Raw genomic sequence first — 61306 nt, forward strand, 5'->3', positions numbered from 1 at the left:
GCATGAGTGAAGTGCAGTCTCAATGAAATGCTTTAGCACTGGCGCCGCTCACTCCACTACGTTTCTGTGGTGGTGTAAACACCTGGCTAGTAGGACCAGATCTGAGAATGCTGCCCTGATTTTCATCTGATGGCCACTTTTGATCCTTGCGCTGGAATCCGCATGAAGACAAAAGGCTGCCTATCCCATCCAGTCCTTTTTCTGCTGCCAAGGTAAGATCTTTCAGTGATGAGGTGCCTGAGCTTTCAAAGTATTTTAAACGTCTGAGCAGAAAGGTAAATAATTCCCAAATAACTTCCAGACCCGCTTTCCCCTCCACTGCTCCCATTCTTTATTTCTGGGTTTTATTGCTTTAGACAGTCTTTTAAGGAAGCTTCTACTTTTCTCCCATGGCCCTCTTTAAAGACCCTTAGTGCTTCCTGCATTTCTCTAGATTAAGTTTCATGCGCCAGGTGCTGGGCTCAGAACAGTGGATCTAAAATCCCTTTCTCAGCTTCTGTTGTTCTGTGTTACTTCTTCCTCCAGTTTCATGTTTTCAGCGGAGTGGAACGCTTCCTGCTGCTTTTGCTGTTAGCCTTGCTGGAGGAGATGATTGAAGGCCCGAATGGTGACCTCTGGGCCCTTATTACTTACTATTTCCTCCACTTTTGGATGTAATTCTTTTCACAAATGTTCTCTAGTTGTTAACTGCCCTGTTACCCTTCCTCCAGCTGCCTCTGGTTTTAAGCCAGAGCTGTCATGAGACTGAGAATTTCAAAGCTCCTCTTGAAAGCTGCATTTGTCCCACCACCTGCAAGGAGAATCTCTTGGCTATCCCCTGCCTACAGTAGTTTCCCAGGTTGGTAGAACATGTGGCACCAAGCTCCAGCAGTGGGCAATGACCCCAAAATCAGGGACATGAGAAAAATAGCAGCACTGGAAGCTTGAAATGAGGCCTGGGTAAGTGGGTGGCTTGGGGGACCAGGGTAGGATACAGAGCCTCTACCCTGACAGATGCCCCTTTGACTGAGTCCAGCCGTAACAAAGGTATCAGCATCTCGTGGGCTATGCCAACCGAGCTTGGAACTGTCAGCTCAGTTCTCTGTATACAGTTGTCCATTAACCCGAAAACACCACCACAATTAGCACTGTTACGGAGTATTGGGGGACTCAGGGCCCTGCACCCCCGGCTTTCTGCGATTTACCATGACTTTTAGCCAGCCAGTAAAGCAGAAGGTTTATTTGGATGACAGGAATACAGTCCAAGACAGGTTTTGCAGGCACAGACAACAGGGCCCCCCTCAGTTAGGTCCAGCTTGGGGTCCCAGGGCATCCCAGCCCACCCCTCTTTGGGGAGTTAGAGCCATTTTTGCCTTCCAGCCATTTTTTCAGCCTGCTTTCAGCACTCTTTCTTTAGCGACCCCTCCCACAGCCTTTTTAGTTTTCCGGGCCCCGGAGTTACCTGGCCTCCAACCCCTTCCTGGGTTTTTATGTTACAAGCTCAGGTATGTTCCCTTGGGCAGACTCCCATCCCCCGATGCAGACCATTCTAGCCACACTCGCCTGTCAGCATTCACACACCCCAGCAAGAACAGTCCCAGTTCGTCACATCTCTCCCCCCTTCGAGACCGAACTGAGCGGGGTCACTTTAGCCAGTGACCTGGGGAAGTTCGAACCTACCCCCGTTCCCATGGATGCCCCCGCATCCCTCCCAGTCCTTGGTGGGAATTACACCAGGCCCCTCCAGTTTTACGCCCCCCCTTAGGTCGGGGGTGCTTGATGGCACTTGCAGTTCGCATGTGGGAAGGTTTATGCGGCCTGTGCCCTTTTTTCACCCCCATACCTTTGGGGTTCCAACTGGGCTGTGGTCTTCTTCCAGCGCTTCAGTCTGGAGGTCTGTGCTTTGGGCTTTTTTGGTTTAGAGCCGCCCTTTTAACCTTGGCCACCCTCCAGAAAGGATCCTTTATGCTGGGCAAGGGTCCTAAAGCTGTTTTCCCCTTGTCCCAGGCCTTCCTCCCCCTCTGACCGGGGTTACAGGATCCGCAGTACTGTTGGACAGTAACAAAGACCCCAGGCCAGTAAAAGCTCCATAGCAGCCTCTGCTGGGTACGCCAGGTTCCCTGGTGCCCTGAGAGGGGAATGTCATGGGCCCGGCACAGCAGCTGGCGGCGATACTTCTGGGGTACCACCAGCTGCCTCCTGATCCCCCCTGACTCCATTTTCCCTGGGGGAGCCCATTTTTGGTACAGGAACCCCTTTTTCCACAGGAACCTTTTCCGGCCACCTCGTCCCATGGTCTGTACCGCATTGAGGTCGGCCAGGTCCCTTATCTTCCGCAAGGAGGGATCTTTTTGCAACTTGGCCTGGAACTTAGCAGCTGGGACAGGGATGGCCACCTGCTTTTTCTCGCCCGCTGGGTCTGAAGCTGCAGCCTCCCTGAGCCGTGTCCCTGGGCGTTCCCTCCCCACCAGGTTAGGGTCCTGCGCCTCAGGCAAGGCACCCCCCCCAAGGCCAGGGCGCAGTGCCCCTCGCCGGCTCTGACTGCGGGTCACAACCAGTGCCTTTTGGGGGTTGCTTGGCCAGTTCTTCAGGTCCCCCCCCATCAATACCTCAGTGGGCAAATACGGGTGTACCCCCACATTCTTGGGGCCCTTCTTGGCCCCCCACTTCAGGTGTACCCTTGCCACGGGCACTTTGACTGGTGTTCCGCCCACCCCCGTCAGGGTTAGGTAGGTGTTGGGCACCACCTGATCTGGGGCCACCACCTCGGGCCGGGCCAGCGTCACCTCTGCGCCCGTATCCCAGTATTCATTGACCTTCCTCCCATCCACCTCCAGGGGAACAAGGTACTTTTTCCGGAGGGACAGCCCCGCGCCCACCGTATAAACCAAAAACCCTGAGTTTGGGGCATCCAGCCCCCTAGAGGAGCTGGCCTGGGGCCCTTTTCTCTTTTGAGCAGTTGATAAGCTGCCAGCCCCTTTTGCGTGAGAAGCCTGCCCCTTGTCCATCTGGGCCTCTACCAAGTTAACCCTGTGCGGGTTTGGTCTGCTTAGTCTGTCCTTGAGCTTGGGGCACTGGGCCCGAACGTGGCCTCTTTGGTCGCAGTAATAGCAGCTTATGTCCTGTGGGTCCCCTCGAGCCGGTCGGTTGTCCCTGACGCTGGGCATTTTCCGTGGGAGGGGATTTCCCATATTTCCCTTTTGGGAGGTCCCAGGGTGACTTTCTCTCTGCATTGCGGCGGGCCTGTTCCTTTGGGGCTCCTTCCTGCCACCCCCTGACCGGCTCTTTACAAACTCATCGGCCAGCTGCCCTGCGTGTCGCGGGTTTTCTGGCTTTTGGTTCACCAACCACAGCCTCAGGTTAGATGGGCACCGCTCATACAGTTGCTCCAGTACCAGCAGTTTAATCAGGTCCTTCTTTGTCTGGGCCCCATTAGCCCACTTGCTGGCGTATCTTTTCATGCGGACGGCTAGTTGCAGATATGAGATCTCAGGGGTTTTATCCTGACTTCGGAACCTTTCCCGGTACATCTTAGGAGTTAGCCCAAACTTCCGTAGCAGGGCCTTTTTGAATAGTTTGTAGTCCCCTTTTTTTGCCTCTTCCAGTTGGCGGTACAATGCCACGGCTTTGGGGTCCAGTAAGGGGGTAAGGACCCGGAGTTTGTCCGCGGGATCAACCCGGTGCAGCTCACAGGCCGTCTCAAAGGCCTCCAGGAAGTCATTCATGTCCTCACCCTCCTTCCGTGGGGCCAGGATGCACTTATCAAAGCTCCGTGCAGTCCTGGGTCCCCCCTCACTCACCGCAGCCGGGGGTTCGCTGCCCTTTAATCTTGCCAGTTTCAGTTCATGCTGACGCTGTCTTTCATTCTCCTCCCGTTTATGCTGACGCTGTCTCTCATTTTCCTGTCTCTGTTTCTCTTTCTCCTCCCGTTCATGCTGACGCTGTTTTTGTTGTTCACGATCCTCCAGCTTTCTTAGTTTTAGCTCTTTCTCCCATTTCAGCCAATTCCGCTCCACGGATGCCGAACGTCGCCGGGAGGATCCTCTGCTGGCCGGCGAGCTTCGCCGGGAGGGTCCCCTGCTGGCCGGGGGGGCCACGGCGCCTTCGGTATTTGCTGGGCTCCTCCCCACCCTTCCCCTAGGCATAGGAAGGAGGGGTCTCGGGAAGCCCTCAGCAGCCAGCTGACCACTCCCAGCTGGGACAGACACTGGTGCCTGCGCTGCATTTGCCAGGCTGCTTCCCTGAGACACAGGGATCAGTTCATTCGCGCGATCTTCCGCCTCCAGCCGGGCAATGAGCTGTGCTTTGGTGAGCCTCCCAATGCACAGCCCCCTCTGCTTGCACAGCTCCACCAGGTTGCTCTTAAGCCGCTTGGCATACATCTTCCTGCTGGCCACTCCCAGGCCTGGGTGCTCACCGCTCCCCACAGTTTCCAGGGGGACCCCTAGTGTGCCAGCCCTTCTCGAGGTCACCACCTCTCTGCCAGGGTCGAGCTGCAGACTCCTCCGCCCCTGGGACCACTCGCTGCGATCCCCCCGGGGGACCCTGTTACTGCAAAAGTCCTTCTCGCTGGTCACACACTCCCAGGGGTAATAACCGTCTCTCTCTCACTCTCCAGCACGCCTGGTCCCCATCAATCCCCCTTCGTTTTACTGTTCCCCAGTTACTTACTGCAGGAAGCGCCGTCCACGGGGTGCAGTAGATCCCACCGCTGCCACCAGTTGTTACGGAGTATTGGGGGACTCAGGGCCCTGCACCCCCGGCTTTCTGCGATTTACCATGACTTTTAGCCAGCCAGTAAAGCAGAAGGTTTATTTGGATGACAGGAATACAGTCCAAGACAGGTTTTGCAGGCACAGACAACAGGGCCCCCCTCAGTTAGGTCCAGCTTGGGGTCCCAGGGCATCCCAGCCCACCCCCCTTTGGGGAGTTAGAGCCATTTTTGCCTTCCAGCCATTTTTTCAGCCTGCTTTCAGCACTCTTTCTTTAGCGACCCCTCCCACAGCCTTTTTAGTTTTCCGGGCCCCGGAGTTACCTGGCCTCCAACCCCTTCCTGGGTTTTTATGTTACAAGCTCAGGTATGTTCCCTTGGGCAGACTCCCATCCCCCAATGCAAACCATTCTAGCCACACTCGCCTGTCAGCATTCACACACCCCAGCAAGAACAGTCCCAGTTCGTCACAAGCACTAACTAGCAGCCTCCTTGACAGTCTCAGCAGAGAACTCCGGGCCTGAATTGAGCCAAAGACTGATCTTCCCTCCCCTCTTCTTCCCTTTCCCCCCCGCCCCCCACCCTGGCTGGGAGCTTCCTTAACCAAGGTTAAGATGCTGGCAGGACAGTCTGGAGGACACTTGCAGTGCCACGACCCGTTCTGTACTTGTCCTGATGGGTTTAGAGAGGACTTCAGGCTCAGGTCGCATCAAGCCTGCAACTTCCAGCAGAATTATTTAAAAAATCAGCACCCCAGTGCCCTCTTGAAGAATGTGACTTCCTCTTGGTTCAGCATTTATGATGTAAATAAACAATAAAAGTGAAACAGCAGCAAGGATTAAGATGCACTGAAGGTCAAAAAATGGGGACAGGTTAGAGGCATGTACATCTTGTGCTTCTCAGTGCAAGGTAGGTTATTTTGTTACCACTGATCTCCTCATGGTTAAAGCACACTGTTTCTTATTCCCCTCTCTCCTTTCTGTTAACACCCTCCTCCAACTACTGAAGAGTCCTATGTGAGCCCCCCTGGGCTTAATTTGGCTTGAGTTGCTAGACCCACCTGTGTCTGCCCTTTCCTACCTAAGAAAGGGATTCTGTGTTAGTGGAGAGACCGCCATAGCAGGGTGCATGCAATCATTGGGAAGTTATGAAAGAGGAACTGACTCGGTGGTAGTGAGAGGTGTTGGATGGGCACGCCTGAAGGAGGCAGTCCGATCTCTACTACCCAGCAGAACTGTTGCACCACGGAAAGTCACAGCACTAGCTTCAAGTATCAGAGGGGTAGCCGTGTTAGTCTGAATCTGTAAAAAGCAACAAAGGGTCCTGTGGCACCTTTAAGACTTCTGTTAGTCTTAAAGGTGCCACAGGACCCTCTCTAGCACTCGCTTCCTCCATCTTGCCCCAACAACACGCTTGAAGCCTGTTCCTGAGAGATCAACTTTAGGCAGCGAGGAAGCAATGGTACTCGCCTGTCATCCAAAGGTGCCAAGCGCAGAGGGAATTTTGTGCTAGAATCCAACATGGGGAAGCGGTGACCAAAGATGGATGGTGGTTGGGTGTGCTAGCTGAAATGAAGTTGAAAGACCTGGAGTTAATTCTCAGTAGATAAGGTGTCTGCAATCAAAAACCACTATCCCCACTAATGGGCATCCTTCTCAGAAAAGGGGATTGACCGGACCATGAAGACCGAACTCCCCTCTCCCTGCCATATTTGGTCTTTCCACCAGGTATGTGTCCACCTCACATCAGTGCATCTGTTCAGTGAATGTTGGAGGGCACGTCCTCTTCACTAAAAATATACTAAAAACAAAAAAGGAAGTCGCTCAAAGCAATGCCCAGTCCAGAATCTTTCCTGTGTATTGTTCCATACCAACAACAAAAAAAAGCCTCTCTGTGTTTCCAAAACCTACCTGTAGCTACCTACCCCACTGACTGACACGGATAGCAGCATCGTGTTCGGACAAAATCCATGGCTTCTCCAGTTTCTTACGGGTATCTGTGAAGATACTTTAGACACAAAGTCCGGGGGGTTAATTCACCGGGTGGGAAATGAAGGCACCAGCCACGACAGGCCATTTCATTCATGGAGAAGCAGAGATCTAAGAGGGAATACATTTTTCACAGACCCGCACTCTGTTTGGGGCAGGGCGGGGAGCAGTCATGAGCAGGCCTTGTCCTTGTACCACCACTAGATGGCAGCAATAAATCTGCTGAGCAGAGCAGAACTTGTGGCCAGAAAAGGAAAAGAAAAGAAAGAGGGTGTTTCCCTTGCAATCAGGGCAGGTGAGTAAAGAGGTCAGGGTACCCTCGGAGAAGAAAGGCTCTTCCCGGACGTGGAGGGCAAAGACAATACTGAGAGAGTGCTGGGCCAGCACTAAACATGCAAACCATCCACACGTTCATGTGCAAACAAAGTCTGGGTACTCAGCTGCATGTTTAACCCCTTCTATGCCAGGTTATCCCATTAAACCCGTGATACCCGACTCCTTGCCAAGGCAGGCTTTTCCAAACCAATCTCCCTTGCTCATTTCACTGGTTTAGCGCTACTATACTAAGGCATCTCATTCAAGCTGTGCTGCCCTTTCCCCTGTTTAATGTGTCTTGTGCCAAGCTTTTGGTAGCTACAACAGTTGTATCTCTGGTCACATCTACACAGCACAGAGTACCCACGCCCGGGCACCCACACATGAAACCTGTGCTTGCCAAGCATGTTGCATTGGTACGTTCACCCCTACCAGCGTAGCTGCATCTACTCTGGAAGTGCACTGACTCCTATCTGATGCTTGGGCTATTGCGGACGTACATATGGCAGGGTTCTTAGCACCTCGCTAGCAGGTGCCATTCTAGGGGTTGATTATGGATTGTGGGAGAACTTGTCTGTCCAGCATGTGTAGAACTCTTCTCAGCTCTCCAAAACCATCAATAGCCGGCTCCTTGTTTAATCCTTTCCCCTGCCAATTTCCATGCCCGACACGGCAGCATCCCCTATGCACCCCTGATTCTGGAGATACAATATTTCTCACAACAGCTGTCACACACCTTATCCCTAGTGGTGAATCCAGTTGCAGGAAGTTTCTTGCACCCAGTGCCCAGGGGCAAATCCAGCGGCAAGATTTTTGCCTGATGGTGAATCCACAAGCAGGAAGAAAACAGGTGGTGTTGAAAGCACGTCGTTCTTGCACGTCTAACGCAGCACCTCTCATTTCACAATAGACTGCTGCCTGGAATCCAGTTGGGATCTTCTCACAGCTGCTCCATAGGGGGATAGAAATGATAAAACCAAGAGCTGGAGAGGAGGAATTTTAAGCAGTGCATGCTTAACCCTAGCATTTCACCACCAACATCTCTCAGGCCTGAGCTGGATGCCCCATGTCTTGGGCCAGCTGAGACTTCCAAGGAGAGACAACGGGGGCCAAGTGCATTGGTGCTTTCCAAGGAGGGACTAGACTGAGAACTGCCAAACTCATTTCACGGATGCTGCCCGTGGGCAATCATCTGGTCACCGGCTCCAGTCGCTGCTGACCTACAATGGGGGCAAGCTAGGGTGAGGGCCTCCATCCCTTCTCTCCCTCGTTTTAAGTGTCTCAAGATAATTGGATGGTTGAGGTTTTTCATATGGGGGAAGATTTCAACCTGCATGTTTATAATTTCTCTAAAGTTAATTTGCATAGCTGAGCTCTAGACTCTCTAAGGCTGCTTGCAGGCTCACTTATCACGCAGAACAACCAAACACGCTTTTGTTCAGCACAAACAAACAGGAAACTGCCTGATTTCCTCTCTGCCTCGCCTCCCCCCCGTTTTTTTAAAATAGATAACCAGTTCACCTGATTTGTGAAGAGAAGACCATGAGTAACCACACAGCCAGGCATCATCAGAGCGGTTGTAACTTGGAGCTTAGCCGTCAAACAGAAAACATGCTTCCTCTCCGTTGCAGCAGCTGCCGGAGCCAAACTCTATCCAGGTAAGGATGCTTCCTGGGTTTGCTGTACTGTATATCTTAGAGCACAGCTGAAGGGTACGTTTTATAGCCATTAGGGCTGGGGACTGTAAGGCAAGACCTAGGGTCTGGTTCATCGTTGTTTTGCAGCTGGTGGAGTAGTTCACAGCGGCAGTATAAAACACCACCACGCTGAGGTGCACAGAGTGAGAAATATACGGCACTGGAAAAGTGGGGGAGAAGGGAGTTAGCCAAATTCTGAGCCAAGCTGTAATCAACTCTAACCTGGAGGTGGCTAGATCTGAAGATCTTAAATTCTTGGGGCCCAATTCTGTGTAGTCACACCAGTGTCAACCTGGATTAACTCCACTGAAGTCTGATCCTAATTCCATCATCACAACAGGCCCTGACTTTACTACCACAACCGTTTTACAACAGGTCCAGCAGGGTGTTAATGGTATTGATGGAGGGGCCAAAGCCTTCTCAGTCAATGAGATCTGGATCAAACCTGCGGAGGAGATGACACGATCCTAGCAGACTATAAGCCCCTTGGAGCAGAGACTGTTTTTGTGTTCTGTGTTTGTACAGCACCTAGCACACTGGGGTCCGGGTCTCTGACTGAGGCCCCTAGGTCAGTGGTCCCCAAACTTTTCAGGGTCGTGCCCCCCCCTTCCCCTATCTGTTCTCCCCAGAGCCAGGAGCGGCACAGTGGCTCCCGGGGGAGAGCGGGGCGGAAACCGCAGACAGGAGAAAGAGTTGAGTCTGGGGCCAAGAGCATAGCCAGGAATGGAGCCTCAGCCAAGCTCCCTCCTCAGCCCCGTGGAGGCTAGGCCCTGCCACACACCCCTGAATGTTCAGGGGTGTGCCCCACAGTTTAGGGACCTCTGCCCTAGGCATTACAGCAGAGGTTCTCAAACTTTTGTACTTGTGATTCCTTTCACACATCAATCCTCTGAGTGCGACCCCCCCACCCGCAATAAATTAAAAACACTTTTTTATATATTTAACACCATTATAAATGCTGGAAGCAAAGTGGGGTTTGGGGGTGGAGGCTGACAGCTCACGACCCTCCCCCCCCAGCCCCAGGTAATAACCTCACAACCTCCTGAGGGGTCCTGACCCCCACTTTGGGATCCCCCGCACTACAGTGATACAAACAGTCAATAGTAATCTGGTCATCTTTAGAAAATACTGCAAAATCTTCCTCTTCAAGAAAGTCTTTTAACCATAGCACGAATGACTCTCACACCACTGACACCTACATCTACTCAGCCTAAAACAACCCAGACGGAAACAAAAGAAAACATCCCGCCCCAAGCAGAGCTCACACCCCCTAGAGCAGGGGTCAGCAACCTTTCAGAAGTGCTGTGCCGAGTCTTCATTTATTCACTCTAATTTAAGGTTTCGCGTGCCAGTCATACATTTTAACGTTTTTAGAAGGTCTCTTTCTAGAAGTCTATAATATATAACTAAACTATTGTTGTATGTAAAGTAAATAAGGTTTTTAAAATGTTTAAGACGCTTCATTTAAAATTAAATTAAAATGCAGAGCCCCCCGGACGGTGGCCAGGACCCGGGCAGTGTGAGTGCCACTGCAAATCAGCTCGCGTGCTGCCTTCGGCACACATGCCATAGGTTGCCTACCCCTGCCCTAGAGGGAGAGGAGTGACTCCAATAGAGCCTTCGCTAATGATTTCGGGTCTGTCTTCACTGCAGAGGGGACTCGAGAGATTTGCACTGGGGTTGCTCCTCGCTAGTTAACCAAGCTCAAGCGAGAATGGCCCCACTGAGAGATAACCCTGAAGCGGCTGTATCCACGCTGACGCTGCACTCACTCATGTCGAGCCCCTCATGTGAGAGCACATCCCTGGGTTCTTTGTACTGCAATAACCTGAACCACTCTAGGAATTCTTTCCCAATGAATTGCGGGATAACTTGTCTGTCCTTTCTGGGCGCACAGGGGGAATTGTGGGAAGGCACAGGAGAACTAGCAGCACTCCAGCAAAGCTAAGCTACATCTACGCTGCAGAGCTGTCTGGGGGGCAGCTGACAAGTTGTGCTGACTGTACTTACACCCCTGGCAGGCCGGCCATTTCAAGTGAAAAGCACCCCTACACTCCAGTGAATGGATTTTGTGTGTGGACTGGACTCAAGTTAGGGGCAACACTCGAGTTAATTCTAGCTCTTTACATGGAAGAACCCCAGACACTGCAGTGATGGGTGACAGCATAAAACCCAAAGATATAGAATAAGTGGCCTGATGAAGAACAAAGTAAAAATGCCACTGATATAGTATAATAAACGTCATCCCAGGAAATCAAAAACAGAGCTGTAAAGGACAGGCACCACAGGACAATACAAGAAACTTCACCCCAACTTGGGGGACAGTGTCACCCGCTTGATAGAGGAAGTTAATAAAAAAAAAAAAACTTTCCACTGACGAGGCAGCTTTTCATCTCTAGATGTAACGGTACTTTGCAAGGCGAGCCTCATTATCCCTATTTGACACAGCGGGGAAATACTTGCTCAAGGTCACAGAGATGGTGAAGTCGAAAGGACACCCATGGTGGTGCAGCAAGACGAACAGGGAATGCCTAAGATCACACAGCAAGACATGAGTAGAGATGGTCTCATTACCCAAGGAGACCTGACTCTCAGCTCCATGCCCGGTCCATGGGTAGCAGCTTTAATAAGGAACAAGCTCCCTCCAGTCTCCTAGGAGCTGCCCCAGAGTTCATCAGGGCAGAGGGGAACTATGGAGGTTCAGGAGGGTTATGCACAAGGCTCAGGGTCCATGTACCACTGGCTAGATGCAAAATTCGTCCTCTCAATTACAGCTAAGCCGGAGGGCAAGGAGTGGTGGCAGCGACAGGAAGGGTGGGACAAGGCTGGACAGGAGCGCGCTCAACATGCCACCAAAGCATTAGGTTAAAAATACTCTTGTGTTCAAGAGAGGCAAGAACAGGAAGGAAGCAGGGGTTAAGTCTAAGCAAAATGAGCATGTCCAAGAGAGATTAATTCAAACAAGTCCTTCAGAGGGGACAGGACTCCTGAGGCTAATTCTATAAGGTAGGGAGTAAGAACCTATGTATTCTTTGTATTCCTCTAGCACCAAAAACTCCACCCTGGATTGGAGCCATTGGGTTAGGTGCTTTACAAACACTTGGGTGCCTAAACACCTTGCAGAATCTGGGCCTTAGAGTTTGTCTACACAGGGAAGTTATACTGGTATAAGGTAGGATGTGATTTGAAAGCACTGTAGTTATAGAGGTATAACCCCCGTGTAGACACTTATCCCAGTATAAGCAGGCTTGGTTTTGGTTTAGCTTGTTACTTGGGAAGGGGTTTAAGCTTACCCCCCTCCCCCGAAGCCACTCAAATCAGAAAAAAAATGTGTCCGCATGTGGAGTCATACCAGTATATCAGGTTAACTACATTGGTATAATTATACTGGTATAACTGGTCAAAACTTTCCCACGTAGACAAGACTTTAGAAGAGTTCATCCCTGCCCTGAAGCGCTTACAGTAAGAACAAGACAGACAGATACAAAGAACCAACATATTAGCAAAGAGTCAACAGAACAGAATTTGAAAGTTGCAATTCTCCCCAACCCCCGCCAGATTCCCTTTCACACAATAGCTCTCCCATTCCCAGCCCTCCAGCTGCCACGGTGCCAGACTCATTCGCTTACTTTCCAGTGTTTAAAAGTGATATTAGACCAAAGATCCACACAGGGACCCTCTCAGGGAATAACTGTTCTTTTTCTGAGCATCACTACTGTGTCCAGCACGGTGCAAACATATATGATGAGATACTCTTTGCCCCAGTGAATTTACAGTTTAATTACCATGCACTGACCCATTAGGGCTTTCATTGTTATATGGGGTCTGTAGCTTCTTCCTCTCCCAAGGATGGCTTAGCAGCCTAAACATTAGGCTTGAGACACCTTGACACCATCAGTTCTGATCCCAGCAGAGCTGACCTCAACCTTTTTTCCTTCCTAGGTAGATATAAAATGTAGACCATTTAGTTCACTGGGTGATAGTAGGTGTCAAAACTGAGACCCTGCCTATGCCGCAGGGATGTTTACGATCCCATTGCACTTCTTGTAAAAGGAGGGGCTTAGCTCAGTGTCCTTGGCTTTCCCTGCCCACACTGTTCTGCAGTGTACTGCGTGGTGTTTGGTCACTGCTCTCCACCCCAGAGCCAGCTGCACCTCCGTGCAGCTGCTCTAATTTGTTAAGTTTGTAAAGCTCTTTGGGATTCTTTAACTTAAAAAATGCTTCATATATAATAAATGTATGATAATATTAAAAATCCCAGGGCGTGTTTAATGATGCTAGCCTAATAATTACTTACATTTTTATAGCACCTTTCATCCGACAAGATCCCAAGGTGCTTTGCAGATTTAATGAGCTGATCTACAAACTATGCACAGGAGACACTTCACCTACCACTGAAATGCAGCTACCTCTGGGGTGAGACAGAGCAGCTGTTTGGGGAACCCGACACAACAGTCATGGGCAGAACTATGCCCTATCCATCTGAAACTGTAGGGGAGGGAGGTAGAATGTAGAAGATAATTACCCACCTTGGAATTGCCCCAGGATATCTTGAGCAATGCCACGGGGTCTTCAGTGAGCACGTGGTCGGGGCTTATGTTTTATATCCTTTCTTGGAGGGAGGGAGGGGGGGTTTGCAGGATGGGTTACATACCTCTAGAGGTTGTACAATGATGTGAAAGGAGACGACAATGAGGAAATCAGAGAGCAGATAAGGATCGGTGGCTGCCTGGCAAGTGTGCAGCTCCATGTGTTGAAGAACCTCGTGTGCAGGCAGAGGTGTGGGTTTGGTTGTTTTTTTCCCTACCTGGCTGACATGTCTTTTCATGTCAAAACTTGGATCAAAGAGAAAAATAGAAGTAGCCAAAACAGACTCCTTTGTGGGAATAGGAACTGCGTTTGGCAGCCAACATCTCCGAGAGAGTCTTACTGGGGAAACGGAGAATGGTCATTGGGATTGGTAAATCACTAACAAAGAGAGTGTCCCGCAAGGCACCATATCTACCTACAGGACAGGGGCCCAAGGCTCTCAAGAAATAGGCCTGAACTGGAAGACCAGATCAGAAACCCTTCCTTCCCTGAGATACCAAATGCAGGAGGCAGATCTCTTTGCTCATAGCCATCTCAATCATCCGGCTCTCTAAGGTGCAGGCTCCCTAAGTTTTTGCATTTAAGTTGTAATTTTGGAGCACACATTGAGTTTATTTGTAATTGAATTCATTCGCACAGGCAGGTACTGCTCTTGCACGGAGAGACCACCCTCCCCCTTCACCTGAGCCGCCTTCTCTCTGCAGTCAAAAGAGGCAGCCCTGATTCTGTTGGGCCTAGATTCTTCCCTGGCCACAGCAAGGGCTCCCTGACTCTCACGCTAGCTCTGCGTCAGCTTCAGTAGAGATTAGAACAGCCTGGGGACAGCTGGGAGTTTATAACTTCCAGGGACCGGATGGGAGCAAAGGTACTGCAGCCACGTCCCTATCGTGAGTGCGGTAGGTGGTGAGACACGAAAGTCAGCTATGCTGGCCCTATGCCCCGGGGGGCTCCCCAACTTACATTGTCCCTTTTATTTGAGGTTTTAATTCACTGATACTCAGACCGAGTATCTGAGCCGCAAGGGGCTCTTTAATGCATCTCCGCAGTTCTTTGCGGCACATGATATTAAAGCACTGTGTGATTTAATTAACAACTAATCAGGATGCTTTTACTGTGCTATTAACCAACTGTAGTTGATGAAAATAATAATACTTGGTCAGTCATTTTGCTGTGAGAAATTTGTATATATATTAATATTGCCCCATCATACCATTTAAATATGATTATATAGTACTAGAGTAAATGAAACAATTAATTCACACTTCTGTGGCTCTTTTGAATAACGCTGATCACTAATTTGGCTCCTGAGTCACTGAGCTCTGACAGGTTTCAGCGTAGCAGCCGTGTTAGTCTGTATCCGCAAAAAGAACACAAGTACTCCTGTTCTTTTTACTGAGCTCCGAGTATCACTGTTGTAAATGAAAGATTTCAGGAGAACTCTGGTGTAACCCTGTATTAAGGGACTGAGTCATTTTCATGTTGTACTAATGGTGACCAGGTCAAATCTATTTGTAGGTCATTTAAATACAAAAAGAATTGCTTAGGAAAACCTCCCACCAAACTTTACCTGCTGTGCACAACAGACAAGGCAATACAAGAAACAACCCCAAGGACCAGAGGAAATGTGGTCAGTCGGTGGGGAGAGAGGTAGGGTGACCAGACAGCAAATGTGAAAAATCAGGACGGGGGTGGAGGGTAATAGGAGCCTATATAAGAAAATGACCCAAAAATCGGGACTGTCCCTATAAAATCGGGACATCTGGTCACCCTACAGAGAGGTGACACTCACTGTGGGTCACAGCCCAACTGCTGAGCTACAGAAAAAATGCTACTAGGAACCAGCTCAAGTTAATCATTTTGACTTTCCAATTGGTGCCACTCTTGCCCTACCCTCTTTTACCCCCTAATCTGGTCACAATGGAATTTTTGCCCCTCCTACATTGTGTTCAGCGCTGGGGCAAGGGAAGTCATGCATCTAAAGGCCATGGGACAGGCTTCACAGCCTCTCAAAGCAGGGCTTCCCCTGAGCACCATGAGACGCAGGAGCAGGAAGAAAATAGCTCCACAGCAATCCAGCATCCTCTTCCAGCCCTGTATCTCCCACCCACCAAGCAATAGCCCCGCCAGCACCAACAGCTATCCCTTAGTTTCTTCAGTGACTCAGTTCCCGCAAAGCATTGGGAAATTCAGGTCACAGTAAGAAGCCATGGAAGAGTGTTATAAAGAATACGTAGCTCTTATGTAGTGCTGCTCACCAGTAGCTCTCGAAGCACTTTACAAAGGAGGTCAGTATCATTATCCTCATTTTACCTGTGGGGAAACTGAGGCACAGCAAAGTCAAGTGACTTGTCCAAGGTCACCAAAAAGGCCAGTGGCAGAGCCAGGAATAGAACTCAGGTCCCTGGGGTTGCAGTCCAGTGTGCTATCTACTAGAGGCAGCATTTTGGTGGGAGGGGTTCTAGGTGGAAAAAGACTAAGAAACTTGGAGGTAGGGTTTAGAGCAGCAGACTGCAAATCCAGACTACTGGTTTTTCTTGCTGACTGCCAATGACGTGGGTAAATCATAGAATCTCTCTCTGTCTCAATTACAAACGTAAAACATTTTACAATGCCCCTGTGAGAGAGATAAATACTTGTACTTTCATAGCGGCCTTCATAATACAGTAACATGTTGCCCTTTTATAGCACTTTTCATCTGGGAATGTCAATGCACTTTACAATATTAACTTAGTCTCACAAGATCCCAGTAAATTAAACGTTATTGCCATTTTACCAACAGGAAAACTGAGGCAGAGCAAGGTTAAGTGATTTGGCCAAGGTTACACAGCAGACTGGTGGCAGAGGTGTGACTAGAACAGAGTGTCCTGACTCCCAGTCTGCTGTTCTAACCACTAGGTGCTTTTCCAGCCGAGCTGTAACCAAATCTAACCTGGAGGTGGCTAGATCTGAAGATCTTATATTCTTGGGACCCAATTCTGCATAGTCACACCAGTGTCAATCTGGATTAACTCCACTGAAGTCTGATCCTAACTCCATTGACACAATAGGCCGACTTTCCTACCGCAACTGTTTTACATCAACATAACTCCACTGAGGTCAATGCAGCTATTCCTGATTTACATCAGGGAAAACAAAACTCAGGACCATCAGCCTTACCGAGTGACCACATCTTTGCCTCAGTTTCCCAATCTGTAAAATGGAGGATAATTATACTCCAGAGAGGTCCAGGCTGGGTGTTAAAGTTTTTGATGGCAGGGCCAAAGCCTCCTCAGTCAATGAGATCTGGATCAAACCTTGCAAAGGCAGAGTGCTACACGAACATAGAGAGGGACAAGATGGATGAGGTAATATCTTTTATTGGACCAACTTTTGTTAATGAGAGAGACAAGCTTTCTTTCAGCACCTGAAGAACAGCCCTGTGTAAGCTTGCAAGTTTGTCTCTCTCACCAACAGAAGTTGATCCAGTAAAAGATATTACCTCACCCACCTCGTCCCTCTAATATCCTGGGACCAACATGGCTACAACAACACTAGAAACAATAAGAACACTTACTAATATTTGGCACTTGCCTTCAAAGCACATTAAAAGCATTCTTCTTCTTCATAAGCCCTCTGGAACGTAGGTAATATATGTATTATCTCCATTGTACAGATGGGAAAACAGATACAGAAAGATCAAATGACTCGGCCAGTGCCATACAGTGAGTCAGTAGCACAGCTAGGAGAAAACCCAGGAGATGGTTTCGAGTCCTATAACCAGACCACATCTCTCTCTACATGTACCTTTGTGCTTCATATATTCCATATCAATGTTAGGACACTTAAGTGCAACAAGCCCTTGATTAAAAGAAAATAGGGCAGCATTTGCCTTACGCTATGGGTTTATGCTTCCATGCACCCTTCAGTGAAACTGACAGACAGGGGTTTCACTGCTGTTTCTAATATAAACCCACATGCTGCTGAAGAACAACGGAGCCCAGAACCCAGTCACTTTTACTCAGAGCCAAACGACAATCCATGCGTGGGTTGGTGTTAGCCACAGTGCCTCAAAGCTCTCAGAGCATTGCCGCAGCTCGCCCAGCTCAGCTGACTTTAATTAAGTGAAATCTCACTGTAATTACCTAGATGAGGACAATAGAGTAACGGTTAGTTTAGGCAGCCTGGGATCTTTACACTACAGCTTTATCAGTGCTGCAATCAGTCAGCATTAGCCTCTTTCTCCAGCATAAGAGGTTGGAGGATGTGTAGGGATGACAATACTAAGAAGTGACTGGGGGGTGGGGGCACAGAATTGCGTGCATAGAGAGAAAGCAATTGAATTTATTTTTTAATCTTGCTGCAGGAGAGACTGCTCACGCAGGTGCCAACAGTGTGTCTGGTTTCAGAGTAGCAGCCGTGTTAGTCTGTATCCGCAAAAAGAACAGGAGTACTTGTGGCAACTTAGAGACTAACAAATTTATTAGAGCATAAGCTTTTGTGGACTACAGCCCACTTCTTCGGCATCCGAAGAAGTGGGCTGTAGTCCACGAAAGCTTATGCTCTAATAAATTTGTTAGTCTCTAAGTTGCCACAAGTACTCCTGTTCTTTTAACAGTGTGTCTGATGCTGTTCTTACTGGAGTTTTGCCATAGCCACACTGGTTGCAGGATTAGGTGCTGCAACAGGGGGACCCCAGAAAAATGAAATCACCTATACCTGCAAACCGGGCTGCATTTGCAACAACTGCATGCGACACTTTGCAATTTTGTGGCTTCAGTCTTTAGCACTTGCCCTTATCAACCATTCTACAGGATTCTGTGGCGTCAGTGGCCCAGATCTTATTTATGACGGCAAGACTTGTAGGTTTTTGCATCTTTGCAGTAGTTGTATCGTACAGTAGTTTTAGGTTTCTTAAGAGTGCTAAGAGACTTAATCATTAGCAATAATCATTAATCCAGTGATCCACACCCACCAGCCCTCCTCCACAGCCAGGCAATCACTCTACCCTACTGAGCTCAGCACCTACCCTCCTGAACCCCACACCCATCCTCCTTCCAAGGCTGGCACTCACTCCCACCCCCTGAGCCCCCACACCCATCCCCCTTCCAAAGCTGGCACCCACTGCAACCTCCTGAGCATTGCACCCATCCCCCTTCCAAGCCTAGGGTCTATTCCACCCCCCTCAGCATGACCCCCCACTCCAACCTCCTGACCCCCCACCCCCCTCAGCATGACCCCCACTCCAACCCCCTGACCCCCACCCCCTCAGCATGACCCCCCCACTCCAACCCCCTGACCCCCACCCCCTCAGCATGACCCCCCCACTCCAACCCCCTGATCCCCTCAGCACGACCCCACACACACTACCTCCCTGAGCCCCATTCTCAGCACTGCCTCCCCCCTTCACCCAGCTGAGCTCAGTAACCACCCCCCTCTCTAAGCACCGACTTCTACCCCCCTCCAACACCCAGCTTGCCCCAGGGCGAGCCTCTCACGTGTGCACCGAACCCCTCCCCTCCACCTGGATTTCACTTGCTGGCAGAGGTGAGCACAGGGCCGCCCTACGGCGCATGCGCCAACTCCATCCTCATTCTCCCCCCCCGCCGCCGCCGCCGCCGCCGCCTATGGGGCTGCGCGCGCGACAGGCTGAAAAGGCGGCGCGAGGCGCCTCGCGCGCGCGCGCTCCCTTTCACTCCCTTTTTTTTTCCCCCTCCCCTCCCTCCCTCCCCCCCCCCCCCTCATCGCTCGCGCTCGAGCCTGAGTCGCGAGACTGGCGGCGGCGGCCACGTAGCGCTGCGGCGGCGGCGGCTGAGGGGAGCGGGAGCCGCGTCCGGCGGCGGCGGGGCCTGGGCCTGAGGCGGCAGCTACGCGAGCGCCGCGGCGGCGGCTTCGGGGGCTGAGCGGGAGGGAGGGCCCCCGGCGCCCGCCCCCCTCCCTCCCCCCCCGCCCGGCATGGACGGCGGCGGAGGAGGCCAAGAGGGGCTCGGCCTGGGTGAGTGTGGGCCGCCCGCCCGCCCGCCTGGCAGGGGACCCCCGTCGGGCCTGGGGGCAGCCGGCTGGTAGCGCTAGGCCCAGCCTGGGGGGGGAAGGAACTCGGGCAGAGTCGCTTCCCGGCCGGGGGGGAGTGGGGTGCGCCGGCTGCAGCCCCCGGGGGAGGTGCACCCTGGGGTGCGCCAACTACTGCACCTTGGGGGCAGAGGGGTCGTACGGGGGGGGGGGGGGTTGCACCAGCTGCCTGCACCCCGGGCAGGTGGGGGCTGGGTTGCATGAAGCAGGTAACCCTTCTCTCGCTGCATCTTGCATTGAGCTGGGGAGGCGGGCGGGGGGGGGGGGTTGCATTTCCACCCCCCCCCTCCCTCTGCTCGATGATGTGCCTGGCTCTCGCCTTCCTCCTTCCCTGGAGCGGCGGCATAAGTGTGGGGCAATGGAGAGATCAGGTGCAACCTCTTCCCCCTGTCACCTGCGAGCAGTGCACCCGCCACCCACTGTGTGTGCACGTCCCCGATTGGCAGGGATGCGTGGGGGCTGTTAAATGCATCCCCTTCCCTCCTCTGTTGCTGGCTCTGGAGTTGTTATGTGGGGAGGGGAAATGTATTCGCCTCCTTTTTCTCCCTCCCTCCCCCCCCCCCACGGTGATTCCTACTCTAGGGCTGTCAAGGGGTGTGGGCAATGTTTTCTAGTTTCTTCAATCACTCCATAAGGCACATTGCCTTGATGATCCCAGGACAAATCGTGCAGTATACATGCTTCAGTTTGTATAGAGCTGTCTTGTGTGCAGCTCATGGATCTGTGGATATCTTGGTACTGTACCTGCATTGCAAGAACGAAATGGTTAAGAAGAACCGTATTATATGTGCACTTTTTTTTTATTGTGCCTGAGGTTTTGGGTTTGGGTGTAGAAGTGATCTAAGGAAGAGTGGAGGAGGTAGTGTGTTCACTGAGGATATGAGGGATGTGCATTTTTTCAGAGGATGACCTGTGCCTTATTGTTCTGGGAATGGCAACTGGCACATGCTTTGTTGACAGTGGTGTATGCGCGATGAATCGGGAGAATGATGCCGGTGTGTGTGCACTGAATAGAGGAGATGCTCTAATGTGCAAGCATTGATTTGTGAAAAATGGTCTGATGCACCTTGATTTGTCATGCCATTGACTGCCTGCCTTGTTTGTTCACGTGGTCTTAATGTGGAGGTTAGCCTTGTGCATCCACAGGTTTGAGCTCTGATATGCCTGTACTGAATTACATTGGTGTGGGTTCTGGGTTCATAGAGTATGTTATGGAAAAAGGGTGTGTGTGTGTGTGTGTGTGTGTTGAGAATCTCATTTAAAAAGTATAGTATCTTTAATGACTTTTTATAGACTGTCTTTGGTTTAAAAAAATCATCCCTTTCTACTCCTAACATGGTTTTAGTATAACCAGTGGTACCTTGTTTCTAGAGTCTTTTCCCTCCCCTTTTCACCTGCTTAAGATACTGTCTATTTTATGGTGATTAATCAAGCACCTACAGTGTATTTGTGCTGTATGAAAAAAAGAAAAAACCCAATTCCTGCCATAGACAGTTTATGCTCAAATCTTGATATTGACAACATAAGTCAGGGGTGGTGCAGATGTTGGGTAGGAGGCTTCTCAGAGTGTACAACTGAGAGATCATAAAACGTGAAATCATTCAATAGTTTATATTGACTTTGTAATTATGCAGTTGCGCAGTGCCTGAGGAGAGGGGTTTTATACATTTCTTATTGTAAAATTTTTAGTGAGCTGTGTTCAGTTTTTTTCAGAATTGTATTTAGTGATTTGGGTTTCTCCGGCTACCAGCTTCAGAACTGACCTGCAAGAAACTAGATCTGGTATATTTGTAAAGGTCATTTCAGAATGAAAATAAAGCTGTAGTATATGAAGTAGCTTGTGTAATTGTTTAGCTTTATAATGTGGACTTACGTCATTTACACTAGCAGAAGCTATTCGGCTTGCACTTTTAAGCTAGTACTGTATCACTGACCTATTTTAAATGATCTGGTGGGTTAAGTGGTATTGCTTTTTTTTGTTTGTTTGACACTAATGTGAAAATACAGAGGTTCAGTTTTTCTGAGTATATCTTTCATGAGGAGATCTCTACTTTAGTAACAAGTTAGCTAGATTTCAAGGGTAGTACACCTCTACCCAATATGACGCGAACCGATATAACACGAATTTGGATATAACGCGGTAACGCAGCACTCCGGGTGGGGGGGAACTGCGCACTCCGGAAGATCAAAGCAAGTTCAATATAACGCGGTTTCACCTATAACACGGTAAGATTTTTTTTTGGCTCCCGAGGACAGCGTTATATTGGGGGTAGAGGTGTATATCAATTTGGACATGTAGGATGCTGGGAGAATCTGCTTTTGTTGTCTGAGGGTTAGGGAATGTGAGAATATCCTACTATAATTAGAGTTGAGTAATTGCATATAAAGGGGAAAACTGTGTGTGTGTGTATATGTGTGTAATATATGTGTGTAATATATATGTGTATTTGTATATGTATATATGTATATGTATATGTATCACATACATACAGGAAGGTTCTTCCCCATTTAGAGCTAGAGGAGCTTATGTAGTGTTAGCCTCAGGAAGAGCTGGTGTTTTTCACCTGCTCTTCCTGAGGCTAACACTACATCCTTTAAACTCATGCAGCTAAACTTGGATAAACCTCAATAAACAAGAGAACATCTTTCATCCTTATTATCATGTTTTATATATGAATGTTTAATTGAAGAGTAGCGTGCAGACAACATATTCCTGAGACAGGGATAGAAATGTTTTAGGCGATTCCAAAACTGCATGCCAGAAATGACCTATGTTTATTTAGCACTCTATATATACTAGTGCCATAATATTCCTGTACAAAAAGCAAGCCTATTGTTCCCCTTATGTTAAATTTCTTTTGTAGGGGCAAAGAAGTGGCAACCTGCTGAGAAGATAATCTCTTCTGAAAACCTGCTTCTTTAGGTTAATATTACAGAACTTTTTCTAACCATTTACTTACTATATATATATATATATAAAGTAAGTTCATATTAACTTTATTGTATTGTAAGTCTAAATAACTTTTCATTATTAACACTGATGCTATTGTTTGTTTTGAAGTAACAAATTTTATACCTCTAAATATTTAATACAAATACAGTTTTTGTCTCAGATGCTGCAAATACTTGTGTACATGCTTAACTTTAAGTGAGTTCATGTCCGTAAAATTATTTATCTCCTTAAGCATTTGCAGGATCAAGTTCTGCAGTTTTGTAAAATTCAAATAAATTACCCTTATGGTAATGTTATTTTAAAAAAGAAAACCTTTGTAATTTAGTTCATTTAAAATTTTAATCTTCTAAATGAGCAGTAGTACAAATTTTCAATATATTTTTTTTGAGGCTTAATAAAACTGAGTGATTTAGGAGTACTTGTGGCACCTTAGAGACTAACTAACAAATGTATTTGAGCATAAGCTTTCATGGGCTACAGCCTACTTCATCGGATGCATAGGCTTCATAGGCTGTAGCCCACAAAAGCTTATGCTCAAATAAATTTGTTCGTCTCTAAGGTGCCACAAGTACTCCTGTTCTTTTTGCGGATACAGACTAACACGGCTGCTACTCTGAAACCTGAGTGATTTATATCACTCCACCCTGTTGGAGGACAATTGCAGAAGGAGTGAAACTCTTGAGGTAGCTGTGGTGCCAGCAGCTCAAACTCATTCGTACAAACAGCTTGCATTAGTTTCCTTGACACTTTCAGACACTCTTCCCTAAGGAGGTTTCCGACCAATAGTTTTCTCTCAGGAGAAGCACTCAGCTTTTAGCCATCTTAAGCTTTGCAAACTGCTGCAACCAGAGCTACATTCAGAGTTTCTGGAGCTCCTGCTTGCAGTTTTACTCCTAAATTTGGGAATTTGATTATTTTTGAGGGAAAGTGTGTTTAAAAGGAATATAGGAAAGAGTTTAGTAATGGGCTTGCTTCTTGTTGCTACAATGCAAAAAATGATTTAGTATTAAATTAACTTGCAGTTCTGAAGCCTCAAAAAAGTTTTCTCAATATAGTTGCAAAAACATCTAAATGCACCCTTGCTCTTATCTGTTCTCAATGTTTGAGAGGCTGCCAAAAAGTGTACTTTAAAAAATATGCTATAAGCCTTTAGAATTGAGGATGACTACTAACTTTCCTTGACAAGGAGATTTGAGTTCTTGTGTCAACAGTATTAGGACCTTGCTGTCAGCTGAGATGAAACCTGTCAGGCAGTTTTATTCTTTTCCAAACACTGAAAACTTCTTTTTAGTCTGTTGTTTCTAAATGAATATCTGAGGTGGTAACCAAGCTAGAGAGACATCATGTAGACAGGTAATCAAGTAGTATAAGAGTACAGATCTGCTTAACTTTTTTTCAGGCTGTAGATTTTATGGTTGAAAATGTATGGGCCTAGCATTCTATGATCTGCATACCTTCATTTGTTTGAATGTTGTACACAATAAGGTGGAAATATTTGACTTGGAACGTAGCTGAATCTTGCAGATGCAGAGGGCTTCTTGGAACTTTGGTTGCACTGTGCCTGGCTGGTTTTGATTAAGACAGTAAAAATCTGCTCCAAATGCTACACTTACTCAGAGGCATTGCTTATTTAAACCTATTTAGAGTTTGTGGTGAAAGGGGTGTTGTAAGACATTAATGTCTCAATGAATGCCGTGTCTGTCAAATCACATGGCAGGCCTAGTGTGAATTTTAGTGGTTAATGTAGGCAGCAGATTAAATCAGCAGAAAGATTGGACATTTACTGTATGTTAATGTGATTGTTAAAGGCTGACAGTACTGATAACATCACTATGGTTGTGTTCGACATCTACAGATATACTCATATTTAGGATTTCAGCTAAAGGTGGATGTTCTTTGCAACTTACATTTTAAAAAATCAAGCAAGCTGTTTTTTTTAAGCAGTAACTTTAATAACTCTCCTTCCTACACACTGTTTTTCTGGTTTGTTTTTTTTTGTTTATTCCTTCCAAGTTAGATCATTTCATAAAATACAAAATGGAATTTGTATCCCTGACTCCAACTAATTCCTCTTGTTTTTCAATCTTAGTGGATCGAGGGGTGCAGCTACAGTTAACTCAGTGAAGGAACCTTATTTAATTAGGGTTTCTTATAGATTTCTTGATGGGATCAGTTTACTATCATCATCTCTCTGGGTTCCCTATTCTTTCACTGTGATCAAATCTGTGAACATATCTGGGTTTCCTAAAGATTTACACTGGGAAAGGATTGGCACATGGATAATACGGTCGGTTGCAACCTTAATTCACAATAGGATGGCATCTGCTACCAGTAATGCACCTAGATTTCCTGTAATATAGCATTGCACTTGGATCCAGGTTACTGTTAATAACACTTCTTCTTTCTGGAGACATGCACTAGAATGGGATTGGCCTTCAGTGTACATGATTTTCAGTAAACTTATGTCGTGAAAAGATAAGCTCTTGTTCAGAGAAGTGATTTTTGGAGTTTGAGATCGGGACCAAATTACATAGCAATAACTCTTCCTCACCCATGTCATGTAGTGGCAAAAATGGCTGCTATGGTCCTCTCGTTCAGGACTCCACTTTTCCAGACTACAGTAGCCCTTTCAGGAGTCTGATTTGTCTTACATACCCCAAGTTTCACCTCCCTTGAAAACTACTTGCTTACAAAATCAGGCATAAAAATACAAAAATGTCACCGCACACCAGTACTGAAAAATTGCTGGCGTTCTCGTTTTTACCATATCATTCTAAAATAAATCGACTGGAATATAAATCTTGTACTTGCATTTTGGTGTATAGAGCAGTATAAACAAGTCACTGTCTGTATAAAATGTTAGTTTGTATTGACTTTGCTGGTGCTTTTTATGTCGCCTGTTGTAAAACTAGGCAAATATCTAGATGAGTTGAGAACTACTGCCCTAATTTGTCTGGTTTTTGAAATGTGCAGGTCTTCTATCTAGTGCAAGAATTAAATCTACTAGTCAGGGTAAAAAAACCACCTCTGCTATCATGCTATGCCTATCTACCTGTAGGCCATGGCTCCTGCATTTTAAAGATACAGAACAAATTGTGTGCTATTAATTGTAATTTCTTATCTTTTTGTTTTCTTAAAATGTACCTCAGTCATGTCTGAAATCTTTGTTTTGCATGCCCTTATCTGTTTTCTTTCTCTACTTTTTGTTCTCTACTTCCTTCTCTATTTTTTATTTCTCCTACTTCTCCCCTAAATCGATCTTTTTCTCTTCCTTACTTCTTTTCTAACTTGCACCTTTCTTTGAAGACAGGTTCCTGATCTTATTCTGTAAACTTAGCCAATTTATGGGTGATATAAAATAATTAAAAATAACCTCTCCCACAGACATCCGTTTGTGCATCCAGCCACTCTCACATCCCACTTCTGTTCATCCTGCCATCCAAACGTAAAATCCAAAGAACTCTATGAAGTTAAAGTTTCCCACTGTCTGTCAGCCATCCCTCCTCATCCACAAACCTCTGGCTATTGGAAAAGGGGAGAATGCTAGGATTGCTATTAGAATGCAGTTCCTGGCTCTTGCTCAGCGTCTTCATGTTTTTTGGTTCTTACTGGCAGTTTATCGGTTTAATGTTCTCTAACCTTTTTCTGTTCCACTGTTCCCACACTATAAATCCTGGGCTGTTGCAAGGCAGGTGTTTCCAATGTAGCCATCGTCAACCCTCTGATTTGGGTCCTTGTCCCCAGTAAATATCTCTTCAGCCCACCTCTTCAGCTATTCATAGCTTTCCCAAGATGTGAATTTGACCTGAATCTCGATACTTCCATTGCTACCTGCAGTTTTCACTCTGGGTTTGCAAAAGCGATGAATAGTAGCCGAGATACTGAAGGTGCGTGTGTTGATTCCAGAGGAGAACGTGTGTCAGGTATACATTTGGTTTCTATTTGGAAGGTTGTTTTTGCAATTATAAGAGCTTGAAATATATTATTTTAAAATGAAAGCATAGATTATGCATAAGCTGGTGGCATTTGTCTAAGAGAGATTCCTATTTGCCACAGACAGATGAATTTTTCAAGCTCTGGAAAAAGTGTGTTTCTCCACTTCAGCTCTCATGAAGCATCCTAAGATTTGTTATGGCGCTACTTCTCTCTCCTTGCTATTTCGTTGCAAATTGTAGGGTCTGGTTACACCCACCTAAGTAAATTGGTCATTTTAGGGGATCACATCTCTTCATTATATGTGCTTCCGGAACCAGTAACAGGAGTACTGTTTGCTTATATAGGCGCTTTAGTCCAATTATGTGAAGGCACTTTGCAAACATGAATGTAAGCCTCCTCACCCCTAAGAGTTAGGTTTGCAGTACTACAGTGATGAAAAACCTTAGGTTTGTGCTATCCTGATCTTGCACGGAGGGGAGGGGAGTTGCCCAGCATCACAGCATGAGTTAGTGGAAGAACTGGGAATAGCATCCAAGAATCCAGCTCTAAATCACGACCACGGAACAGATAGTAGATAATGTTTTCACCCCTCAGCTCACAGAGAGAGTGTCTTGTGCATCAGTCCAACAAAAGAAGGTTGACATGAGCTATTTAAATAGGTTGTCTGCACTGGCCATCCTGGCTGATGTAGACCTTTTCAGCATGTCCATACATAACATAACACTCCCTCCAACAGCTGCAGTACTAATGCATTCTGAGTACCTAACCCATAGTTTTCAGCAGGGGTTTAAAAAGCAGGATTTTGTAGGAATGGCAATACATGGCTGGAGAGGTGTTGTACCAAAAAAATTTTGAGATGTGAACTATATAACATTTTTCACTATATAAAATGTGTTTTGTCAAATTAAATGTTAGAAGTATTGCATAAACATGTTCTTTATTTGTTGAAACAAGAAAAGCCTTAAGTTTACATGCATTTCACTTTGTAAAGCAAACTTGGTATGCATAAAATTACAGAAGCTCCAGTAGGCCAAAATGAAGTACAGTAATTAGGAATATAGGAGATCACTGAAAGTTTGCAGGAGTATTGAGAGACTGTGCAAGCAGACCCAGTTGAGACGGCTGCATCAGCACGTTTAGAACTTGTCAACTCTAAACTTCTTTTCTTAAAAGCTTTCCACCAGTGGCTGCAGTTCCACAGGTGGTAGTGCTAGCATAGAGACATAGCCACCTATATCTTAACCCCCATGTTGGCTAGACCTGCTCTGAGCAGGGTTCAAATGGTTTAAAATGCTAGCAACAGATCTAAACTAAAACTCCAAACTGGTGTCATCTATATTGGTGGTGGCAATGGAAGGGGATTTTAAAAGAATTAATTGCAGGCAAAGCCTTTTTCTACACTATTACTATAGCGATGCAGAGTGGACTCAGTATCCGATTAATGATATCAAGTATCAGGGGGTAGCCGTGTTAGTCTGTATCTACAAAAACAACAAAGAGTCTGGTGGCACCTTAAAGACTAACAGATTTATTTGGGCATAAGCTTTCGTGAGTATAAACCTCACTTCTTCGGATGCATCCGAAGAAGTGAGGTTTATACTCACAAAAGCTTATGCCCAAATAAATCTGTTAGTCTTTAAGGTGCCACCAGACTCTTTGTTGTTTTCGATTAATGATAGTGAGTTACATTCCAAGTACATGTGGTTCCAACTGTGCATAAAACAGTTGTGCACCCATTGCAAGCAATTTTGCATGTGGATGTAAGGTGTGTGACGAGCTTATTGTACAAGGCTCTATTGGACAGGGGAGAACTTTTAGCACCATGATCTGTGGGCATATTTCAATATTCTAAAGCAATGTTTAAAAAATAAAGTTGGTTTTAAATGCACGCTTCCACAAAAGCTCAGAAAGAGCTTACTATTTTAGTGCAAACTTTTACCTTTTATTGCCCTCAGCAAATAATCAGAAATATTTAATTTATTAAAACATTTTAATTTATAAAACACCTGCAAATAGGCTAGCAGTGAGTCAAAATGTCTTAAAAAAGCAAAGTCTGATGGTTTTGTCAACCTAGGTGGGGTGAGTTGGGGGAGGGATAGCTCAGTGGTTTGAGCATTGGCCTGCTAAACTCAGGGTTGGGAGTTCAATCCTTGAGGGGGTCACTTAGGGATCTGGGGCAAAAATCAGCACTTGGTCCTGCTAGTGAAGGCAGGGGGCTGGACTCGATGACCTTTCAAGGTCCCTTCCAGTTCTAGGAGATAGGATATCTCCATTAATTATTAATTAATTTTTTTTAGTTAATGAGTTAAGACCAATGTTCAGGTGGAGTGAGTCCTCAACATAGAGGACTCACAGTAAAGATTTTGATTGAAGTTGTGATGATGGATCTCCTAAAAGATGCGTGGTATTGGAGCACATTACCTGGTAGAATGAATAATTTAGGATAATTGATAAAATGTTATAGTCAAACAACAAAACTCTTGTTAACATTTTAATTAAGGTGACTCCTAGGAGAGCATTTATAGAAAGCAAGTCCTTCCAAATGAAGCCACCCCCATTCTGGCCCACCATGTGTTGTTAAAGGCCTACCCATCTTAGGGCTGTCTACGTGGGGAAAGTACTGGGACTTTACAGCGCTGCAACTTTCTCGCTCAGGGGTGTGAAAACACCCCCCCCCCCCCCCCCCGAGCACAGCAAGTTTCAGCGCTGTAAAGAACCAGTATAGACAGTGCGCCGGCGCTGGGAGCTACGCCCCTTTTGGAGGTGGTATTTTTAGAGTGTACCGTGACTACACAAGCCACGTTAAAGCTCTTCAACATCAGCTTCATTCAGGAGCAGTCAGTGTTTGTGACACTTCACAAATGGTAAAGATCGATCGATGGCTTTGCTGTAAAAACAACTGAAAGGCAGAGACTTAAACCTGAAAAAGTTGCAACCTTCTTCTATGCTAGCACATAGTTGCTTTTAGTGTAGCACAAAATGAGCAAAATTTTTCTCAACCACTCATGGGTCTAAAGGTCATTTCATTGCTGCTTTATTTTTCCCCGATGGCCCATCTTTTGGTGAAATCTAAGGAATACTGTGTATTTGTATCCAGCTGCCATAAAAGTGTTGAGGAGGACTTTGATCAAAATATAGCATCTATTTTAAACAACAAGGGACTACAGAGAAGCACTAAACTTATATTGGAGGAGGTTTCAGTGGGACTTGACAAATTATAGCCTGATAACACTTCTTTCTCAGTCTCTGGAAATCTGGCTTGATCTAATTAATGGCAAAGAACTGGAACCCTACAAGAAGAAAAGAAGGTATGGACCTTCTTTATTATTTAGCTAACATGATTGATCCCAAAGACAAAGGTCATAGTTGGGGCCCAGAACAAGAAGAAGAGTCGGAAATGTGATTAGAACGAAATCTTAAATTCTCTACTTTTTTGCATTTAAAGTTGAAAATCCACATTTCTACCGCCAATCTGCTTTTGAAGGAGATTGTCATTGTTTGTTCCATCTAATAGTGGGAAATTGTAGAAGTAAAATCACAAGACAGGACAGTTGAATTCAGAATTTTTTCAATGTTTAGAAGACTTTCAGTCCTGTCCAATAAGCTCAACATCTGTTGAGTGTATTTTAACACACTTGGTTTGGTTTGGGTGAAACTTCATTATAGACTAGGTCAGTGGTTCAGAAATTTTTTACTGAAGTGACCCACTAACTGCATTTTCTTTTTTGTGATCCAGTATTCCATATATGCACCTTCTGCCCTGGCACTGCAACCCCAGGACAGAGGGCAGTTCCTCAGAGAGGGTGTTGTCGGAGTGCAAGTATGCCTTGCATTCACCCCGCACAGCAGTGGTTTCGGTCCCATGGAGCTGGGACTGGTTCCCCTCTCCGGATGATGTGACCTGAAGCACAGGATTGCAGTGCTACTCAAGTTTGGCCTAGTTGTCCCTCCATCATGACATTAGGTATAACTAATTAATAGACTGGGAATTTGATGATTACATTCAAATAAATTACTTACAGAATTGCAAACTTTTAATTTTGGACAACGAATGTGTCTTATGTTTGAGGAATAGATATACTTATGAAATGCAAGATATAGTATGTGTTTTTAATCTCATTTCATAAAACCTTTGTAGGTTTTATCTATTTCACTACTGTTTTCCATTATTTTGAGTTTCATGGAGGTTGTTTTGATGGGCTATTAATGTATGATTTTGCACTTTCTAATGTAAAAAGTTGTTCAGCTGTAATTAATGTTCATGATCACTACAGATGTGGTCTTATGATATTTTTTTGGGGGCGGGGGGTGTCAAAATCTGAGGTCAAGTAAAATGAAGCCTATTGGAAGTAGAGATTTTTATTGAATAACTTTAGTTCTTGCACTTTTTAAATTGTCATAGAAACTATTGCTAAGAAAATATTAAAGTTGCATGATTAATCACTCAAGTCATCAAATGCCAAAGTTGAGGTTACATGTGCAACTGTAACTCCACCTTCTTGTGTGGATGCATTATGATAGTCTTTAGTTATGATCCTCTGCTATTTCCCAAATACATTATATCAAATAAAATTGTAAAACTTTAGATACACAAGGCAGTATCTTGTATTTTTTTATTTTGGTATCTTTACACTATTTTATTTGCCAAAACGATCTAGTAATTTTAGACTTCTAAAATGTTTTGTATCTTTAGTGTATGTGTTTTAATAATTTAATCAGCAGCCATTTACTATACCTTTTCTTTCCAGACATCAGTCTTTAGGTGCCGTTTTGGAGATGAGGCAATTAGAGCGATAGATTAGTTGAAAAACTGGCTTGTCTATACTAGTGTATTTCACTAGGGCTTTGTTGTTGTTAATCTGTAATATGTTGTGTAAGAAAGTTTACTGTGTGCATGTCATAGAAATCAATTTAATCAATTCTCATGTTCAATATAGTTATGCACAGTACTAGAAAATGTACATGTTCATGTACTTAATATCATAATGTATATTATTGTAGCACCTAGGAGCCCTAGTCAGGGACTAGGACCTGTTGTGCTAGGAGCTGTACAAACACAGAACAAAAAGACAGCCTCTTTCCCAAAGACCTTACAGATGGATACTGGTCAGATTAAAGGTTGCGTGTGCAGCCATAATTGGCATTTCCTGATGTGTGTGGGGCAACCTTAAGATTCTCAATATTGTAATTGATGGAACTCCATGATTTTTAGAAGGAAAGAGATAGAGAAAATAAATTTTATAATGTGGCAGTATGACACCACTAGAACATCCTATCCTATCCACCTTGCAGGGTCCTACTAGGAGTTAGCTCTCTGCTCTGAACATGAGACTTTGCAGAGGAGAATTCCTTATCTGCAAATTGTAGGTGTGCAGCTTTTATCTTACAAGATTCATAAGGAAATGGTCATTCCTCAATCCCTGCACATTTCATAGGATACTTAGAGGTCTGTGTTGGAAACCTGCACCTTTTGTTTCCAGTGCTTTATGTGGAATACGTTATTTGTATTATGTTAGCATCTATATGCCCCAACCTGAAATCATGGCCCCATTGTGCTAGGCACTACCCCCCAACCCCCCCCCCCAAAGTAAGAGAGTCCCTTCCCCAAAGACCTTACAATCTAAATAGACAAGACAAAGACCTTCTCTGTACTGGGATTTCAGCCAGTGGCATAGCTACACCAGTACGGCCCCCTAGAATATACACAGTTTAGACTGGTGTAACACAATTTGCACTGGCTTATCTTTCTCTCTCCTGACTCTAACTCTCTACTGCCGAGAGTTGTTTGGGGAAAAAAATATTGCCAAAGGATGTAGAAAATATTTTTTTCACTCCTGCTCAAAACCAGCTAATGCATCTTTGCTAAAATAATAATAAATAATATAATTATTCACCCAGGGGTAGGGAACAAAAAAGCAGGCAGAATAGAGAGTTATGCAACTTCACTGTGACAGCCTCTCCCACTATAACCAGCACAATTGTTTGTTATGATTGGTTAAAATCAGTTGACTCTGCAGTTGGTATTAAATGGACTCAGGTTTGGTGCTTCTTTAAAAGCATAAATCTCTAAGCACAGATTTATAGTGGTCAAGGGCAGTTGCATTTTTTTTTCTCAAGAATCTTCCATTCTTTGCTTCCTGAAGGCAACTCAAGAAGCGAATTGAATTTACAGTCTAGTGGACTTTTTTATTTTTGAGACTTCTTGGCCAGTGCAGAAATTATAATCAAAATGCCATTGGGAAATGGCAGTTTCATTGCTGACTTTGTTAGACGACCTGCCATACAGTCTGTTTTTCAGGAGTTTGGATTAGTAGAGATGTACGCTAGTTGTTTAAATAGTAGTCTGATTCTACATGTGCACCTAGACTTTATGGTTAGAGTGAACCATGGTGACACTCAGACCTCAGTGGTTCAGGAGCCAAATTAGCGATCAACATTACCGAAAAGAGCCATGTAGAGTGAATTCATTGTTTTCTTTACTATTTATGTAAATATAATATAAAATGTTTATAGCAAAATGACTTACCAAGTATTCTACAATTGGTAGTAAAAGCATTCTGATTGGTTAATAATTAAATCAGTGTTTTAATATCCTGTGCTGCAAAGAGCTAAAGGAGACATATTAAAGAGCCACTTGTGGTTTGCGAGCCTCAGTCTGAGAATCACTGGGCTAGAACATATTTCAAGATAGGTTTTTCTATGTCTGTAGCCAAATTATCTAGGTGTATTATTGTGTTATCTAAAAATAACCCTAAAAGCAAAGAAAATTTTGTCTTTATCATATAGCAAAGACTATGGGATTATAATATTTTTAAGAACCCTGACAGAACATCCTCTTCAACTTTTTCATGTGAATTTAGTGCTTGCAAAAGATTCCAGATCCATAGATTTGGAGAGTCCCTTTAGTCACAGATCTGTAAGACATTGTCCCCCAATTCTTACCTGTAGGTACAGTATAAGATCCTGACCTAATTAATGGAGGAGGCCTCCTGGTTTGCCAGTCTTGTTTGTAGACTCCAGTTGCAGGACGCTGATGCACGGTATCTTTTTCTGAAATTGGAGATGTCCAGTCTGCTCCACTTTTCCATGGGAATATTAAATATTTGCAGGCAAATGGCCAGCTCCACATAGTGAATATGTTGCCTGCTAAATTGGTTATATAGGTGCCTGAGAGTTTTTAAGTATTGTCAAAAAGAAATAATGTGGAACCATTAGAGAGATGGCTGGAGATCTGAATCTTCACATTTGCTATTGTAAAGGTCCTAATGCAAATGTTAAATTCACCTAACAGTTTTGTGTGCTAAGTCTCTGGAGGCCTTTCAGTTTATTTAAGGACAATTGCAGAGTGTGATAGTTCAGTGTTCTAAAGATCAAATTTGGAATATTCAGACTCCCTGTTTCTACAATTTCAAATACCAGCAGATTGACTTAGTCCTTCATCCTTTTGAGAAGGGTAAATGTTTAACATGTTGAGGTCTTTTGGATGAGGCATATTTAAAAAAAAAAAAAAAAGGACATTAAATATATAACATTCCACTTTTTTAAAGAGGTTTCATTTGGTTTCTTTAGCCAAAACACACTCTACTGCCCCAATCATGGTGTATGCTGTATATTTGTAACCTGCTGCCCGCCACCCCAAGGTGCCTAATTCTTGCTAGTGGTTTAAGTATATCGCTCATGGGCAGGCGAACTTTTTGCCCTGAGGGCCGCATTGGGTTTGGTAAATTGTATGGAGGACTGGTTAGGGGAGGTGGTCATGGCCCAGCCCCCACTTCCTGTCTGCCCCCCCTCCAGACTCCTATCCCATCCAACCCCCCCGTTCCCTGATGGCCCCTCTGGGACCCCTGCCCCATCCACACACCCCCACTCCCTGTCCCTTGACTGCCCCCGGAACCCCTGCCGCCCCATCCAACCCCCCTTCCTTCCTGACTGCACCCTCTGGACCCCTGCTCCCATTCAACCCCTTGTTCCCCAGCCCCCTGACCACCACCCCAAACTTCCCTGCCCTCTATCCAACCCTCCTTGACCCCTTACCACGCTGCCTGGAGCACCGGTGGCTGGAGGCGCTACAGCTGTGCCGCCTGGCTGGAGCCGGGCCACCCTGCTGCCACCACAGAGCACCGGGTCAGGCCAGGCTCTGCAGCTGCGCTGCCCCAGGAGCTCACATCTCCGCCACCCAGAGCATTGTGCTGGTGGCGGAGCCAGCGAGCAAGCTGAGGCTGCAGAAGAGGGGGGACAGTGATGGAGAGGCTGGGGGCGAGGTTCCTGGGCCAGGAGCTCGGGAGCCGGGTAGGACTGTCCTGCGGGCCGTAGTTTGCCCACCTCTGATATAGTGTGTACAGTGCCCTGGGATGAAAGGCGATGTAGAAATGTAAGAGAATATCTTTGGACATGTATACTCTGGCTTTCTAGCATCTATCACTGTTTTGTCTGTTAAAAGCATCAGTAACAGGAATATACCCTTACTTTATCAAACTGAGGTGTACTCTCTGTCTCGCTATATATATGTGTGTATATATATTTATACATACCCACTAGAAAAATCGCAGCAATTTGGACTCTTTTGACATCTGACTTTAGGATGTGCAGAATAAATTATTAAAAAATATAATAGGAAGGAACTTTGGCTGAAAGGTGAATAGAAGTAACATTATTTTATAACATGCTTATCAGATGAAAGAGGAATGTGTAGGATGGCCATCTTTTCTTTTTTCTCTTCTCCTTTAACATTTTCTCTGAATTTAGTGTTCTCAAAAGATTTGACAGCCCTGGAGACGGAAGTCCTCTATCCTCAAGCTTCCTTATACTGCCCTGGCAAACTAGAGGTCAGGTGTGTTTAAGAGGATAGTTCAGACTTTCTTCTCGGTCAGTGCTTTGTCTCTCTGCCAAGATTCCAAAGAAGATAGCCAATTAGTGCCAGTTTTCCCGGTAGTTTTAATAAACATGCACATTTGTTCTCTGGGAATTGATTGAGACTGATCCATTTGAAATGGAGATGCCCTAATGTGTGGCCTTTCGTTTCACTAACATGCAAATTACCACCCTTTATGCTGTATCATTGAGTATCTAACCTCTTGAATGACTTGATGGGAAAGTCTTTTCTACGTACTATACAAACTTTTGGTGATACACTACGGTTCTGGAAAAACATTATCTCAGGTAATCATCTTGGAACAGTCTCTTGAATTCTGTTGTGATAATGGTCTTCCAGCAATAAGCATCTTGGCATGTTTATGCTATATTCCCAAAGTTGTGTCAAAAGCACAAAGTAAACTAACTGAAAAAGTAGAGTACTTTATTTTTCTCTACCCTTTCAGTTTTCATTATCTTAGGTGTTACTTATACCAATGGAAGGTAAAATTATAGAAATGATTAAGTTAACATGTCTCTTGAAATCTAGCAGGTAATAGGATAGGCTATCAGTTGTACAGACCATCTAGCACATACCACAATAGATCTGCAGAGACATCCACATTACAGACATGTCAGTACTTGGTTTAATGTTTCAATACTTTGCTTGAGAACGAAAATCCACAGACAAATCAGGAGACCCTACCTATGGATCTTCCAGATGGTAGAACTTAAGTTTAATTCTTGTTTTGCACTTGCACTTGTACTTTGGGGTTTTTATATGTAAAGTAGCTGAAAACCGTGATTAACTACATGCAGTGACACTTCATCACTAAACATTGACATGACACAACTTGTATCAAATATTGTTTCACTAATTACAAATGAGGTCTCCGGTGCATCTTTCTTTTATTTCAGGCCACTATCCTTCAAAGTTTCTAAGTATATTAAGGCTTTGGTATCTTTGGGTGTTCCTTGAAGTACCATGGCATGTACTGAAATACAAGTTTCCAGAAGCAGAAACTGGTTTGGGAGTTATTTTTTAATCAAGTGTTTGCATTTTCAAGTTCACAGTAAATCCTTGATAAAGAATACACTTCCCAATTCAGAGAAAAGTGGTCTCATCACTTCTTAAAGATTTTTTTAGTGCAAAACAGTAGTGAGAATTCATTCAGACTTCATTACTTTTACAACATATGATGCGGAACACACATAAGTTTGCTGGGTAGTGTAATTAAAACTAAATTACATTTGTGAAACAAAGTTCATCTTGTGCCACATTCTCCTTGTATTTTTATCATGCTAGTTCGCTAACTTGCTCATTCTGAAAATTCCGTGGGTAACCCAGTGATTAGTATGAATTAGCAAGGTTCTGTTGTATGTACTGAAAATAACTTGGAGCACTGTTTCTCATCCAGTGGGTCACAACCTCTTGGGAATCTGGGGGAAGTCATGAAAGACAATTGGGGGTTGCAAGGCACTGAAAATCTTGTTACGGTTTAAAGCAAAGAAAATCTCATTTCCCCCTTGTACACCCTTATCATTCAAGGTCAAGTGTTCTCTATCAATCTCTTGAAAAACACACAACATACATTACATGGGCTTATCACTGCTACACTTTTTACTCCTATAATAAATGTTAAGGCGATTGTGAAAATGTTCGACTTGGGTTAAGGGTTGCCTACTTGAAAAGGTTGAAAAACACTGACTTAGAGGTACTAGTCTGAGTTTGGATAGTTTTGTGATGCAATACAAGGTGAATTTGTTGCTGGTTGTTGAAAGCGGAGAAGTTGACCCACTAACTGGTTAGGAATTTGTTGGAGGTTTGGTCAAAGGGCAGAGGCTGGTCTGGTTTGGGGTCCATAATGTTCTGCCAGTGGTATCATTTTAATTCTTGTATTTGTGGCTATATATTGTGCATAGTGGACCTATAACAAATCAATAAAAACAATAGTGTCGTACTTCTGTTCCAAATGTATTTTCCTGCATGAATACTGGCTATTCTGCAGCTGAGGCACTGTATCTTAAACAATGTACATGGTTTATAGCTGCACATGAAGTTTTACCACCTGTAAACTCTGCAAATCCTGTTGCCCTGGGACTTGGTGCACCTACTAATCGCCAATATAACTAAAAAGAGTTAATGGGCCACTTTACCTTGAGCAGTCCCTTGAAATATGAGTTAAGTACTTATGCTAAACAATCTGTTCCGTCTTGTATTAAGCTGTGACACTCTGAGTAAGGCCATGTCTACGCTAGCAAGCTTACAGCACTACAGCTGTACTGATACAGCTGTGCCTCTGTAATACTGTTCGTTTAGCCGCCCTATGTCGATGGGAGAGAGCTCTCCTGTCGAGATGATAAACCACCTTAAACGAGCGCTGACATAGTGCTGTGCACACGAGTGCTTATGCTGGCAAAACTTATGTCACTCGGGTGTGTTCTTTCACACCTCTGAGGCCTTGGCTACACTTGCGGATTCACAGTGCTGCCGCGGCAGCGCTGTGAAGCGCAAGTGTAGTCGCAGCGCTGCAAGTACGCCACCTCTCCGAGGGGAATAGCTTGCAGCACTGCGAGCGAGCGTGCAGCGCTGCAGGCGCTGATTACACTGGTGCTTTACAGCGCTGCACTCGCTGCGCTCAGGGGGGATGTTTTTTCACACCCCTGAGTGCAGCAAGTGCAGCACTGTGAATTGCCAGCGTAGCCAAGGCCTGAGCAACATAAGTGGAAGTGTAGACATGGCCTAAGTTTCCCAGACCTGAAGAAGAGCGCTCTGGAAGCTCGAAAACGTCTCTCTCACCAGCAGAAGTTGGTCAAATAAGATATTACCTCACCTACCTTGTCTTTCTAATATCCTGAGATCCACACGGTTAGGTTACAACACTGCATAGTATAACTAAAAGATAATCACAATTCTCAACTGCTTCAGATTTCTAATGCACAGGTAAAGTGGGATTGCTTAATAGTGGAATGAAGAATAGGTAATAAGTCTTTTTAATTCTACTTTCCACTGGTGTGGATTGTGAATTGTGTCATTGTGTGGTTAAGAGGTTCTCAAGTGGCATAATGCTGTTAGGAGAGGCTACTTGCTTTAAAAGTCAGTGGAACCTGTTAAGATGACAAGATATAACTTGACCATATCCATTTCAAAACTTGTTGCTCTTTCTGTTTTTTTTAAATTGAAGCAGTAAGGAAAAGCCTATCTGTCAGTCTTTGCCTGAACCAAAAAATTCTTATTTGGGGAGAGTGGGGAAAGGTTTAAAAAAAAAATCTATTTTTACATTATCATGCTAGTGGTGAAATTTTCAGTAGGTCTCTTATTTAATGGAGTCATATCTGTAATCTGCATGTATCCCTTTAAAGTTGGCTGCTTGCATCAGCCATGGCTTTTTATTCTACATTGTAAGCAAAATTTAGATTGCTTACTTTATAAATTTCATAACAAGGAAGCAGTTTTGTAAGTTTTGGCTGTTCTGTGGGCCTGTATGTAAAACTAATTCCTAATGCTTGTGTACAGCTCTCTGAGCTGTGGCGCAAGTGAAGTATCTGCTCTTTTCTGTAAAATCAGTTTTGGCCTGGGTTTTTGTGACCTTTATTATTAAAGTTGGGGGCACTTCTTATTATGCCACGTTGGTGGAAGTGTGAAGTCCAACATAAATGAGGTTTAAAGTAGAAAATTAGTTTATTCTACTTCCAACTCTGGAATACTGTTTGCCAGCGTAAGACATTTTAATGACTAGTTTCTGAATCAAGGTAAGTACTGAGCTTAAAGACTAAGGCCTAGTCTACACTTAAAACTTGTACTATTATAGCTGCATCAGTAAGGGGTGTGAAAAAACACATCTGCTTGTGATATCTGTGCTGACACAACTATGCCAACAGAAGAGAGTTTCTGTCGGCATAGTTAATGTCATTTGCAGAGGTGCTAGTCCTGTACCACAGAACTCCTCTTTCTGTTGGCGTATACTGTGTCTACGCTAGGGGACTATGTTGGCATGGGCTCTGCAGTATAGACATAGCCTGAGAGTCGGTTGCTGGAGTCCCTTTCATTCTTCTTGGTGAGAATCAGTCCTCAGTTTTCAAATTTTTGTGATGGAAGTTGGAGAGCTCCTGCAAGGAGTGTAGAGAGTAGCACTTGAAAACTTCACTCATTCACTCTTCCTTATGGTGAGCACAGAGCTTTCCCAAGCAAATGCCACCAATTGAATGCAATCTAAACGTACTTTTTTAAAATGAAAGTTTCTAGCCTTCATGGTTGCAAAAATAATCTTTCAGGTGATAACTAAGTATAAACCCAGTGCGGTGCTGTCTTTCTATGTCCGCCGAGACCACTGCAGTGACTCTATATAAATGCTCGTAGGTTTGCAAAGCTACAGCAAAGTGAAAACAGACCAATATCTTTGGCAGTTAATCACTGCTGATATTGGGAACCCTATGAATAGCAGCGCAACTGGTAAGAATTAGGTCAATGTCACTCCTGCCCCGGAGAGCTTCCCCCAGTGCTGTAAGTGGTTGTGGAGTGACGTAGAATGCTTCATCTTCCTGTCTTCCATGGGAGCCACCAGAAGTCATCCAGCTCACTTGCATACCCTGTTTCCCCGAAAATAAGACAGTGTCTTATATTAATTTTTGCTCCCAAAGATGCGCTAGGTCTTATTTTCAGGGGGTGTCTTATTTTTCAGAAATGAAAAATGCCTTATTATCGGTGGATGCCTTATTATCGGGGAGGTCTTATTATCGGGGGGATGCCTTATATTACAACGAGAGGCAAAACTGTAAGTAGGCCTTATTTTCGGAGGATGTCTTATTTTCGGGGAAACAGGGTAGTAGGCACCTAGTTTTGCACAGTGTGTCAGTAGCTACACAACTGTGCGGTTCATGGAGAACCATGCTAAGCAGGAATAATTATATAATATTTTTCATCTATAGATCACAAAATGTGTTACAAATGGGATAAGCATTATCTCCATTTTACAGATGGGGAAATTTGGCATAGAGGTAGACTTGCCCAGGGTTACATGATGAGTCAGTGGCAGAGTTAAGAATAAAAGCCAGGTTTTCTCACTCTGTCTAGTCTCTGTTAACCACACTACTCTGAGGAGATGTAACTTAAAATCTATAGTTAGTATCACTCTATGGGTATGTCTATACTTACCTCCGGGTCCGGCGGTAAGCAGTCGATCTTCTGGGATCGATCCCGGAAGTGCTCGCCATCGACGCCGGTACTCCTGCTCCGTGAGAGGAGTACGCGGAGTCGACGGGGGAGCCTGCCTGCCGTGTCTGGACCCGCGGTAAGTTCGAACTAAGGTACTTCGACTTCAGCTATGTTATTCACGTAGCTGAAGTTGTGTATCTTAGTTCGAAGTGGGGGGTTAGTGTGGACCAGGCCTATGCATCGGACTCAGACAGGTCTTGATTTAAAGCAGCTGATATTGAATCAAAGTTAGAACAAATAATTGTTCGAGTTCATTGCTGGGTAGATTTTTCTATTTTTAGATGGCAGATAGCATGAAGAAATGTGGTTTTTCGTTAGAAGTAGCAAAGGCATTGTGTGAAATGCTGCTCCCACGTAGATGCTTCCTCCACCTACACATTTGTCTGCAAGTCAAGATTTGGTGCACTTTTGCTTCTGGGCTTCATGCCTTTAGCTCTTGTAACCTCACTTTTTAGGTTTTTCCAATGTAGTCTCGGAATACAAATTTCCTGCAAGTGCCTCATAACTATTCATTTTATATTCATAATAAAACTACTCCTCCTGAGTTTGAATTCAGATATACTTCCTTTAAAGAGAGCCTGTGTTTCTCCCATTTGCCATCTGATAGGAAAAGCATTCTTTCAGAGTCTGAACAATTCATCAAGATATGAGACACTCACTCTAAGAAAAATAGATCTTTTCTTGTCTGTCTTGTCGTCTTTGTATTTTCAGAATTAAGATTTGTATATTTTGTTAGAAATTGCTAGTAAAGGATATATATTAGCACTATTTTATTTCAAACTATTTAATCTTCTGATGCAATGCATTGTTTGTATTGAGAATCTATTAAGTGTCCCTCTCTTTACCATCTGTGTGGCAGTTAATGACATTTTGTTCGAAAGTTGTGGGTCCCTTGAGGGTTGCAAATATTATATTCAAAGTGAAACTAGGTTACTGTTTCTGCAAAGTGCAGTGGTTTAAGACCAAACAGCTTTTGATACGATTCAGAATGTGTCCTTTTGCTTTTGAAGTGGTAATACGTTCATGTAGAGTGGTTTTATTATATAGAATGTTCCTAAAATGAGCAGAGGTGAAACAATTCTAATAAATATGAAGACAAAAATTCCTCCATGTTGAATGAAAAGATAATTTTATTTTTTTGCTTGTTCATAGCAGCATGTTAAGCTATTTCAGGTGTTATACTATCAATGATTATACACACTTCTAGTTTTAGCCATGTTACTTAGATCTGTTCAATGAGCTTACGAAATAACTAGGTATGGTTTTCTATATGTCATAAACACTGTTTGCTAGGTTTTATGACTAATTTTTAAAATTCTGTTGAGGGGAGGGACGTAATGGTGGATTTCACACTGTGTTGTGCAGACCACTTTGTAAGTACCTCTTTGGGCCCTTGTTGCCTTGCAGTCTTTCATCTCCCTGCACTATCTGTAGAATGCTTGTTCTTTATTCTGCAGATCACTGATAGTCTGTACACCCTAGGAGAAGCACCACTGGTTTAATGAATTTGTTTACCATAAAAACTTTTCCTGAAGTCGTCCTTTTTCAAACACCTTAATTGAACTCTTTAAGGTTGCTGAATAGAAAAATGCAACATATACTTCCTTCTTTATATAAATTGTATTCAGCTGTGTCTGGAATGAAGTTATCATATTTGTGGTTTGGAGAATGTTTTTATTAGTAACTCACAGTGCTAAGTGGAAAGAAGTGTGTAATGTACAACTGTAATATAGTATTCTTCCTACCTAAGTCATATTTAGTTTTTTCTTATTGAAGTCAATTTAGTGCATGAGAATGGTGCTGAATTGTACCCAAAGGTGTTTTACTCTGTTGATGGGATGAGTATTGCATAGGAATAGCAGCATAAGTCTCACTACACAGTGTTGTTAAATCAAAGGTGCCTCAACTCTGAACTGGTGGAACAAGCTTTAGAGGTGGACAGTTATGTAATATTTCCATAGAAGATGTTTCTTCTTAACCCCAACAGTTTAGTGGTTGGCTTTTCTGGTCCTCCTAGCTCTCTGATTGCTGCTTCAGAGTCTTGTTTGGTGGTCTGTCATCCTCCCTTTTCCTTCCGATGGGCTAACCCCAGGCCTCCATCCTTGGTTCCCTCCTTCTGCACCCTCTCTAGGTACTGTTGTCTGCAGGCATGACTTTTTGACTGCCACATTTATGCTGATGGCTCGGATATACCTCTCTATCTCATCCATTCAATCCAAGTTCTTGGTTTGTCTTTCTAATTTTGCGCTGCTTGAAATGTTATTTCCTGAGTGAGGGAAAAAAAATTGAGGTTCTGATTACTAGTGGTAGAGATCACATGGTATTTTTTGCAGGAGGAAGTAGGAGCATTAACCCTGGTATACTGGTCAAACTCCAACTTCGATAACTGCAGGTGAAATTTAGATGGATAGAAAGCATTATTGTTTGGCTACTAGATTGGGGAGTGAGTAATCGTGGGACAGGCCACAAGCTGAGATAGAAGAGAATAGGTTCCTTAAATAAAATGGAGATTGTATGAAGAATCTGTGCGGTGGAAACACAAACAACTGGACACACAATGTCTTCCAATCTAATTTACTGCTGCAAGATGAAAATGTTTACACTGAGACTTTTCATGTAATATGTACATTAGTAGAATGTCCTTTGGCACATAATCAATTCCAGTTTGCATGCTACCACAACCTGGAGGGTAGAAGAGGGAGGAGGCAGCTTAGAGATGCTTTCTCAGGTGCTCTACAGAACTTTCCTGTCTGGTTACCCATCTCATCCAGGCTGACACATGTACAGAATTTTTCATGGCCTTTTTGATCTGAGTTTCTCTTGTTCTGCTGTAACTTTCTTTGTAGCACAGTGAAATTGTCTCCTTGGTACTACTGGGAACCACAATGAGTTTGTTGACTTGCTTAAAGGTGACCTGCAAAAAGGAGAAAGAGGGTCTGTGCCTCTTTTTTGCTTCTTTATGATATATATAGAGAAGATTTGAAAAGATTCTGCTGTCCTCCCCATCAAAAATACTTTGTATTTATCTTTGATATATCAGGAATATTAAGTCTGCTATTCTCAGGTTTTACAGGAAACTTTGTTTGGGAATAGTCTCAGATGAGTATTGCAAGACTTCTCAGCCTTTAATTGTGTGCTGAATCTTTAACAAAGCTATATTGGAAGGAAAATCACTTCCTTCTCAAGTAATTAGATTTAATAACATGACATCTGCCATCCTATCAGTTCTCCACCTTTCCATAGACCATCAGGAAAACAGGGTAGAGCATACTTCAATTTGTATTGTAAAATATATATATAATATAAAAAAAAAACAGAAAACAAAATTTGGGAGGAGGAGCGTGTTTTAGGAGGACTATCATTCAGGATGCTTTTAGACATAAGTTAATTTAAAAAAAAAAAAAAAGGTGGTGGGCACCCTTTTTTTTCTTTGCACATGGCCTTTATTCCAGTTCTGTAGAACACCTGAGAGAGCATCTCTAAGCTGCCTCCTCCCTCTTCTACCCTCCAGGTTGTGGTAGCATGCAAACTGGAATTGATTATGTGCCAAAGGACATTCTACTAATGTACATATTGCATGAAAAGTCTCAGTGTAAACATTTTCATCTTGCTGCAGTAAATTAGATTGGAAGACATTGTGTGTCCAGTTGTTTGTGTTTCCACCGCACAGATTCTTCATACAATCTCCATTTTATTTAAGGAACCTATTCTCTTCTATCTCAGCTTGTGCCCTGTCCCACGATTACTACAAGCTATGGCTCTAGTACTATGGTCCAGTTTCATATTTTACAGTTTGATAGTCTCTTATCCCTCTTGGAGGGTCTGTTGAGATCTGCACAGTTGCCAGTAATCAGTGGAATTAAGACTTTTTTGATCGGCATTGTGAAGAATAGACCACTAAGCATAATGAATAATTAACAATTGGTATGGTAGATCCTGCTGTGCTCTGCCTAAATTGTACACATGGAAAGAAAACAAGGCGCTTGGGGGATAAATTTCTTCAATTATTTTTTAAGAAACTGACTTAATTTTCTCTGTTCTTCTTTGTAGATAAAATGTTTGGAGGTTGGTTGGCTGCTTTCTTCAGAAGAATATTTACTACAGCTCTGCTTTTGCCATAATACCAGAATTCTGTGGTCCATGCTTCAGTGCTAAACACCAGGAGAGAGTCATATTTTAGTCATACTGTCTAGATGGAACAGGCAACATCTTGAAAGCCCATCGTATTTCATAGCTGCTTATTTGATTTTTCTGGGCTCAAAGGTGCTCAATGAATCAGGGCCCCCCCAATGAATCAAACAGCCAATTCTTGCCAACAGCTGGTTGAAAACAGTGCCGTGCATGTAGCAGGGATGGCGCAAGAGGAAAGCCGTCGTGGTCAAGTGCCACCCACATTTTATCATGCTGCCAGTCAGGAACTTGATCTGTCCACCAAAGTGTACAAAAGAGAGTCAGGAAGCCCTTACTCTGTGTTGGTGGACAGCAAAATGAGTAAACCACATCTCCATGAAAGAGAGGAGCAGCCATATTTCAGGGAGAACAGGTCGGTGGGAGAGGTCCGGGCTGTGAAAGAAGATAGAGAGAACTCTGACAACTCTGAGGAGGAAGAGGAGGAGGAAGATGAAGTGACTTACAAAAGGGAGCAGATTATAGTGGAGGTAAACCTTAACAACCAAACATTAAATGTATCAAAAGGGGAGAAGGGTGTCCCCTCCCAGTCCAAAGAGACTGCTGTTCTTAAGACCAGCAGTGAGGAAGAGGAGGGTGACAGTGGGGAAGAGGCTACTGAAGACAGTAATGATGATGAGGAAAATGAGAGGCAGAAGAAAAAAGAGAAAAGAGTGGAAAAAGTTAGTGTTACCCAAAGGAGAACAAGGAGAGCTGCATCTGCTGCAGCAGCCACAACTTCCCCTTCACCCAGAACTACAAGGGGCCGTAGAAAGAGTGTGGAGCCCCCCAAGCGTAAGAAGAAAGCTGCAAAGGAGCCCAAGGCACCTGTGCAGAAATCAAAGTGTGAAGAAAAGGAGACTTTGACCTGTGAGAAGTGCCCCAGGGTGTTTAACACACGCTGGTACCTGGAGAAGCACATGAACGTCACTCACAGGCGTATGCAGATCTGCGACAAGTGTGGGAAGAAATTTGTTCTAGAAAGTGAGCTGTCCCTTCACCAGCAAACAGACTGTGAAAAAAACATTCAGGTAGGTTAGTTCACCTGCTTGCCAGATTTCCACACCTTTCTGTTGTGCCCTGGATACAGCTAGTGGACACCTCAGAGAGGGAATTTTTTTTGTGGAGACAAAGTCCTGACCGAGATCTACCTCTACCTGTCAGCACTTCTTGGTGTCTGTCAAAGGAAATAACTTGTAGGACCAGGGGGTGCCCCGTGTGCTGTTTTAGCACAGTTCTTGCTAGGATTAATCTACACTGTGGGAAGATGCCAGACTACTTTTTAACAAATGCCAGATACAAGAATAATGGGTTGAAAACGTGTCTGCAGTGCACCACTTTGTACAAAATAGGACCTGATTTTTCAGAGGTGCTGACCCACCTGCAGCTTCCGGTAGCTTTAGTCAAAGTTTTGAATGTTCGGCACCCTTGAAAATCAGGCACATAATTTATAAAGGTAAGAATTTCAGGGGAGAACAAAATGGTGACAAGTGTCAGGGAATCAGCAATGTGTAGAATGTTGGCTGAGACACAAGTGACCTAGAAAAATTGTAACACCTTCAAGATGTGAAAAGTGTCAATATGTCATCTTTGCTTTCTGGGTCACATTAAGATGATTAATAAGTCAAGAGAATTTGATTTACAATGGTGTTTATATACACGTACATAGGTGTGTGGAAATCCTTCTAATGCAAAAGATGTTCATAAATCTGCCCATTTCTGCAGTGCTGCAAAATCTGAATAAATAATAGATTAGCCTTTTGAATTTGCTGTTAGTAGGGATATTTCTGTTGGTCTGCATCTCACCAGGAGGTTTGCCACTTTTAGTTATACACACAACAGTGGAAATCTTTGCCATGAAAGAATCATTTTAAATAATTTAAATTATGGAATACAATTTCTGAGCTTTTGACTTATCTGTGGCTTCCTCTCTGCTCATAGGCACATGTTATCTCATAACCATGGGCGTTATTGTTTTATCTGGTGATTTAGTCTTTGTTAAAGAAAACTTAACACAGTGCTGCATCCTAGTGGTGAAATAGGCCCACTGCCCCAGGGTAAAGCTGCTTGAATTCAATTTTAATGTAGTTATAACATTAAAAGGCAGAAGGGTAGTAAATTATTCCCATCCAATGAGTATCACCAAAAGAGGGCACTTTTTTAAAAAGAATACTTACATTTGGCTGAAACGTGACATAAGAGCGGCCATACTGGGTCAGACCAAAGGTCCATCTAGCCCAGTATCCTGTCTTCCGACAGTGGCCAATGCCGGGTGCCCCTTAGGGAATGAACAGGTAATTATCAAGTGATCCATCCCCTGTTGCTCATACCCAGCTTCTGGCAAACAAAGGCTAGGGACACCATCCCTGCCTATCCTGGCTAATAGTCATTGATGGACCTATCCTCCATTTTATCTAGTTCTTTTTTGAACCCTGTTATTATTATTACCTAGCTCTTACTGAGCACTTCAGTAGATCTCCAAGCACTTTACAAAAAAGATCAGCATCATTGTCTCCATTTTACATATGAGGAAACTGAGGCAGAGAGCGGTGAAGTGACTTGACCAAGATCACTTAGCAGGCCAGTGTCAGTCAGAAATAAAACCCAGGTTTCCTGGAACCCAATCCAGTGTTCTGTCCATTAGGCCACACTGGGCTTTAAAAATTGAGATAACAATGGGTTAGGCTTTGGACCACACAAATTCCAGAATGGTTTTCACGCTCGAGTTTAGATCGTATCTACACTTAGGAGTAGCCCTGGCTCCACCACTGGTGGCTAGCATGTGGTGTAGCTACACTGGTGCTGACTCTTAAATATAGGCAAGGCAAGTTTGGATTTGCCCCAGTACAAACATGGGTAAACCTCAGTTGGTGCAAACCCACCTGTATGTCCTCGTCTACAAGTAAGGGTCCGGACTACACTGATTGGTGGCCATTCCTGGCTGAGTCGGAACCATTTCCAAGAGCAGACCAAGCTTGAGAATGGATACAAAGTAGATCCTGGAGCTAGAATTGCAATAAAACAATTGGGCATGACCTGTTAATGGCAAGTCAATGTACATAACAAAATATCTAGGAGACAGCCATGTAATGAAGTGGCCTAGTATAAAGCCATTTTATACCTGGGCATTTTGGTGTTAAAAAGAAATAATAAAAAAAAAAAAAATCCAGCAGTTACATTTGGTGTTAACATCAGTTGAAGACCTAGTGTAGGCAAGACAGCAGCAGCTTCTGGTATTTTTACCACTGTCAAATAAACCTGTTTCTCAACAAGTTTAACTGCCATGGTAATAAAAGCTTTGTAGCCCACTGGAGCCTTGCTTACACTAAGATTTTTATGATGCGAACACCAGGTGCAGTTGAACCGGTGACAGCACCAGTAGGATTTTTTCTAAAATTCCTCCAAGCAGACAATAGTCTAGGAGAAGTTAGACCTATCGGTTTACCTGTAATAGATCAGAAAGAAAAAAGCCCATAAATATATCTGCATAAAATTAATTTAAGGCATCTGTAGCGTCAATTAGTGCTTATTAAGACTATGGATGCACTATAATTGCCCCTTATGTCATCTAAGTAGCAATGTAAATATCATTGCCATTGATTGTGTGTGCGCGCGTGTACAAATTATAAACCTTCTGCTGCATCCTCGTGCCTATCAATGAATTGAAAAAATCCTTGTACTTCTTAAATGAAACATTTCTAAAGCTTGTAGTGTAGCAGAGGCCGCTTAAGTATACATTTAAAGGATGGTATTGTCATTTAGGTGACTCAGCTCACAGCAAATAATCTTTTAGAACTGTCAGTGGGATTTTATAAGTAGCTAATGTATGATATGTAAGGGACTTCTGGGGACATTGAACAGAAGTATTTGTCAGGACACTTACCACGCTTGAAAGGCATCACTGGTACAATAAATTAGTCTTTTGACCATTGTTAGTATGTAGTATATTGAGTAAAAATGGAATAAAAGCTTAAGTCACATATTCAAATGACTGAGGCACTTAGGAGCCTAAATCTCATTGAAAGTCCACTCCTAAGTGTCTGAGTCACTTATGAAATGAGAATTAAGCTCCTATATTTTTAAGTGCTCATGAAAATTTTATCCTATACCTATTTCAAATTCAGCAAAATTTTATCTTTGCCTCTATATAATAATACATTCATCATAATATAATATGTAAACTATAGGACCAGGGGCTAGTAGGTGCTATTATGCAGCCACATAAATGGCTGCATCTTGTGCTCCAGAATCTAAGCGTTCATTTAAAAGTCTCGCCCTTATTGGTTACACAGAGAACTTTTTAAATGTGAGCCAAACGTAAGGCCTTGTCTCTGCTGGTTTTTAGCCACTGGTGTAGCTATAGCAGTGCCAAATTCCTAACGTAGACATGACTTATGTTAGTGCAAGGCATTTTGCACTACTGTACCCTAGTCCAGGGTAAGTCAGCCCACTTATAAGACCTGCTTTATTCCAGTGCAGAATATCTGTGTTTGGGAGTTTGCGATGGTTTTGCTATATTGGTGTAGCTACACTAATGCAAAAGTCTCTCATGTAGGCAATCCCTTAGGCACTTCTGCCTCTGCCCAAAGGGGAGAGGGAAAGAGGAGAATGTATTCCCTCTCCAGTATCAAATGCTTCAGGATCCAAAAACTGTCTCCCAAAACTTCATGGGTGCCTGACTATCTTCTTCAGATTCTCCTTGTAAGCATCTATTATGCAGTTATACCTTGTCAGTTCTAAAACTTGCAGCATGTTAAAAATGAAAATTTGGGAGCAGCTTTTTAAAAAATGAATTTGATTGGAAAGGCAGTGAAGAGGTGGGGGCAGAGTTGCGTAATATAGTTCTAATATGCCAAGTAAGACATGGAGCCTTGTCTAGAACAAATCCCATGTGGCTTGATTACATAAGTGCCAGTTGGACTGATGATAATGGCTCTTCTGTCATGTATAAACCTAAATATAGCTCTATATGATGGATTGTAGCCATTCCAAAAGAGCCTTTGTGTTCTGTTGGATAAGTACCTTTTCAAAATTAGTGCCTTTACAAAGGCTTTTATTGTTCTGTTAGGCTGTATCCAGACATTAAATCGGTGTATCCAGATTACTTGCTGTTGATTGCTCATGGAAATGCTAGATTTCCAATTCCCAATGGCTGACTTTGTGTTAAATCAAATGATCACTTTTTAGCACTGCTTTACTCTCCAGGGTTTTTCCACCATCGACTGCAGTTTGTTCCTGACATCTCCGAGTAGGTCCTTTGAAAGGAGAAGGATCTTTCCTGGTGGCAGTGTGGTATGCAAACTCCCAGGCCAGCAAAGGTTGGGTGCTCTGTGAAGGCAGTATGACTTGCCCGTGATGGAGGAGGAACACCTCATGTTGACAGGAGTGGCACTGACTGTCTCCTTAGAAAACTGCATCCAGCTCACTTTGACGGGAGCGGGATGAATGACAGCCAGAAAAGATTAAAATTTCTAGAGAACTCCTTCCCTTTCCTTTCAAAGATAAAAAAATGTTTGATATCTTCATATATTGCTCCATTAAGTTTCACAACTGTTATTCTGAAATGTATAAAATTGTACAAAGATTTTTAAAAATTGTTTATCATTAATATTCTTTTGAAAATGGGGGTGTATGTGAGATGCTTATCCTTGATCCTGTCGGGAGATTTCATGGTAATGCTGGGGTTGGGGTTTGAATTGAGAGGTCATGTGCTGCATATTTCCCCATATAAAATGGTCTTGAAGGCAAGGCAAACAGTGTCATTGTACAAGCCAGGGAGACAACTCAGGACTATCTGGCATCCAGCTGTCTGGATTAGGTAGTTAGTGAAAATGACTTTAGTGTGTCTTTACTCCTTACTTATCCACCTCATAAAACCACCTGCTCAATAAAGGATCAAGATTAGAATAGCAGTGTCCAGAAGTGCAACAGGTCAGTGTCTAGTGCCTTCTGACCTTACAATCTGCAGGGCCCTAGAGTTCCAGAAACCGAGACATCTGGCCATGTATTGCTGTCTCCTTTGGGCTTGTTGCTGGAGTTTGAGCTCTGGCATTAAGATGTTTCTTCCTATGTAGTCCTGCTGCCAAGAGAAGTAGAGACATTCCAAGAGTTATGCAAAGCTTGCAAGTTTTCTTGCTTTTTGGCACTAAACAAGGACACTGATATGGACATTCTAAACCTCTCCTCCCAATACTAGAATCCAACTGGACAGTCCAACCTAACTTGAGCTGACACTATAGCTATCACTGGGTTTTGGAAACCGGATACTGTAGTGTAGTTGCTGCACTGCTCTTGAGATGTCAGCAGATGGCACCAAACTGCAAGTGTGTTAACCTCTGTTCCCTCATTCCACTATTCTTTGGTCTGTACTCTTTGTAAGTGTATCTACATTTTCCAGATTCTTAAAAACAATGAATTTGGGCTGAAGTCCATGTTGGGATTCTGACTTCCTTCCTTGTTTTGGGAACATTCTTCCTTGAGCAAGTTGGTATGTGCCTTATCTCTCCTGACTTGTGGCTTTGAAACTCTTTGTGAATTAAGCTTGCTTGTTTGTCCCATTCATTCAGTGTGTTTCCTGTAAGAAATCGTTCAAGAAGCTCTGGTCTCTCCATGAACACATCAAGATTGTTCATGGATATGCAGAAAAAAAGTTCTCCTGTGAGATCTGCGAAAAGAAGTTCTACACAATGGCCCATGTGCGGAAGCACATGGTTGGTGAGTTCTTGCTGCTTATGTTTGCTGATCCTGATACCTTGTTGTCTTCCTGGTCCTTAACTGTTTTTAATATCTAATCTCTAACGCAAGTAACCTAACTTCCTTAGCTTAATCTGTTGTTAGAGGGAAACTAAGAATGTACATTCGTAGTACCGGGAACACCAGATAGTATTCACCTGTACAGTACCAGTCTTTCTCTCAGGGCTCCAGAATGAGAGATTTTGAGTGAAGTAATGTGTTTGTGTTGCATTTTTAGTAACCTTTTTTCATAATGTAATATATATGTTGCAGCACATACAAAGGATATGCCATTTACATGTGAAACCTGTGGAAAATCGTTCAAACGCAGTATGTCGCTCAAAGTGCATTCCCTACAGCATTCTGGAGAGAAACCTTTCAGATGTGAGGTGAGGCAGCCACTTTTTGAAGTGTTGACATAGTATGAGGCATATGAATCTAGTACCCACCAATGTGAAGCTACAAATGTGAAAATGTCTTATCTATGCAATGAGGTGCAGTTGTATTAAAGCATGGGAAAAAATGTATTCTCTGGGGAGAGCAGAGCATAAGTGCAGGTAGGAGTAATGCAAAACTGTCAAGAATCTGGTTTGGTTCAGTGCTGCAGTGGAAGTAGCCAATTACTGTATGTCGTTTTCCTTTGCTGGGAATACTAAGGGGGCAGAAAAGGGGTATTGGTTTTGGGGGCGAGAGGGTAAGAAGCTCTCCCTTTCTTTCCAAAACCAGGAATGAAGGAGGGTAGGAAGAAACCTTTAGACCAATTATCCAGATCTCTCTTCTTAGCATCTTCAGGAAAAATGGAGGAAAACAGTTTGCCATCGCTTTCATCAGTGTTTGGGAGGATGAAGAAACAAAGCATCCCTTTCTGTCCTAGCTCGGGGGGAGGGGAGTGTAATTCTAAATTTACGAGGCACCTACATGCCAAACTACAGTAGGACTTAATAGAATCCAGAGACAGTGCTGTTGGAAGAGCCCATTGTTTTCCCTCTTCAGCAGTGCAAGGAATACCCTGGGCTTTCTAATGAGACAACCTGTTAGTGAGTGAAATGGAGAGTCATTTTTCATATTACTTGTGGCCATTAGGTATCCGAGGAGCAGTTTCAAAGCCCTGATTTTTTATAAATCTCTTTAAGGCTGTACCTCCTGGGTACACAAGATAATGCTCCTAATAATGGATCCCCCTCCCCCCCGCCCAAAAAAGTGTGGGTATCAATAGTGTGTGTGTTTCATATATGCATTTTTAACTGGATGGCCTACTGTTGTTAAATCCTCTCTAGACTATGTTTTCTTGGTGCATGAGGGGTCTACTTGTGTACTGCTTTGGGGTGGTCTTCTGGATTTCTATATATGCTTCCTTACCGGAGATGACTGAAAGTCAAGGTCTGTGTCTGTTGCAGAACTGTGATGAAAGGTTTCAGTACAAGTACCAGCTGCGTTCCCACATGAGCATCCACATTGGGCACAAACAGTTTATGTGCCAGTGGTGTGGCAAAGACTTCAACATGAAACAGTACTTCGATGAGCACATGAAAACACACACTGGTAAGAACATATCTAAGAAAAGTGCACACACCTCTAGGGCATAAACATGCCAAGTCTTCCATGTGCATCAGTCCCACCAAACTTATGCCTAAAGTCAGATTCAACCCAGATCCAGCCAGTAACTTAGTGACACCTAACCTCCTCTCCCACTGCCCTGTATGCAGTATTTCAACTGCAAAAATGAGTGGTTGTGCATGTTTCTCTTCATGTTACTGTGGTTTGAAGAAGCCCATTACCCAGCCTTTTTAGAATTCTCCTTATGCACCAGACCTTGACGGTGGGAGAGGAGCTCACGAAGATTGAGGGTTTTTTTGGGAAAGCAGTTCGGTTGTGTTTTTATTTTGGCCATAAGTAGGGAAGAGTGCAGTCTGTGGAATATACAACTCATTGACCACTTATAGCTGAAGTAAATTATGTTAGCAGAAGCTTTCAGCCTAACTGGCTGCTGTGTTTTATCTTATAGGAGAGAAGCCTTTTATCTGTGAAATCTGTGGCAAAAGCTTCACCAGCCGCCCAAACATGAAGAGACACCGCAGAACTCACACAGGGGAGAAGCCTTACCCATGTGATGTGTGTGGCCAGCGATTTCGCTTCTCCAACATGCTCAAGGCGCACAAGGAGAAGTGCTTCCGGGTCACAAGCCCCGTTAATGTGCCACCTGCTGTTCAGATCCCACTTACCACAACTTCTCCTGCTACTGCAGTCCTTTCTGTAGCAAACACACCCACCACCCCAACTCCACCCATCAACCTGAACCCAGTGAACACTCTCCCTCCACGTCCCATCCCCCATCCATATTCACACCTTCATCTCCATCCTCACCCTCACCCACACCATCCACACCATCTCCCAGTCCCCCCAGTCCCTCATTTACCCCCACCTCCAGCCCTTTTTAAGAGTGAGCCTTTAAATCACAGAGGCCAGAGTGAGGACAACTTTCTGCGACACCTGGCAGAAAAAAACATTTCAGCACAACACCACTAACACCTTTGCCTCCTGCCAGCTGTTTTTCCTGTTTTATGCACATGGAAACGTGCCCTCCTGGAAATTGCAGAGGGAGAGCTAGTGAAGATCTTTCAGATCTCTTTGTCCCCACTTGGAAGATCCTGGTACTCTCATGAATCAGTTAACGAACAAGAAAATTCCATTGGATCAGCAGTGATCATTTGAACCAGGGGAACCAAAGGGACTGAAACCCAATTTGCTTGCGTTCTACTGGTGACTTTTATAAATTTCAAATACTGAGACTTGTGGAATTTTATAATTTCATATCAGCTGATGAGGTATGCTTGCTTTTATATCCTGGACTTCTCCTCAAAGAGGGGATAGGCCTGGTTTCCTTTGTACTAATCGGAAAGGCTGTGAGATTAATACAGAGCATTAATTGTATCACTGTGTATCGTAATGAATTCTTTTCAGCTTTTGGTGCTGGCTACGGAGTGAGCCAGCCACGTATCACAGTATATCAAGCATTATAGAGAAAGACAAAAAAATTTGTTTGTGTAGCTCTCCTAACGCACTCTTTATTTTACTACAGAAATTATTTTAGAGTTTTTTGTATAGACCTATTTAGTAGTCTGTTTCTAAAATGAAATGTATTTCAATAAGCGGTGTAATTTTTTCAGTGTAGCTGGACCTATGTTGTATAATAGATAAAATTTTATAATCATCAAAATGTGATTCTAAAAAGATGCAAATAGCTTCTATAGTTAAAGTTATTCTTACATCCATACAACTTAAACGGTGCTTCAGAGAAGAGAGGGACCCAAGAGGTCTCTGGCAAGGCTGCCTGAGAAGTGGTGTTGATTTCAGAACTTTTATGTAATTTATTTAGTAGTTTTTAAACCTTACCTTTCCCCTTCCACAGTGTCTCTTAGGCTTATTGAACAAAGACATTGAGATACCACGCTCCTGCTCTACAGGTTTCACTTAGTTCAGTTGGATGGAAGTGTGGAATGGGTTGGGTTAGAAAGGGACACATCTATTGGGTGAAGAAACTCAGCAGCTCATGAGTTATGAAGTCACAGGTGAGTGAGAGATCTGACTTAGGAGATGGGAAATAAACTATCTCAAGTCAGCCAAGCATATCTTCTTTTATATAGGAAGGCCTGGTTTTAATGTTTGTTTATGGTATGATTTTAATTTTGGGATCATATCAAATGCTGCTCGTTCAGATTGCTTTTTTAAAATTCCTGGACTTAGGAGAGGAGAATTAAGTTAGTTTCACAAATGTGGTGTTTGGTTGATTGTAAGAATGAGAAGAGGAGAAATTTGAATGGGAAAATGGTGTTTAAGTAGACACATTGCTGAGAAAATGCAGTATGTATCCACAGTATGGAGCTCTGTCCCATAACCATGACACATTCAGACAATATGGGATGATATTGAGGGGTTCATAGTCCAATTTTTTGGGCAAATCTAAGTTTGACAGTTATAGGTTAGAAACCTTTGAATTTAGACAAGTCACTGTTTCATAATCTTGTGAGGCACTGAGTGAGTGGCAAATGACAAGTTTGGTGCAGAGGTGGTGGGCTGGAAGGCCAAATGTATCTGTTTTAATCAGTGAGTGGTTATTTTTTCAGGTTTGTGTTTTTGTTTAAATGACATTGAATATAGCAGCATTATGCAATTTAGGTAATTGTTGCCACCCTCAATGAAGAGTCAGAGGCCCAGAGCCATTGTACTGTAAGTTTCAAAAATGTTTCCTACTATTTTGTGCTGCTTGGTCAATTGAATCCCACCCAAACTCCATCTCCAAAGACCCCAATAGACAGATTAACTAAAATGGCAATGAACTGGGCTCTTGCGGCTGATAGGTATCTTCAAAGTAGCAGAAATGGTGGGAATCCTTCCTAGCATTATTTCTTCAAGTTTAATGCTGTTAATCACTATTTTTATTTTTTAAACACCACATTCTGTCTTTTGGGAATTAGCTCCTTAGTTGGTATTTTACAAAGTTTCTGCCATCTAATCATCAATGCTTTCTTTTTTCATAGGAAATTTTAGGAACAGGAATTTAGGCCCTTTTGGCCCAACATACTCATTTTTGACCGAACTGAAAATCCCCTCCCCTCCCCCCATTTCTGAAGAATACAAGAATGTGGGTTTTTTTAAATGTTTCTCTATAATATTTATATACACCCTTTATCTCATAGGTGATAAAGCCAGTTATGAAGGTGAATTTACACTCATGATTATGACTGTTGTATTTACTGTGGCTGGTCCGCCCAGGAAAGTTCTATGCATTCCATGTCACATTTACAACCTACGTTTCTGTTGTGCCACGATTTTATGGTCAGGCCTGTTATTAAATGATTTTTAAATGCTAAAACAAAATCTTGGTAAATGAATTGTAATCCAGTTTTGCAAAATGATTTTCTTCTCAATAAATTTACAGTATTAGGCTGCTATTCAAAATTCTAGAATCTGAGACAGTTTTTCTCTTCTATGGTACACAGTACTTGTACATCTTGGATATCAGCTGATTTTGCCTCTGAGATCTAGAAACTTCTACCATTCTGCGGAAGAAAGTAAAATTGGGCTAGGAAAAATTAACTTAATAGTCGTATGTTTAATAGAATGTCATGGTACAAAATTATTGGAGACAAATTCTCTGTAATCATTTGGGGAAAACTTAAAATGGACTCTGACATGCTTGTCTAAAAGTGCTTCAATATTGTACCATAAAACTACAAACTGCAGTAACAGAGGGTAGGTGAAAATTCAGAGGAGAGATTTGCCATGGCTACTGGCATATGCTTAACATGGCATATGCCCTAAATTTATATTAACATGGGCTTCACATGGGCTTCATTTACTGGGTTCACACAATACTGGAAAATGTGACAAGCACTTGTCTAACACTTTACCATTGTCCTTGAAGGGGGAAAAAATATGCATGAGTTTTGTATTAGCTTTATTGTGTGTGTGTTTTATTTGTCTAAAGAGTGTTTTGTTCCTGACACTAGTATGTTTGTTACTCAATTTTCTAGTGACAGCAAAGTATTAAAATATAACAAAGTTCCAGCCTAGAGAAAATTCCAGCCCAGATGCTAGTCCAGGAGTGAAAATGATTTGATACTTTTTGAGTTAAAAAACGATATAACAAACATGGAAATGTGGATTTACAAGATGCTTTCTCTTTATTTGTAGAGCTCTGACTCATTTCCAAATTTGGAAGCTTTTAGCCAGTGTAGGCTAGTTGATTTGCCTGTTTAAAGCTTATTTTTACCTACTTTGCCTTTTAAAATAGGTGTGGCAGTGCTTAGTCTCTCCAAGGAGCAGATTCTCAGTTGGTGTATATCCCATAGCTCTGAAGTAAATGCAGCAAAGGCAATTTACGCTAACTGAGGATTTGCCTCCAAGTTTTGCACGCTTCTGTCATCTGGACTCTGCTGTTGAAGTCCGACACACTGAATTCTGGATGGTCCAAAATTTTCTAGAACCTAAATCAGTTTTTATTTTTTAAACTCTTAAAACGCATTTTTTAAAGCAACTAGTGTTTGTCAGTTTTGTCACACACAAAGTTAACTTACAGTTAGGGGTCCGACAACAGCGGCAGTGGGACAGCTACCCTTTTTTCTTTCTTTCGGTGATTTAGTGCTTATGGTAAATACAAAACTGCTAGTCTTGGTGACAAAAGTCATTTATTTTCAGAAAGGGCAGTGGCAATACAAGCTTCCCTACATTGTGTGTATCTCAAATTGACCTGAAAGGAAACCGCCTTTCAAGATGAGAGAGCAGTTCTGTGTCTGCCTGACTACACAATTGTCGTCTTGGCTGATGCTAAATGTTACTATTGTTAGCAGTATCAGTCTGATTCTTAATGGATAGATGTCTACTTAAAAAATCACCATTACAACAAATACTAACGCTGCTTATGAATCATTAAACAGCTGTTGGGGTATAATGATTTTAGATTTAGTATCTTGAGCCAGATTCAAGCCTGAGCCCTAAAGGGGGAAAGCCTCTCGTCAGTCAAATCCACAGTAGGTGGGATTCTTCTGTTTTCCTCGAGCTTCCTACGTCTCTCATTGTTGCACCTTACCCTGAACTGTGAATTTCTTTGGTCTTGTAATCTGTTGATCTTGTAATGATTATTGGTGGTGGTTGCTCTTTGATGGAGGAAGGGAGGAGGTAAAACTGAAGTTATGCCAGCTGATACACAAGCACTTCCATATGTCATTTTCACTTCTGTTTTTAACCAAGTAGGTGAGCAACAAAATGTAACTCTCCCACCTAAGAATATTGGATAAAATTAATATTTGTAATACACTTGAATTACTGCCTATCCCTTTGCAGTACAAATAGAATGATTAATGGGCCAACTATGAACAATATTTGTAGGAGAGGCATTTTAGAAGTGTTTTTCAGGGTGGTATGTCATATTATCCAGTGCTGTTTGGACTTTGATACAAATGTTTGTGCACTGAAACTTTTGAATTTTATGACTGTGCATATGGATTGTATATGTACATGCCCTTGATTTGAAAGTGGTTGAGGGACCTCGTGATAGAACACCATGTGACTTGTAGTGAGGCCCTTGAGTGTACTAAGTCAGTAATGCCAAACTTTCTAGCTCGTGGGAATTTAGCCCAAACTCATAAAATATTTAAATGTTTTATGGTTTAATTTCATTTCCTAATAATAAAAAAGGAAAAAAACTCATAATTATAGACTTGTTGAACTGTGCAATTTTACCCATTGATATAGAACATCTCCTCTGTAAATAGAGGCTTAATTAAGCTGTGTCTTTAAAAATCTGCTTTGAGGGGGGAAAATACCCAAGACACACATTTACCTGAGAGATCATTGAGATCATTTAAGTAAATACATGAGGCAGTTTCCATAACACACATTGGGTACTTGATAGACAAGTAATAGCATTCTTGGAGCTTTTCCAGTCTACTGTGTAATGCGATATAATTTTTTTAATTTGGGGAAAAGAATGGAAAAATTGTACTGCCCATGCACATGGACCCATTTCTGAATTTTGAGCTGTACCATTTTCCAGCCATGATTATTCACGTCCTCTTAATCTCAGGCCTCTCTCTTTTTCCCCCCCCCTCCCAATCTTACGATTTTAAAGTGGGCAAATGGATTTTGGTTTTCAAAATTGCTGATGAGCTGAAAACTTGCATGCTAAATTTGAGACTGGGGTGACATATTACATTCCGATTAGAAAAATGTGTGTGTTTATAATGGAGAATAGTTACACATTATTAAAGATGCGAGTGTTATCTTTATTATGCAATAGATTCTAGCTCTATAATATATGATTATTGATAACCACCTTGCATTGGACATTACCTCAACAAATCAGAGGTGCTCTCGACATTTTAGAACGTAAAGATTATTAGTCAAAAACTTGTCAGCTTTCACAATTGGTAAACACTTTAACATTCAAGTCTAGACTCTGATTTTTTTCCACATAAATCATCCAAAATTGCAACAATTGAAGAAAGCAAAATTCCACATTTATGAATATGTAATAGTTTAACTCTTCTAAGGATTAAATATGGAAGCTCTCGTCACAAAATCTTGCCATTTCTGAAATACTCATTAAGATTTAAATATCCTTTTATGCAACATCATTCGCTAACCTACATCTAAAGAGTTCACCTTATTGCACTCTAATTTACTCATTTTACTCACTACTTGATTCCACAATTTTGTAGAACTATTTGTTGATTTCTTGTGTGTAGGTGTCTTTACTAGTAGTTGACACTTGCTTTGTCCCCTCTTAAGAAAAGGGACTTGTTTAGCTGCTTTATATCAAGCACCTTCATGTGTACATAAATAAAACCTGATTTTTCTGCAAAGATCTCAGGGGACACAAAATCTAAATAAAACTCAGCCTAGTAAAATGTAATGCGGTTTTGATGTACTTTTCAGACAAAGGACCAGCTATGCATTTCAAGTAATAGAATCACCTATTTGGTGCTAACCGCTGTGTGTCTTACCATCAGTCCTATCCTGTCTCCCTACAGCGTCAGCACTACCCCTCTGTCCTTGAGTGCCTTGAGGAAGCCAGTGTCTCCAAAACACATCCCAGTTCAAAACCTTTCTTTAATTTCTGATGGGGTGGCTTCCTCTTTGTCCCTTTCCACTGAGTATCTCAGGGCTATTTTTAGCTTTCTTCCGCCTTCCTCTCTCTCTTTCATAGTTTCATCCTTGAATATCATTTACATATGAATGTCATCCTGCTCCTCAGCTGTTTGATCCCGCTATCTTATCTCTCTCCTCTTTTGACTCTTGGATAGTGATTATACCATGAGTCAGCAACCTGCGGCATGCGTGCCAAAGGTGGCATGCGAGCCAGTTTTTACTGGCACGCTGCTGCCAGCCGTGGTCCCAGCCACCGCCCCCACTCAGCCCGCTGCCGGCCTGGGTGAATGGAACCCCCGGCCGGCAGCAGCCTGAGCGGGGCCAGCGGCCAGGAGCCGGCAGACGGAACCCCAGACTGGCAGCAGGCTGACACGTTCAACCCGCTGCCAATCTGGGGTTCTGTCCACTGGCCACACTCACCTCACTGCTGGTCTGCGGTTCCAGCCAGCCGGGGCCCGGGTCTCCGGCCCTGCTCAGCCCTCCTGCCAGCCTGGAGCTCTGCTCCTGGCCTGGTCCCACCACTCTGCAGCCCTTATCAAAAATTACACTACAATTAGCTTAAAAACGTTGTTTGTATATTACAGCAGTCGTTAAAACGTATAATAATAAATACATAGGTTTGATTAAACAAAGTAGTTGTATTTCCGTGCCTGTGCTTAATTTGTGTGTTCGATGATTTACCTTCTAAAAAAATCTCACATGTCTTGCACCCCCAGGGGCTACGTGCACCCCAGGTTAAGAACCACTGCACTAAACTGATAAGATCTGCGTTTTAATTTAATTTTAAATTAAGCTTCTTAAACATTTTAAAAACCTTGTTTACTTTACATACAGTTTAGTGTTATATTATAGACTTAGAGAGAGATCCTCTAAAAACATTAAAATGTATTACCGGCATGCGAAACCTTAAATTAGAGTGAATAAATGAAGGCTCGGCACACCACTTCTGAAAGGTTGCCAACCCCTGGATTATACTGTAATTTTCTAGTACAGAATGTTTAAAAACTATAGATCTGGTTTAGTGTCTTTTTCCCATGACTCCAACTCCTACGTCACTCTTCCTACCTTTGCTCTCAGGGTCAGAAATCTAGTTTTCTTGACCTCCAAACACTTTCAGTAACCTTCTGTGTAATTTATTAACACTTCTGCAGAAATCTTAATCCTTTCCTGGTTTGCCTATTTCAGTTCTTCCTAGATCCCTACCTTCTCACTAATGTTCAAGGAGACCAGAATGCTGCTAGTAGGCAATTTTTTGTTGTTCCAGGAAGTAAGCGCACATCATCTCCTGTCCTACTTCACCAGCTTCAAAGTACCTTCAGATGCAGTCCTAAATTTTCCTTTATTTTCATAAGTATTTGCTCACTCAACCATTTACTCCTCTGTCCATTCACTGGACTCCAGCCCCTCCACATGGGTGCAAAAAGCTGAAAGTTTGATGTTCACTTTATGCAGTTGTTGTTCTGAACTTCCCCCAATCCT

General features: G+C 43.5%; 1 protein-coding gene across 2 annotated transcripts; it reads left to right on the forward strand.

Annotated features, from left to right (window-relative positions):
* The first annotated feature begins 18989 nt into the window (after positions 1 to 18989).
* ZNF652 (zinc finger protein 652) lies at positions 18990 to 58395 on the forward strand. Of its 2 annotated transcripts, none has more exons than XM_054014125.1 (6): positions 18990 to 19251; positions 44330 to 45477; positions 51013 to 51160; positions 51452 to 51567; positions 52576 to 52720; positions 53184 to 58395. In XM_054014125.1, the coding sequence occupies exons 2-6, from the start codon at positions 44569 to 44571 to the stop codon at positions 53702 to 53704; spliced, it is 1839 nt and encodes a 612-aa protein (XP_053870100.1). In that variant the 5' UTR covers positions 18990 to 19251; positions 44330 to 44568; the 3' UTR covers positions 53705 to 58395. The 2 variants fall into 2 exon arrangements, with proteins under 2 accessions (XP_053870100.1, XP_053870101.1); XM_054014126.1 differs by lacking the exon at positions 18990 to 19251 and adding an exon at positions 22211 to 22248.
* Positions 58396 to 61306: the final 2911 nt, after the last annotated feature.

Source organism: Malaclemys terrapin, chromosome 25 (assembly GCF_027887155.1).
Source record: "Malaclemys terrapin pileata isolate rMalTer1 chromosome 25, rMalTer1.hap1, whole genome shotgun sequence".
Lineage (NCBI taxonomy): Eukaryota > Metazoa > Chordata > Testudines > Emydidae > Malaclemys > Malaclemys terrapin.

Coding starts and splice junctions, on each gene's coding strand:
- ZNF652 (XM_054014125.1), top strand. CDS start 44,569: ATGAATCAAACAGCCAATTCTTGCCAACAGCTGGTTGAAAACAGTGCC. Junction 51,161..51,451: donor TGTGCGGAAGCACATGGTTG/GTGAGTTCTTGC, acceptor TATATGTTGCAG/CACATACAAAGGATATGCCA. Junction 52,721..53,183: donor GCACATGAAAACACACACTG/GTAAGAACATAT, acceptor TTTATCTTATAG/GAGAGAAGCCTTTTATCTGT.